The following is a 72089-nucleotide window of genomic DNA, read 5'->3' as shown; positions in this document are numbered from 1 at the left end:
GTTAACTAATCCTTGAAAGATTTGGACTTAAAATCGATCAAAATTTGAAAAAAACTTTAATTCCGCATGAAATCAGAATCGAAAACGATGACGTCACTCTAATCTCGTTTGAACAGATATCTTAATTCCGCATGGAATTAATCAGATTGTGCTTAATTCCGCTTGAAATTTCAAACGGAATCTAATATCGTTTGAATCATTCACACGGAATTACTAATTCCGCACCAAGTGACATAATTTCGTTTGAAGTTGATCTAATTCCGCACGGAATTAGACATTACTTGGTAATTTCGTTTGAAAGTATTTCTGTGTGAACATAATCTTGTGTGAAGAGTGATTTCGTTTGAAATAATTCCGCACCAACTAATTTCGTTTGAAAGTGCAATTTTCAAAATTCCAAAATTTTTCTAAGTGTTTGTTGAATTTTCAGGTACGTGAAAGATGGACGAATTCATGAATCCTTTCAGTGACATGTATGCCTTTGCTGGAAACTCCGGAGATGATACTTCAAGCAACACCAATGAGAACACTCCGAATACGAAGAAAACTATGTCTGACACCTTAAGCGTTGAGAGTGCATACGGCACATATAACAAACCTCCAAAGTTGATGGCAATCGAAGAGTACAGTCGGTGGGCCAAGAAATTTGAAGAATGGTTAATGGCATTTGCTTATCCCAGCTGAAAAAGTCTAAAGAATGGATACAATGATGGAGGACAACGTGGTAAAAATCTGACACAAACTGAAGATATAGAGAATTTTGTTGCCGAGCAAAAGTGCATCGCGTTATTGTTTCAGTCTGTCAGAGAAGATATAATATCATTGATCGAGTACAAAAATGCTACAGATCTTTGGAAAAAGTTAGAAGTGAAATGCTTGGGAAGTATTGAAATAGTAAAAAACAAAAAGAAACTGTTGAGAAAAGAGTTTGATTTATTCGGTTGTTTAAAAAATGAATCTGTTTCTAAGATGATTGAGAGGTTCGGGCACTTGAAGTTGGAGCTGGCGAGACATGGGATTGTATATTCTCGAGAAGAATTAGTCGACAAATTGTTTGACTCGTTGCCAGATGAGATGGATTGGCAATACTTTGCGTTGATGTTGAAGAATACAATCAAGTCTGAGGATCTGACGGTTGATTTGTTGATTAAAAGACTAGAGAGTCACGAGCTAGAGATAAAGAAATCACACAAAGTCAATCATTCTTCATATCAGCAGAATTTGGATTTGTATTATCCAAAAAGCATGATTCCCAAGAATGCGTCTCCCAAGACAGCTTTCTCTGCTGAAAATTCCAACACATCTAGCAAATAGAGTTCAAGCAGTGGTTTTCACAATGGTTCTTCGTCAACTTCAAGCCAATCAGCTGCAAAGAACTTATTTCAATGTAACATCGCTGTGGATTTAAAGAATGCACAAAACTTTAGCGAGGAATCTGCAAAGCAGCAGATGGTATTCTTAGCTTCTATTCTAGAGTCGTATGAGAGCCTTGTGGCAGGCAAGATTGGAAACACCAACTTAACAAAAGAAGATTACGATCAAATAGACCCTGAGGAGATGGAATTGATTGATATAAGGTGGTGTATGGCCAGTGCAGTTCGACGAGCGCAGCGTTTCATGGAGATTACAGGAAGAAAGTCTATTGGTGGACCATCTACCAAGCTAGGCTTTGACAAGTCGAGAGTCACATGTTTCAAGTGTAAACAGAAAGGTCATTTTAAAAGAGAGTGCCGAAATGCTTATGCTGATGATTATGAAAATCCATTCAGAGAAGATTACTACAAAAGAGCTATCTATCATCAGAACAAATCAGAACCGCCAAGAATGAAGCAGCTTGAGGATACTTCCAAAGAAAAATCCAGAGCTCTCGCTGTAATTCATGACGACGAAGGTTTTGACTTGAGCGAGTTGTTACCAGAGGAGGATGCGGTTGGATATGCATTTATGGCAAAGTCTGTTGAGCCTGTTCCTTTTAAAGACAACAGAAATGAACAAGAGAAGTATGTCAATAGAAAGATGAAAGCTCAAACTAGGATGATCAGAATATCTTCTATATTCACTGAAGCGAAAAGGGCGAAGAGATGGGATCCAGACAGAGAATGTTATCTTGACCCCATGGGAAACATTGCTATTGATTCAAGGACCATCAGTCTTGATACCATGATTCAACAAATTGCTGAAGAAGAAGAGGGTTGGCAAAGATTATGGTGGGGAGTTGGAGAAGAGAAAGAAGAAGAAAAAGAGAAAGAAAAAGAGGAAAAGCCAAAGAAGATAGATGAAGGGATCATTGATACATCACAAGAGTTGACAGCTGAAAATTTGGGAAAGATGGCTGACAAGGTGCTGGCTGCTAAAGAACTTGAGGTAGACTCTAAGTCTGAATCTGAGTCTAAAAGCCAGGTCAGTTCAAATGCGTCAACGAGTGAGTCAGGTAAGAAAGTCAAAGGTGATAGTGACTGCAAAAATTGCATGAAAGAGTGCAAAGTTTGTAGTACAATCACTTATCTCAATGGTAAGAAAGTTGAAGATCTGACTGGTAGAGTCAGAAGTGTGGAAGATCAGATCCTTAACCGTGATAAAATGTTGAAAGCTTCGAATGACAGACTAAAAGAATTAACTGACAAAATTGAAAATGATAAATTTGACAAAGAAAGAGTTAGGAAAGAAAACGAGGAGTTAGTTCTTGAAAATCGTCAGGTTTCAGAAAAATTTGAGAAGCTAAAACGAACGGTTAAAGATTCTGATGAAAGAAATGGTAAGACACCAAAGGAAAATCTTCATCTGTCGGGAGTTCTTAGGGTGAAAGAAGAGTTAATCAACCAGCAACTGGATGAAATAGCTAAGTTGAAGCTTCAGTTTCAAGAAGCTCAAATTGAAAATGAACGCATCCAGTTGAAATTAAAAAGTTACAACTCCGCAAGCTTTGTTTTGCAACACATTGTTCCCAAACCCATCGGGAAAAACAAAGCAGGCGAAGATGTCTTTTCGGATGGAACAGGGGTGGGTTATCATCAAGTTCCACCACCAGTTCTAAACAATTATTCGAAAAAACAACCAGGGTTGGTTAATATTAAAGATGATAATGAAGTGAAACTTCCGGACACGATTGATGTCACATTCACTTCATCTTCCGATGAGGATAGTGTCCAAACTGAAGTGGTGAAAAGTGTGGTTGAGAATGTTCTAAAATCTGAAAGTGACACTACTGAGGAAGATGAATGTTTCTTGGACAAATACATTCCGAAACTAAAGTCCAAAAACAACTTAAATGAAGAACCTAATCTTGTCATATACAAGATGTTGGGATCGGATAAGTTGTTTTCGCATTCTGAATTTCCACTGGAGAATGCTAATGTTGCTAAATTGACAAACGTGTTCAAATTGATTGAAGTTGATTTATCTGAGGTAAAAAGTTTAAATCAAACAAAAAGGCAAATGAATTTTGAAAAAGATAAAGCTTACTACAAGAAGCCTGTTGTTCCACCGCGTTTTCATAACAACAATCAATACAGATGGTCGGGTGGTTATCAGGATGGTAAGAATTATCAGAAAAAGAATGATCAAAACAGAAAGTTTGTTGAGAAGAAAGTGTTTGTGAAAAGTTCGAGTTCAAGTTCACTTTCTGATGAAGAATCTAAAATCTTTTCAAAATCAAACAAAGAGTTCTTTGAGAAGAAGGCCTCACAGCCTCAGTCCGAAGGCACAAGTCGGGTAGCTGACACCCGAACATGCTTTAAATGTAATCAAGTTGGAGATATTGCACGAAAGTGTACCAACCTGAAGCCTAAGACTAAAGTTGTTGAGATTCAGAAAAGGAAAGTCGATATGAAGGGAAAAGATCCATTGATTGTTGAGAAAAAGGCTTTGAAAAACGACAACACCAAAGTCAAAACTGAACCTGTTAAGAATGTGGTAACTAAAAATGACAAATTTTACAAACGGGTTGCATCATCTCAACAAACATGGAAGCCAAAAGTTGTTGAAAAGATAACAATTTCTCCAAAACCAAAGGTTTCTTAGATGGAAAAACAATCATTTTCTATCACACCGGTAAAGATGAATGTTCCTTTGGATTTTTATGAAAAGCTTGAAAAAGAAAAATCAACTTCTAAAAAGAAATGGGTGGTAAAGAAAGACCGACCATCTGGTCAACCTCAAAAAGATGAGTTTTTCTTATACAAAGAGGTTGAGGTTGGGTCTAAAGAAAGCTCGACAATGAATGACAAGAATTTTCCACCATTGATCACCAAACGAACTGTCATTAATGTCCAGCTACCTGAGTCAAAAGAGGCTTGGGTGGCATCCAAAACTAACTAAGTGTTTGTGATTTATGCAGGAGCTTCCGAGATCCGTTTCAAGATGGATTATGGATAGTGGAGCTTCTCGGCACATGACAGGGAAAACAGCTTTGTTGTACGATGTTAGAGGTTTTAATGGAGGTTATGTAGGTTTTGCTGGTAATCAAGGAGGTAGGATAATTGGAGAAGGAACGTTATCTAATGGGATTGTAACGTTTGAAAGAGTGAATTACATTGCCGAGCTGGAGAACAATTTGTTGAGTATTTCGCAAATCTGTGATAGGATGTATACAACGCACTTCACCGACAAAGAGTGTTTGATCTTGAAACCTGGATTTGTTGTTCCTGAAGAATGAATTATTATGAGAGCACCAAGAGTCAATGATCTGTACGTGTTGGATATGAGTATTGCTACTACAACTATGGGCCAGGCTCATTGTTTTATGTCTAAAGCGACAGAGAAAGAATCACAGTTGTGGCACCGAAAAATAGGTCATATACATTTGTGAAAAATAAATCATCTGGTGCACAATGATTTGGTTACGGGTGTTCAAATTAAAGGGTTTCATCTAGAAGGGGAGTGCATTAGTTGTGTTAAAGGAAAGCAGAAAAAGAAGTCACATCCTCAAAAGAAAGTCAATTCAGTTTTGAGACCTTTAGAGAGACTTCATATGGATCTTTTCGGTCCAGTGAACGTCAAAAGCATAACTGGTGATTACTATTGTCTCGTAGTAACTGATGATTATTCCAGATTTTCATGTGTATCTTTTCTGAAGTCGAAAGATGAGACGTTTGAAAGGCTGATGTCATTGTTCAGAAAGATTGAAAATGTGTACCAAGCACGAATCAGAAGAATCAGAAGTGACAATGGCACTGAGTTTAAGAACAGTCGAATGGAAGAATACTGTGATGAGAGAGGTATACTGCATGAATTTAGTGCTCCTTACACTCCGCAGCAAAATGGAGTAGCAGAACGAAAGAACAGGACACTAATCGAAACGGCTAGGACGATGCTTGCTGATTCAAAGCTTCCAATCAATTTTTGGGCAGAAGCAGTGTCAGCCGCTTGCTATACTCTCAACAGGGTTCTTACTGTCAAGAAATTCAACAAAACGTGTTTCGAGCTGATCAACAACCGCAAGCCGAACCTGAAGTATTTAGAACTGTTTGGGTCTCCCTGCACAGTTCTAGAGCCTTTTGGGAAATTTGGTCCAAAGAGCATCGAAGGCATATTCATTGGCTTTTCAAGTCCATTAAGACGTGTCTTTGTTCCAAGCTTGAAGCAGATTATTGAAGCACCGAATGTTGAGTGTCAAGGCTACACAATGCCACCGCAGAATCCAGGCGACTCATGGCGATTTAACTATGATACTTTGTGGGATTCGTTTGACATGGAAGAACAAATAGAAGAAGAACCAGAGTTCTTTGATGAGTTGGATATTCTGAGAGATTATGAGTCATCAGGAGAAAGATTTCCAGCTGAGTATTCAAGGCGACCATGGGAAACTTCAAATGATGATGAAGCTGGTCCAAGCAATGCTGGTGAACATGATGATATTCAACAATCTTTGTAACAAGCTCCTGAAAATCAGACGGCAGTTATTGAAAATCAAGAATCTGATGATAGACCAGTATTTGATCATGGAGATTCAGACTCTGAGGGGGAGCAGATCCAGATTTCAAGTCAAATAATTCCAGTTGGTGAACAAGATGTAAACCAGAATATTACGAATTTGGAAGGCGAAGTAGATGTTCCAGGCTAAGTAATGCCAAGAACTCTTTCATATCATCCAGAGGATTTGATCATAGGAGAATTGCAATCAGGCGTTCGCACAAGACGTCAAATTGACCAAGGGCTTACTTGTTTTTATTCTACAGTTGCTTCTTTACAAACTGATTTTTCACATAGTTGTTTTATTTCGCAGATCGAACCGAGAACATACAAAGAGGCGGGTTAACTGAAGATTCTTGGGTCAATGCTATGCAAGAAGAATTGAGTCAGTTTGAAAAGTTAGGAGTGTGGAAGTTAGTATATTTGCCTGACGGTCACAGGAAAATTAACACAAAATGGGTATTTAAATGCAAGAGAGATGACCGTGGAGTTGTTGTTCGAAACAAATCTCGACTCGTAGTCCAGGGCTTTAGTCAGCAGGAGGGTATTGATTTTACAGAATTTTATGCTCCTGTGGCTCGACTAGAAGCAATTAGGATCTTTCTGGCATTTGCATGATGGAAAAATTTCAAAGTTTTTCAGTTAGATGTTAAATCGGCGTTTCTTTATGGGAAGGTTAAAGAGGAGGTATATGTCGGACAGCCACCGGGCTTCACCGATCCAATCAACAAAAACAAGGTTTAGTTGCTGGATAAAGCACTGTATGGTTTACACCAGGCCCCGAGAGCTTGGTACGAGACTTTGTCTCAACACCTACTAGCCAACAGATTTATCCGAGGAAAAGTGGATGCCACTCTCTTCACCAAAGAGGTCGACGGACATCTTCTGATCGTTCAGATATACGTGGATGACATCATATTTGGGTCAACAAATGAGAATTTGTGCAAAGATTTTGAATTAGTTATGAAGCAAAAGTTCGAAATGTCATCGATGGGGGAGATGAAATTCTTCTTGGGACTTCAAGTTGAACAACTACCTGAGGGAATTTTCATACATCAGACGAAGTACGTTCATGATATCTTAGAGAAATTTGGGATGTTAGGTTCTACTCCAGCTTCAACCCCTCTAGCGACTAATCATGGGATAAACCCAGATCTCACCGGAGACAGGGTAGATGAAACGACGTATCGTTCCATGATCGGATCGTTGATGTACTTGACTGCTTCAAGACCCGATATCATGTATCCAACGTGCCTCGCAGCACGGTTTCAGTCAAGCCCCAGAGCTTCGCACATGGTAATTGTGAAAAGGATATTATGCTACCTGAAAGGAACTCCAACATTGGGGTTATGGTATCCAAAAACAGGTGATTTCACGCTCGAAGGGTATTCTGATTCTGACTACGGAAGCTGCAAAGTTAATGCAAAATCAACAACAGCGGGTTGTCAGTTCTTTGGACCTCGTTTGGTCACCTGGCAATGTAAGAACAAACCTCTGTGGCTCTATCCACATGTGAAGCGGAGTATGTATCTGCTAGCGGTTGCTGCTCTCAGATCTTGTGGATCCAGCAACAGATGCACGACTACGGTTTGCAATTTTTAACACCCCTATCTTTGTTGATAATGAGGTTGCGATTAGTATAACGAAAAATCCTGTTCATCACGCTAAAACGAAACATATAGAAATTCGTCATCACTTCATCCGAGATTGCTTTGAGAAGAAGTTGATACGAATTGAGAAAATCCACACTGACGAACAGAAAGCTGATTTACATACCAAAGCTTTTGACAAAACTCGTTTTAAATATCTTTTAAAACTGAATGGTATGAAGCTTCTATCGGTGTCGGATGGAATTATTGGCGTTGATGAGGATCACATTGTAGATGATGATGTTGAGAAACAATCTGCAATGGTTTTTCGATTTTTTACTTGTTTTGGTATTTAGGGGGAGTATTATATTTTCAGAAAATACAAAAACAGTAAAAAATTCAAAAATCCAAAAACATGAGAAAATTTCAAAATCCAAAAACAATATAAAATTGAAAAAGAGCTTGTGTAAAAAGGGAAAAATGATAGTACATTGGCTTGACAATTATGGTAAGCTAAAGATTTGTAAAGTTTAAAGTTTTTAAACAGTCTCGCTGATGATATGTCGATAGGTTTTTATACATTCAGTAAATCTTGGTTGGGATATAAACTTAAAAATTCAAACTTGCTTATTTTGTGGGGAACGCTACTTGGATATATAGGTAACCCCTGAAATCTTGTTTGAAAGGTCCCTCTTTCTGAGATACTAGGTCTTTATACTCAGTGATATCTGGGGTATTATCCCGGGACTTCTGATTTTGCGGAAGCAATGGCCTAGTCCCCGTATAATACTTTCTGCATTGCTTGAAATATAGCACCGCCCTCAGCATAAAAATGATGAATCATTGAAAAATGCTAATCATGTGCTGTTGAAGAAAAGATTCTCTAAAGGGAACACACCTTAAGTCGAACCGTCATCTCTCTGCTGAACGGAAGTTCTGACCTGAGCTCTCACGGTTTCGCATCTAACCCCTTACAGATATCATCTGTGGTATATTCACCTGTAAGAATGAATATTGGGATCTGGATACGGGAGTATCCTGAACAGATTGAAGTTTGTATGAAAATTTAAGAGGATCAACATATCGACAATTTACGTGAATTGTTTAAATCTTAGTATGATATCGAGCTTAACGGTGCTAGTAACTGGTCATTAGCTGATATGATTCCCTAACACGCTCACCAAAAATATCTTTGTAAATAGTTTACTTTCATTACATTCTGTTGTAACACTTGTTGTGTATTCTTATTATTTCATCGTGGAAATACACATATTTTATACAACAAAACATATTTTTGGTTTTTACAAAGTTAAGTTAATAAGTAACATAACGTACTAACTTGTTTAAAAACATGACATTTAACAAAGTTTCAACAACAACATCTACGTCTAGCTTGAGTAGATAATCGCGGAAGCATTCAAAATATGTGTTCGGTTCTTGAATCCCATTGCTTGATCAACATCCATGACCACGAGCTGTACCTAAGGTCAAAACCATCCAAAATATTAGTTTTGACCACATTAGAATGTATGAAATCAAGTTCCAACATGAAAATATAAAAAAAATAATAATTTTTCTGCTTTGATTCTGCCGTGTGTCGCGACGGAATTCCTCGAACCTTTCGCATGTCGCGACGGCTCCCACGTATCGCGCGGGTTTAAAAGGATTCTTCCGCGTGGCACGGGGGAACCCTTTTTCTAGCAGATGCAGGTTTAAAACCTGCATTTTTACCCAGCTCCGGAAATTTACTATTTTCCAGCTTTAAAAGGTCATAACTTATTACTCGGTAGTCCGTTTTTACCGATTCTTTTTCCTATGAGTCCGTAGTAAAATCACGGATCTAACCATGTAAATTTCACATCACAGAAACCGAGATGCCAACGACTTGTCCCTGATTTCCTTATTTCGTTTATCCAACCCATTAACAAAGGTTGCATTATACCACCCCCAAAGCTTAGGGCTATTACCATGCTTCTACAATTATCGAGTATGAGCATTTGCTTCCCTCCCGAGGGTCGCTTGTGCTATAGTCATCATGCTTATTTTCACGACTTTAACTATGCTTTCCGGAATCATTCAACAAGTGAATGTTCCGAACTATCATCCCCCTATAAGGGCTCATGCTTTTGACCCGTTTTACTTGTCTAATTCACTTTGTCACTTCTGTGACATAGTGAGTTTTTCCTTGTTTACAAATTTCGATGTAACAACATGAAGCTTACCATAAATGAAATTTAGCGAGACTATAGATTACGTACCTTCAAAGCGCACCCTTTAAGCGTGTATCACCCCCGACTTGTCCACTTGACGACCCGGATTCTTTACCTAAAGAGTTCCATTCGCAAGCAAATTTAGAACTCTTTCATACTCATTAACGGACAATATATTACTGAAATCAAATCTGCGTTTTGTCCGATTATTAACACTTTGATCTTCACTTAGGCGTTTCTACAAACACCTAGTGATCAGATTTCTACATTATCATTACTAGGTTCTTGACATGTTATTTACATCTAAATTCACTTCAACTTAAGCAATTTACACTCTTTTATCATTCAAATTACTGAATTTCATCATACAAAGTCAGTTTTCCACTAGAATAGAAATCATAATCCTAGTGTTTGTCTAGTCTCTACAATTTCATAAATCACCTACAATGGTGACTATAAATTCTTCAAGTATCATGCAATGATTTTCACAAGAAATCATCTAGGGTTTAACCCTAGACATCATATTACTTCAGATTCATTCATGTATCACATATTTAGGCTCAATTTCAGTTTCTCCCATTTAACCTAGAATTCAAGATGAAACAAAATACCAAAATTTTACATACCACTTGATCTCTACGACGAGGTGATCACTAATTTATGTTCAAGACTTGATTTAGAGTAGATTTGAGGCTTCAATTCAGGGATTTTATGTGAAAACTAGGGTTTGAAGAAACCTCTGGTCGCCCCTGCCTTCTGTTCGATCCAAGCACACACCAGTGTGTGTTTGGGTGTAATTATTCACTATTTTAGTAATTAGGTTTCAAGTTTGGCAAGATTGGTCCCTAAACCTTATTTGATTTATAATCTAAGTGATTTAACTTTGTTATATGCCACCTCAAGTCTTGTATTTAACTAGGTTATAAATACCTAGTTAATTGATTATATAATTTATAATTCTAATACAAGGTTTTATATTTTCGGGTTGTTACAAGTCCACCCCCTTTAAAGAGGGTTTCGTCCCCGAAACCGAGTTACGTACCAAATAATGTGGGGTAGAGCCGTTGCATCACCTCCTCGGATTCCCATGTGGTATCCGAGCCCTTTCTATGTTGCCACTTGACTTTTACTCGGTTGATCTCCTTGTTTCTTAAGGTTTTTACCTTACGATCCAAAATCGCAATGGGCTTTACCACGTAGTTTAGTTTGTCATCCACCTCAATGTCGTCGTAGTGGATATAAGTTGTCTCATCCGCTAGACATTTCCGAAGATGTGACACATGAAATGTGCTATGTATTCCGCTTAGCTCCTCCGGCAGTTCAAGGCGGTAAGCTACCTTTCCTACCCGTTCAACAATCGTAAACGGCCCGATGAATCTTGGGCTCAACTTTCCTCTCTTTCTGAACCGAATAACCCCCTTCCATGGGGATACTTTAAGCATGACTTTGTCTCCAACCCGGAACTCAATCGGTCTCCTCCTCTTATCCGCATACGATTTTTGTCTATCTTGTGCCGCTTTCAAGTGTGCCCGAACCACATCAATCTTTTCATTAGTGGCTCGAATTATATCTTGGCGGGCGAGTTCACGTGGACCCACTTCACCCCAACATACCGGGGTCCGGCATTTCCTACCGTAGAGCATTTCAAACGGTGCCATTCCAATACTTGCATGGTAGCTGTTATTATACGAAAACTCGACTAATGGTAGATAGGCATCCCAACTGCCCCCAAAGTCGATTATACATGCCCGAAGCATGTCTTCCAACATTTGTATTGTTCTTTCACTTTGTCCATCTGTTTGTGGATGGTATGCAGTGCTGATGAACAATTTGGTCCCCATCCGCTCTTGGAAATCTCGCCAGAAGTTTGAAGTGAACCGGGCATCTCTATCAGACACGATGGATACCGGTACTCCATGGCGCGCTACGATCTCATTGGTGTAAACTTCAGACATCTTTTCGGACGCATACGTTTCACGTATCGGAATAAAATGAGCACTCTTAGTTAATCGGTCAACAAATACCCATATAGTATCGAATCCGCGGCTCGTCCTTGGTAGTTTGGTTAATAGGTCCGTCGTAATGTGTTCCCATTTCCAAACCGGGATTTCTAATCGTTGAAGTTTGCCGTATGGTTTTTGGTGCTCCGCCTTGACTTGTAGACATGTCAAGCATTTCTCCACGTATTTAGCAACATCTCTTTTCATTCCGGGCCACCAATAGTTTTGTTTTAGGTCGTTATACATCTTGGTCGCTCCCGGATGAATGGAATAACGGGACTTGTGAGCTTCATCGAGCAGAAGCTTTTTAACTCCACAGGTGTTAGGGACCCAAATTCTATTGAAGCGTGTTTTTAAACCATGGTTACCTTCTTCGAGATCCTTAACTTGGCCAACAATCCTTTCCTTTCTCCAGTTTTCCGTCTTTACTGCTTCATTTTGTGCTCCTCGAATTTGTTCATGTAAACCCGAGGTCACAATAAGCTGCAATGATTGCACTCGTATCGGAGCACAATCCGCCTTTCGGCTCAACGCATCCGCCACCACATTAGCTTTTCCGGGGTGGTAGTGTATCTCACAGTCATAATCCTTGACCGTTTCCAACCACCGCCTTTGTCTCATGTTTAATTCCTTCTGGTCGAAGAAATATTTCAAACTTTTATGGTCGGTAAAGATTTTACATTTTACTCCATATAAGTAATGCCTCCAGATTTTTAAAGCAAATACCACTGCCGTCAACTCCAAGTCGTGAGCCGGGTATTTCTTTTCATGGATCTTCAGTTGCCTCGAGGCGTAGGCGATGACCTTGCCTCGTTGCATTAAAACACATCCGAGCCCTGAATACGACGCATCCGAATAAACCACCATATCGTCAACTCCTTCCGGTAATGTTAGCACCGGAGCGTGAGTTAACTTTTCTTTGAGCGTTTGGAAAGCCTCCTCCTGTTCGACACCCCATATGAACTTTTCCTCCTTATGAGTCAATTTAGTCAAAGGTAAAGCAATTTTGGAGAAATATTGTATGAATCTCTGATAATATCCCGCGAGCCCTAAAAAGCTTCGGATTTTTGAAGGATTCCTTGGAGTGTTCCATTTCGACACAGTTTCTACTTTTGACGGAACCACTAATACTCCATCCGCACTAATGATATGCCCAAGAAATTGCACCTCTCGTAGCCAGAAGGTGCACTTTGTGAATTTTGCATAGAGCTTTTCTCGTCTGAGTGTCTCTAACACTTCTTGCAAATGATGCACATGCTCAGCTTCATTCTTTGAATATACTAAAATGTCATCGATAAATACAATTACCGACTTATCCAACATGGGTCTGCAAACCCGGTTCATGAGGTCCATGAAAGCCGCGGGTGCATTTGTCAACCCAAAGGGCATTACAAGGAACTCATAATGCCCGTACCGCGTCCGGAAGGTTGTTTTCGGTACATCTTCTTCCCTGACTTTCAGTTGGTGATAACCAGATCTGAGATCAATCTTTGAGAACCAACTTGCTCCTTGTAGTTGGTCAAACAAGTCATCAATTCTTGGAAGTGGGTATCGATTCTTTACCGTGAGTTTGTTTAACTCTCGGTAATCGATACACATACGCATATTGCCATCCTTCTTTTTCACGAATAGAACTGGTGCGCCCCACGGGGATACACTTGGTCGGATGAACCCTTTATCGAGAAATTCTTGGATTTGTGACATCAATTCTTGTAGCTCGGACGGAGCGAGTCGATACGGTGCCTTGTCCACGGGTTTTGCGCCCGGAATCAATTCGATTCCGAACTCTACATCCCGTTCTGGTGGTATTCCCGGTAGTTCTTCCGGGAATACATCTTCATAATCACGTACCACTGGTACGTCTCCAATTTTGAGGGATTCTTTCTCCGATTCGCTTGCGTATACCATGTAGGCCTTGCATCCATGTTTTATAAGTTTGCGGGCTTCTAGCATTGAGCATATTACCGGGTTACCTCCTTTTTCACCGTATATCGTAACTTGCTTTCCGCTAGGAGACGTCATTTTATTTCCTTTCGGAAACAAACCACTTTTGCGTGGTATCGTGATAACCAATCCATCCCCACGATCACCTGGAATTCTCCCATCGACATCGGGATCAAGTCTATTGTGTATTCTTCGTCATCAATGCTCAATTTACAGTTTTCACATACATCACAAACAATAAAACTCTTGTTATTACCTATCTCTACTTCTAAAGGCATAGGTAATTTTGTTAGAACAAATGAAGGATGCCGAATAAATCCATATGAAATAAAGGATTTATTCGCACCCGTATCAAACAACACATCTGCGGGAATCGAGTTTATAGTAGATATACCTGAGACCACATCAGGTTCGACTTTTGCTTCTGCAGCGGTCAATTGGAAAGATCTTGCTTTTGCTTTCGGGGCTTCACTTTTCGAGTCTTGCCCATCTTTCTTTCCAACCAGTTCTGGGCATTCCGATCTTTTGTGACCCGGTCGATAACAATTATAACAAACAGTCACTTTCTCCGGGCATGATATCGCCATATGTCCCGTTTTTCGGCATATGGGACAAGGCTTATCCTTGAAACGGCATTCGCCTTTGTGACCCTTCCCGCAAATTTTACAACTTGGCGACCCACCTTTCGTATCCGATTTCTTCGCGGTTTCATTTGTTCGTGCTTTCTTAGTAGGGCTTGGATTTACCTCTTGCGCCATCCGTTCACCCCGTTCAATGCTCTTTTCCAATTCGATCTCCCTTTCCCGAGCTTCATTAATGATCTCGGTAAGGGTCTCGTATTTTGAAGGGGTTATGAACTCTCTATACTCTACACTCAACATGTTATGGTAGTAGTATATCTTCTGTTCTTCATTCGTCACCAATTCATCACAGAACTTCATCTTATCCATAAACATCCCCGTGATCTTGTCTATGGACTCACCCTTGTGCCTGAGTTGCATGAACTCTTCCTTGATTCTATTAATGACCGCTTTAGGACTATGATGTTTAAGAAACGGCGTCTTAAACTCCTCCCATGTCATGGCCTTAGCCGCTTCACTTCCAATCTCTTTCTTTTTGTTATCCCACCAGTCTTTTGCTTGACCCCTTAATTGACCCGTACCATAGGCTACGTAATCATTTTCATCACAATGAGTTCTCTCGAATACTCCCTCTATATCACTGAGCCACCGTTGGCATACGATTGGGTCCACTTCCCCATTATATACTGGTGGTTTGCATGCCATGAATTCCTTGTACGAATAAGGCTTTCGTCCTCCAGATTTTGCTTTTGCTGAATTAGCATCATCTTCCAATTTCTTGATTCTCTCATCCACTATCGATAGAACCGTGTTTTGAATCTTATCAATAAAACCAGACAAACTATTTTCGATTGCCTTTCCAACCTCCTCGGCAATCACTTCTCTTATTTGTTCGGTGACTCTAGGCACCGCATTACCTCCGTCCGCCATCTTTAATACTGAAATGTTTACATCAACCGTTAAACATTTCATTTATAACATATGTTTTACATGTTTTGGTTTAATCAAGTTCATAACTTGATTCAACCATTCTTGTTTCATGCATTTCTCTTGTTTGAGTGAGCTCACACACTATTTTCATGCATATTAGTTCATGTTTCATTTCTATATTCTCTAAATCTTCTTAAAATAATTAACTCTTACCGAATGTTTGATCAAGCTTGAACCGAACACATCTTGTTAGTAACCTGAAGCTCTGATTACCAAACTGTAACACTTGTTGTGTATTCTTATTATTTCATCATGGAAATACATATATTTTATACAAAGAAACATATTTTTGGTTTTTACAAAGTTAAGTTAATAAGTAACATAACGTACTAACTTGTTTAAAAACATGACATTTAACAAAGTTTCAACAACAACATCTACGTCTAGCTTGAGTAGATAATCGCGGAAGCATTCAAAATATGTGTTCGGTTCTTGAATCCCATTGCTTGATCAACATCCATGACCACGAGCCGTACCTAAGGTCAAAACCAACCAAAATATTAGTTTTGACCACATTAGAATGTATGAAATCAAGTTCCAACATGAAAATATAAATAAAAATAATAATTTTTCTGCTTTGATTCTGCCGCGTATCGCGACGGAATTCCTCGAACCTTTCGCGTGTCGCGACGGCTCCCGCGTATCGCGGGGGTTTAAAAGGATTTTTCCGCGTGGCGCGGGGGAACCCTTTTTCCAGCAGGTGCAGGTTTAAAACCTGCATTTTTACCCAGCTCCGGAAATTTACTATTTTCCAGCTTTAAAAGGTCATAACTTATTACTCGGTAGTCCTTTTTTACCGATTCTTTTTCCTATGAGTCCGTAGTAAAATCATGGATCTAACCATGTAAATTTCACATCACGGAAACCGAGATGCCAACGACTTGTCCCTGATTTCCTTGTTTCATTTATCCAACCCATTAACAAAGGTTGCATTATACCACCCCCAAAGCTTAGGGCTATTACAATGCTTCTACAATTATCGAGTATGAGTATTTGCTTCCCTCCCGAGGGTCGCTTGTGCTATAGTCATCATGCTTATTTTCACGACTTTAACCATGCTTTCCGGAATCATTCAACAAGTGAATGTTCCGAACTATTATCCCCCTATAAGGGCTCATGCTTTTGACCCGTTTTACTTGTCTAATTCACTTTGTCACTTCTGTGACATAGTGAGTTTTTCCTTGTTTACAAATTTCGATGTAACAACATGAAGCTTACCATAAATGAAATTTAGCGAGACTATAGATTACATACCTTCAAAGCGCATCCTTTAAGCGTGTATCACCCCCGGCTTGTCCAGTTGACGACCCAGATTCTTTACCTAAAGAGTTCCATTCGCAACCAAATTTAGAACTCTTTCATACTCATTAACGGACAATATATTACTGAAATCAAATCTGCATTTTGTCCGACTATTAACACTTTGATCTTCACTTAGGCGTTTCTACAAACACCTAGTGATCAGATTTCTACATAATCATTACTAGGTTCTTGACATGTTATTTACATCTAAATTCACTTCAATTTAAGCAATTTACACTCTTTAATCATTCAAATTACTGAATTTCATCATACAAATTCAGTTTTCCACTCATAATCCTAGTGTTTGTCTAGTCTCTACAATTTCATAAATCACCTACAATGGTGACTATAAATTCTTCAAGTATCATGCATTGATTTTCACAAGAAATCATCTAGGGTTTAACCCTAGACATCATATTACTTCAGATTCATTCATGTATCACATATTTAGGCTCAATTTCAGTTTCTCCCATTTAACCTAGAATTCAAGATGAAACAAAATACCAAAATTTTACATACCTCTTGATCTCTACGACGAGGTGATCACTAATTTATGTTCAAGACTTGATTTAGAGTAGATTTGAGGCTTCAATTTAGGGATTTTATGTGAAAACTAGGGTTTGAAGAAACCTCTGGTCGCCCTTGCCTTCTGTTCGATCCAAGCACAGACACCAGTGTGTGTTTGGGTGTAATTATTCACTATTTTAGTAATTAGGTTTCAAGTTTGGCAAGATTGGTCCCTAAACCTTATTTGATTTATAATCTAAGTGATTTAACTTTGTTATATGCCACCTCAAGTCTTGTATTTAACTAGGTTATAAATACCTAGTTAATTGATTATATAATTTATAATTCTAATACAAGGTTTTATATTTTCGGGTTGTTACATCTGCATTTAGTTTCTGTAATTCATTTTCTAGTTTAGAAGCTTTATTAAAAAAATCCAAAAAGATTTTCCATTTCTGCTTTATTTTCCGACAAACCAAAGTGGAGAGTTGATCTTCAGATTCAGAATGTTGGAGCAGATGTAGAAAGATTCTAGCTGGATGATGAGTTAGGAGCTTCATATTTTAAGCCTGAGAAATTGCAAAGTCAAAACAAGTTCATTAATTTGAAATAATTTTCAGATAATGTTTGAACAAAATCAGTTTGTTTGGTCTCAAGATCAACCAAGGTCATTAAGTTGGACTTGGTAGATAAACTGAGTAATTAGGGTTATTAACTTGGACCTGAATACTTAAGTGGATTTCTAAAACTGATGAATAGTTAAAAGGAAGTTTAAGTTTTTATAGATTGTAACGTTATATGTTTGAGAAATAGGAATCAAAATCCCCATGGCAAAGAAATGTTAAAGTTTGAACCAGAAATTCAAGTCCCAGATTATCGAGAGGGGGAGTCTTTGAGAGGGGGAGTCAGAATTCTGGATTAACATTCAAAGGGGAGATTGAAGATAGTAGATTGAAGAATGCTTTTACAATGACAAAGACAATTCAGGGCAGAGAACGAAAGATCAAGACTAAAGGCTGAAGACAGGATGCTAAAGACTTCGTCAACATCCAAGGGGGAGTCTGTTGGTGCATTGATGTCTGTTAACTTCGTCTTTATAGAGTCTTGTATTGTATGTATTAGATCAGGACACAGAAATCGAGAAACTGTGTTGTAAGGTAATTTCGCATGAAAGGATTCAAAAATCAGTTCAAGCGAAATTATATGTTTCATACGGAATTAGATAATTCCGCACGGAATTACTAATATCGTGTGAACATGTAATTCCATTTCAAACAGTTTCATGCAGAATTACTCAACTATAAATACCTGATCAGTTTAGTTCATTCCATACGGAATTACTGATATTGAGCCGAGGTGCTGCCGGATTTTTGCCAGAATTATTGTGTAAAAGCTCAGGAAATCAGTAATAGATAAAGATTGAAAAGGAACAAGCTGTGTTGACATCTTTTACATTGATTCCGCCTTTGTATCTGATGATGAACGACTCATACTGACTGTTTAGGGTCACAGGACGATCCAACAGTAAGGATGAGCAATTAAGTTATGTCTTTATGGGCACATTGGTCAATTCTCCATTTCTTTAAGGATTGCAGAAACTTAAAGATATTAATGTTGGCCTTCTTCTTAAATGGGTTTGGAGATTTAAGATGGGGACAAACTACTTGTGGAAAAAACGGTTGAAGCGATACATATGAATAACAAGAGATGGGGTATGTTACCTTGCAACAAGTTGGTCTCGGGGGTTTGGAGCAAAATAGTGCAATTGGAAAGTAAAATGATTGTAGGAGGTTTATAGATGTAGAATTTTATGAAAGGGGATATTAGGAATGGTAAAGACTTTAGATTTTGGGTGGATCTATGGATAGTGAGTTTACCTTTAAAAGATACTATGCCAAACCTATTTAGGATGGAAGAGGAAAAATTATTCTTTGCTGCAGATCAGTGGGTGAAAACTGGGTAGGTTGTGACATGGAAATGGAAATGGAAGAAGGAAATCTACTCCATGAATGAGCTAGATGAATGGAACAATTTTATGAGCCCTTTGAATGTGTTCAATGTTTCGGATCATTCGATTATGTCACGGTGATAGCTAAACCTATGTTTGTTGTGCGGAATCCATCAAACATATGTAGAAACACAAGATTTCACAATTTTCTATGTTTTATAAACAATCTTCAATCACGGTACAAATTTGACAGGGCTTCGCTTCATAGTCAGCACCAACCGCTCTCTGAACACTCAGTCCAAACACCTATATATACTAGTCTACCTTCGTATGTACCTAAAGTGTTACATTCGTACGGACTAAACCAGTTGCTCATCCGTGCAGATGTACTCCTCCGCACAGATGAGCTTGGTTTTACATAACAAACTCTTATTTGACGTTTCTAGCCCTATTACATCAAGACGTAGTCGACAGACATATGCACTAACAGTCTCCCCCTTGGCTGTTGTTGCAGTCTTGATCTTTACCCTTGATCAACATCTTCAAGTAGTCTCCCCCTTGAATGATGCTTCCCACACACACACAAACAATATCTAAATAATCTCGTTTGTTCGGCTCACATTCAACATTATTTAGTCTCAATGGAAGATTTTGAAGAAAAATCTTTTTGCATTTTGAATATAAAATGCAGAAATGTAAACAACTGAAATGTAATATTTACAGTAACTGGTTTTTTGGGAGAAAACGTGCTAGAGAATCATATCAGTTTAATAAAACATATCAGTTGCACCGTTGTTCTAAGAAACACTTAATTTAAACATTTCACGTGAATTGTCGGTATTGTTGTCCACTTAAACTCAATTTAAAAACTTTCGTAATGCTTACCGATACATTAAGGTACATTCATTTGCACTAAGTTCTTATGGACCCCACGATCTTAGCATATCCCCTCATCATGTAATACATTGACTCAAGTAATGCCTTTAAACTTTCATCAACTGTGAATTGTGTGAAAATAATGCAGAATGTTTAAACATTAACAATCAGGTCGATCTTTCGATACGTAGAGAATGTCCAACGTTTAAACAAAATAAGAAATAAAAACAAGTTGAAATAGTTTAGATCTTAACCACCAGTTCGATATTCTCGTATGCGTAGAGATGATCCAAGATTTAAACGAAACACCAAGTAAAAAAAGCAGAAACGTTCAGGAATTAACATCCAGTTCGATACTTTCGTATACGCAGAGGATGTCCAATGCTTAAACAAAATAAAGAAATAAAACAAGTTTAAATCTTTGCAAAATGAAATACATAATCACAGTGAGTTTTTCAGTAAGTTGTGAAAGTTCACAAACCAACCGGTTTTTATGCTTTTCAGTATTCAGCAATTACCGAGTAGGTATACAGTCACGAAAGACAAAACTAAGTACTATGCTTTCAATTGTGTTTCCCACTAGAACTAGGCTTTTCTATTTAGTTTGTATCGTTTTCGCAAAACCACTAGTCTAGCTCAGTCTACCGACACATCTTTAGTGAGATTGTTTAACCATTTTAAACATTAAATATCTTTAGCATGCACTGATAGTCCACTGATGTACTATCATTTTCTCTTTTCACACAAGTAATCTCATTCTCATATTTTAATGTTTTTGACATTTTTGAAATTTTCTATTGTTTTTGGCTTTCTGAACATTTTTATCTATCTGAAATGATTTTGAAATGATGTTTTTCAATTTTACAGAAACTTTGGATTGTAACAGTTTTAAAATTTTTCTCCCCCTAAAATCGAAAACATCTTTTCGAAATTGAAAATAAAAATTCTTCCATTTTAACCAAAACAACGAATTTTTTACGAATGCGAACACGAGACTATCATTTTGTTTGTGTGGAAATCAAAACTTTCATCTCTTCAAACTTTGCATGAACAACCACTACTTCTGAATAGACGTTTGCTTGAAGTCTGGTTATCCTGCACATGCAAATGAACTGAATTAATTTAGAGTTGGAACCCAATCCATATCGGATTTAGGTTGACCAAATTCATCTAAGTACGAAACGACAGTCCATTCACAATCTCGTTTATCATCGAACAGTTTCGAAATTTCTACTGGAGTAGAAACTTTATCTGAAACTCTATCTTTCCAAACTTGTTTTAGTTTCTCAACTGTTTGATGAATAACTTTCTTTTCCACTGTTCTCTCTTTTGTCCTCATATTTGTATCTGATGATTGCATTTTACTTGATGGATCACTCTTAGTTGAGTAAAACGAATCTTCAGAACTGTTATCTGACTCATCTGTTGTATCCGAGGACAAAATCTTTTTTAAATACTCTCTAATCTCTTTCTCTTCTTTCTCAATCTATCTTTCTGCCCTTGTGATAATTTGACTTTTTGATCTTTGGGCTTTTCTTCTGATTTCTCAGTTTTCTTTTCTTCTTTCTTTTTCTTAGCCTTCTTGTGAGATTTATCCAACGATTTTATCTTTGATCTCATTGGACAATCTCTGGAAACATGACCTTTAATTTGACAATCATAGCATATTCTCATCTCAAATCTCTTATTTCGGCAGTTAACAACAATGGGTCCATTTTCTCCACAGTTGTAATACATCCTATTATCGTACCATTCTTCTCTATTCGACCATACACTCAAATCATAACACTGATTTGATGTATAATAGTCATCATTCCATCTTCTCCTGTAATCTTAATTTGTCTTTTGAGCACTGTAGTCAAACCTGCACCACTTATTACCAACTTTTTGTGAGTTTTGATTTTCAAATTTCTGTGGATTTTTACTTTTATAATGATTGGATGATTGTACTGATGATCTTTTATTGTGATTTTAAATATTTTTTTGAATTTTTAGAATTTTCACCTTTTCAGCAAATCTTGGAACAGTTTCTTTAAATTTTTATTTTAGTTTCATAAATATTTCAGTTTTATCATTTTCATCATCAGTATCATCATTACAATCTTAAATTATGACATCGTCATAATTTGTGAAATTGTCACTTATTGAAATCTCGACTGAGGGAGTTTTGTTTTTAGTGTTATCGTGTACAACCGTTTTTGATTTACCTTTTCCTAGCGGTTTATACCCAACACCACGTTTACAAAAATCATATTCATCCTCCCTAGTTTCTTTATTCTTCTTGATAGGTTTTAGTACCATATGATCTAGCTTTAAAGACGAGACAACAAAACATTTCAATTTATTTTCCAAATTTTCAATTTTATTATTAGCAATTTCAACATCTTGTGCAAGTTGAGTTATTTTTTCAAGATGCGAGTTTATTGTAATTTGTTTTTCAAAATCATTTTTATTTAAAACCAAATTTTCATTTTCTAACATTTTTATTTAATTATTCAAATCATTTTCTATTTTTTTAAAATTTTATTTTCTAATGTCAAACTCTCCGCATCTTTCAAAAGTTTGTCATTTTCATATTTGATTTGATTGCATTTTAAGCACACTGGTTCAGAACATGAAGCCTTATTTGTAGATATGCACGATTCTTTGACTACACTGTTCTTTACCACCATCTTTCCTCTCTCCAACTTTAGCCTTAAATCTTTCTTCTTCTCCGCTTCTAATATCATTGATTCAATCTTATCAACAAAATCATACTCATTATACTCATACGAATCATTTCTTATTTTTTTCAACATTTCATCCCAATCCGAAGATAACGATTCTGTTAATTTCTTATTCTTTCTTTCAGGGGTTTTATAGACACCATATTTATTCATTTCAGAAAATAATTTTCTATATCTATTCAACCCTTCTTCTAATATTTCAACTTCTTTGATTTTAAAATTTTCAAATCTATCTTTTATACACTCTTGAATTTTGTACTTTTGATACTCACTTTCCAGCATTTTAAAATTTTTAATAAGAACAATTTAATACGGATGTAAAATATCAAATGAACAAAATTCCTTCGTGTGAAAGTAAACACTCTCGTGCGAATGAGGACAATTCAAACGTTTTAACACACGTTCGTGCGAACGAAAATTTTCAGAAACACACGTTACTTTCTGTTAGTGCATGCATCTGTCGACTTCGTCTTGTATCGAGTCTTAGATATCATTGTATAGGTCAGGGCACGTTTTACGAGAAAATAGGAAGTCTTAGTGATTAAGAAGCTGATTTCGCTCCTAGGTTCATAGAGGTGATTTCGCCCGAAATCACAAGTTGTGATTTCGCTCCTGTTGATCTGTGCCGTCTCAGGCGAAATCAGAGCCCTATATATAGGGTCATTATGAGCGAAATCAGTAACGAAGCCTTGTATTCCATACCGAACTGCTGCCGGTGTGAAGACTGAGTGTATTCACGTTCTAATCAATACAATCAGTAGTTAAAGTGAAGATTTAGCTGTTTCTACGTCAATTACTTGTTTTCCGCACCTGTAATTGATCAAAACTCCTCTGAACGACTCATTCGGGTCAGCATAACGATCCTACAAGTGGTATCAGAGCACAGGAGGAGGAGTTCTGCAGAGATTAGCTGGAATTCATCAAGTTTTCATACTTCTACACCTTCTTTTATCATTTCAGGAAGTTTTAACGGTTAAAATCAGTTCAAGATTTCACAGATTATAGATAATTGGACACTAACAAACCCTGGAAAGTTTCACAACTAAAATCGGATTAAAAATGGACCAAAATGGACTTCGAGCTGATTTCGCTCGAACGGACAAATTCTGATTTCGCTCGAGATAAGGTTTTGATTTCGCTCCAGGAGACAATTGTTGTCTGATTTCGCTCCAAATTATCCTCTGATTCCGCTCCAAGCAACCAATTTTCTGATCTCGCTCCAAACTTTAGTTTGTGATTTCGCTCCTGAAGGATTATCTGGTTAATTTTGCCCGAAAGCTATTGCTTTTGAAAAACGTGCTGCCGAATCATGGATAACGATTTCTACAATGCGTTTGCAACTTCGTCTACTCCAGCTGTCATTGCTCAAGCCATGAATTTGGAAAATGAGACAGGAACTACACAAAAGCCCCTGAAACTGATGAGTATCGAAGAATATTACGGGTGGAAAGACAGATTCGAAAACTGGGTAATCATCTTAGGTCTTGGGAATGTATTTTAAAGAAGTATGTGTTACCACGAACAGATTTGCAGGTTCTCAAAGAGCTATCAGAGTTTACTGATCAAGAACGGAATATGTATAAAGCCAAGAAAATGATGATCAGTCTACTTCAACAAGCGATCAAAGAAGACATCTTCATATTACTTCAGCACGACAAAACCTCAAAATCAATTTGGGATGCTCTTCGTGTGAAATTTGAGGGTAGTGAGAACATGATTAAAAGCAAGAAAGCATTGCTCAAGAAAGAGTTTGATCTGTTCAGCAGTCTACCGGGAGAAGATACGAAGAAGCTGATTGAGCGATACTGCCACTTAGTACGATCCATGTCAATGCTGAGTATTACAAAAGATCGGGAAGAGTGGGTCGACATGTTAGCTGATGCGTTACCGAAGAAAGAGTGGGGAACCTACTTGATGATTCTGAAAAATACCGGAGTGTATGATGGGTTAACGATTTCTCAATTTATCGAGAAGATTGAAAGTCAGGATTTGGAACAACAAAAGATCGCAAGGATGAACAGTCCAAGTGGTCAACAGGATGTAAAGATGTATTACAAAGGTAGTGTTCCGGTTCCAGAGGCTGAGAGAAGTCCTAAAATCCAAACTGCATTTAGTGCTGGGGATTCAACGGAAAATGTTGATCAGACTTCAAACAAAAGCAGTGGATTCTCTTCATTTCCGAGTGTCAATCCGAAAGAGTCAACTACTAGTTTCCATTCTCAGAGCACAAAGACAGGAAATGGTTATGTGATTCAGTGCAACATTGCTTTGAATCTTCCTGAGGGTTAAAGTTTTTCTGAAGAAACCGCTAAAGACCACATGGCTTTACTTGGTTCTGTGTTACTCTCTTATGAAGGTCTAGTTGCAGGTCGGATCGGAAATCCTATGCTCACAAAGGAGGATTACGATCAGATAGACGCAGAAGAGATGGAACTGATGGATATCAAATGGTGTCTAGCTAGTGTTCTTAGACGAGTTGAAAATTCAAACTTATTACTGGGAGAAATGACTTTCTTGATGCACATGTTTCTACTTTAGGTTTTGATAAATCTAAAGTTACTTGTTTTTGATGCAGGGAGAATGGCCATTTCAAGAGGGATTGCAAGAACAGGGAAGCTAGTGGAGCTCAGAATCCATTTGGAAAAGACGATTATTACCGGAAAGCCATTTATCAGCAAGTGGGTCAGCAACAAATACAAGAACCACATGTGGCTCATGGTAGAAAGATCGAGGATTCTAAGAGAGCATGTTTGGTAGATTTTAACTGGAACGACTACATATCACCAGAAAGCAAAGTCTGTTTAGTCAATCAGGATGATGAAAAATTACCTGAAGGCTTCAGCTGGGATATGTTTGTTGATGAAAAAGGAGAATTCAAAGCATTCATTGCTAAGATTGTTAGAGAACCAGATATGTTTACCACATGGATGAAGTCTATTGGTGAGACTGTGAAAAATGTGGAAAAAGAATCTGTTGCATCTGATGAAAGCTCAGAAAGTGCTGATGAAAGCTCACAAAGTTCAGATGAGAGTTTACAAAATGATGCTAGTTCAGATAAAGAAGTTATCTTTGATAAAACTCTATCTGATACTGGTTCATTAGATGATAGTTCTGAAAAATCTGTAGAGTTTGATCAGTCACCTCCAGATGATAGCAGTGACGATGAAGAAGAAAAACATATTAACATTGCAAAATCTCATCTGTCTCCTGAAAGTTTTCATTTCTAGTTTGCAGATCGCTTGGAGAAACTGAAAGAGAAACGATCTGCAAAAGAACAACAACAAATGAAATCTGAAGATGTTGTTCAGAATGAGAATGCTGATAGTGGTTCTGAAAAGATTGTTGAGAGTGAGCAAGTGATAGAAGAAGAAAAGGTGACTGAAGCTGAGAAAGTGATTGAAGTTGAAAAAATCATAGAAGTTGAAAAGACTGTTGAAGTCACCAAGCCATGTTCAAAGTGTCTTGAACCATGCAAAGAATGTGTAGTCAAAGACGAAATGATAGCTGAGTATGAAAAGAAGAAGGAGCAGTTATTGTTCAATCTCAATTATGTGAAAGAATCTTATGATATCTTGAACAAAACTGTAACTGGTCATCAAAAGACAAACTCTGAAAGAGAACAAGCATTAACGATGATGAATGCAGTTATGATAACAAAGCAGAAAGCTATCAACTTTTACATCGAAGAGAGTGCAAAATGGAAGCAAGAGTTGGAAGCAGAAAAGATTGAGAATGAGAGAATTAGACGTTTATTACAAAGCTATTCTAGTTCTGATTATCTCATTGATTGAATTTATCTGACTGTTGCAGGTATGGAAGCTTTCCAAGATGAGAAGCCAAAGAGAAAGGATAGTGGTAAGAAAACGACTGTTAGTTATAACAAGTGTCCGCCTCCAATATGGGAAGGGTATTCTCCTAGAAAACCAAACGAGGAGCAACTTGAAAAAGAAGTCAATATAAAGCTAAAAACCAACACAACTGATGAGTTACCAGAAAACGTTGACGTCACGTTTACCTCGTCTGACACTGATCATGAGTCTGACTTAATAAAAAAAGTGGTCGATCAGGTGTTGGATACTGATGAGGAGTCTGAGTCAAAGTCTGAATCTGGAGGGTTAAGTTCGTCAGTCAATGGTCCAAAGTCGTTGGTCAAAAAGGCTTACAGTAAAGAGTTTTTGTTATCAAAATCAAACCTGAATGATGAAACGTTCGAAGTTGCATACACTTTGAATGATTCTGACAAGTTATACTCTGACAAAGAGTTTCCAATAAGAAGTGTTCGTTTTGACATGATCAAAAAGGTTTTCAAGATGATAGAAATTAATATTTCTGAAATAAAAGATTTAAATCTCACTGGAAAAACCTAAAAAATACACTTCACGAGTTCAACAACGTTTAAACAAGAAAAAAGGTTACAGTTCTGGTTCTGGTTTTCAAAAGAAACCAAACCATAACGGCAATCTCAAAAAGAAAGGTTTAGGTTTCGTTCCACCAGAAAACTATAAAAATGAGAAAAATTCTAAAACAAAAACAAAATTTGTGTCAGGAGGAAGTGCAGAAGAGGAACAGAAGAAACCATTTTGGAAACAATCTAACCAGGAGTTTCTTGCTGAGAAGAAAAGGAATGAAACTAGAGTGTTTCATCCTAGAGAGACTCGATCCTGTTTCAAATGCAATGAAGGTGGTCACATTGCATGGAATTGTCCGAAAAATGCCAAGACAAAACAGGGAGTTTCTGGGAAGTTAAAAGAGATAGTTGTTGATGTTGAACCACCAACCGAAAACTTTAAAATGTCTAAAAATTCAACTTATGAGGTTGGTGAGTGTTCTAAAAAGAATGTTCACAAAAAGAAAGTTAAAGACAACCAAATGTGGGTTGTTAAGAAGGTTGATGAGAAAGTCGGCAATGAATCTGGTTCCATAAAGCCAGAAGATCCACAGTTTGAGACAAAAGTTTCAGTGAATGATGATGAGTTTCCATCACTGAAATTTGAAGAGGTTAAACAGAAAGTTGGTAAAATTGAAATCTCGGATCAATTTTACACTGAGAAATCTGAGTTTGATGTCGAGAAAACATTCAATGGGAGTGTTAAGAAAATTTTTGGAAAAATGCTTAATGGGAAAGCAAAGGGGGTTAAAGATTTTTATGCAACTAAAAAGGCAACTTATAACCCTACTGCGCAAGAATTGAAAATCATCAAGTCTGAAAAGACTTGGATGGAAGTTTGTTTTCCTTAAAAGTCTTAGGACTTTGCCGGAGATCCCAAGTTTGTAATCGTGGACCAGGAATCGGCATCATTCATATTTATTGAGTTTGTATGAAAGTTTTTGATAGTATTTGAATTTTACAGGTGAAGGACTACGCCGGAGCTTCCAGGTTGGTAAGTGTGAAGCAGGAATCGGCATCATTCAAGTTGGTAAAATGGTTTATGTAGATGTGATATTCCTTCAGCTGGTATTGTTTGTATTTTTTTCAAGTGGTACAGAGGTTGCTTAATTGCAAAACGGTAAATCAGGGACATTAAGTTGTACTTGATTTACTATACCTGATAAAATGATGAACGAGATGATGAACCATATCCCCAAATCTATTATTGATGATCCTACAAGTGGTAAAAACAAACTTATTTTCCGGAAAAATCATTTTGATTAAAACAAACTTAAGTGTTTTGAAATCTAAATGAGAAAATAGTTTGTTGAAAGGGGGAGTTCTGATTGTTTATGCCTAATGGATGGCGAATTGATGTGATTCGATATCGGTTGTCAACTTACTGTGTAGTTTTATTTTCTGTAATTGGGTCAAGAGTCTAGTCGTGTTTTCAAATTTTTCTTTAAATGTGTTTGCATTTTAGGGGGAGTAGAAAATTTCAGAAAATCCAAAAACATTGGAAAATTTAAAAAAAAAATCAAAAACATGATAAATCAAAAATGAGTTTTGTTGTGAAAAGAGGAAATGATAGTACATCAGTGGACTGTCACAATATGCTAAAGAATTGGAAAGTTAAAATGTGATAAACAATCTTACTGTGGATGTGTCAGTAGATTTTTACACATTTAGTAAATTGTGACGAGATATAAATCTAAGCAAGTTTGAATGAAGCTTATTTTGTGGGTAACAACTTCTTGAATATATAGGTAACCCCTGAAATCTTGTTTGAAAGGTCCCTTATTATGAGATACTAGGTCTTTATGCTCAGTGATATCTGGGGTATTATCCTGGGACTTCTGCTGTATGGAAATACTGACCTAGTCCCCGGATAATACTTTCCGCAAAGCTTTGAAATATAAGTATCGCCCTCAGCAAATTGATGAAACAATAAAATTGATAGTCATTGCTGTTGTAACAAAAGATCCTCTAAAGGGGACACACCAAAAAGTCGAAGCCGTCATCTCTTTGCGTATACGGAAGTATCGACCTGAGCTCTCACGGCCCTCGCAATTAACCCCTTTACAGATATCATCTGTGGTATACTCACCTGTAAGACTGAATATTGGGATCTGGATACAGGAGTATATTCAAGTAGCGGGACACACAAATAGGTTTAAGTATCTAAAACATTAATATCATATCTCGGATCAGTTGAACTTTGTGTGAAAATTTAAGTGGACAAATATACTGACAATCTAAGTGAATTGTTTAGAGCTTAAAATGTAATCAAGCTTAACAGTGTTGTTGACATGTCTTAGAAACTGATATGATCCTCTTACACAAACTCACAAAAATATTGTCTGTAAATATTTTTTATTATTACATTTTATTTCTCTTAGATAAAAATACAAAAAGATTTTAGTGTATTTTAGCATAAATTTTTGAAAATCTAAAAATGATTTTCGACAACTGGTATTGAAAAGCTGATTTTCAAAATTCCAAGTGTTAAACATGATGAGCAAAATTTGAGGGGGAGTGTGTGTTTGAAATTAAATGTTTTCAAAATCTAATCCTTCAATTGGTTCATCAAAATCTTTGTTTGATCTGAGGGAAAGTTAGTGTTAGTGCAAGTCTCTATTTCTAAAAAGTGTGATAGTTACTTTGAGGTAGAGGTTTTGCAGATAACCTGAGCTAGACAAAAGCTAGGTGAAAATGTTGAAAGCAAGGTTGTATGCTAGTCTGAGCCAAGTTTCGATCCTGAAAATCAAAGCTGTATGTCTAAAGAGCCAGGTTTTCGATTCCAGTGAACTCTGAAGACATAGTATGAGCCAGGTTATCAATCATGGACAAAGTGTGAAAGCCAGACAACGATCCTAAAGCAGATGATGCTGAAGAACTAAAGGAATACCAGCACATTGTTAAGGGGAGTCTGTTGGTGAAAGAGAAGAGAGAGTGAAGCCCAGAGGCTGATCAAGGCTGAAGTATTTCAAGACTAGACACGTGCGACTCGTCAACATCTAAGGGGGAGTCTGTTAGTGCATGCATCTGTCGACTTTGTCTTGTATCGAGTCTTAGATATCATTGTATAGATCAGGGCACATTTTACGAGAAAATAAGAAGTCTTAGTGATTAAGAAGCTGATTTCGCTCCTATGTTCATAGAGGTGATTTCGCCCGAAATTACAAGTTGTGATTTCGCTCCTGTTGATCTGTGTCGTCTCAGGCGAAATCAGAGCCCTATATATAGGGTCATTATGAGCGAAATCAGTAACGAAGCCTTGTATTCCATACCGAACTGCTGCCGGTGTGAAGACTGAGTGTATTCACGTTCTAATCAATACAATTAGTAGTTAAAGTGAAGATCTAGCTGTTTCTACGTCAATTACTTGTTTTCCGCACCTGTAATTGATCAAAACTCCTCTGAACGACTCATTCGGGTCAGCATAACGATCCTACACTTTCGTGCGGACGTGCCTAGTTTGTGCGAACGAGCTCTAGTTCGTGCGAAAAAACACTTCCGTACGAAGATGAAAAATTTGATATTTCACGTTTTTTTAAAATTTTGTCACGAAATCGTTTGAATTTTAAGCTGATTTTACAATATGTTGTTCAAAACTGAATTTTTCACAACCCTTGGAAAAACAAATCCAATTCAACCGTGAAAACTATGAGAAAACAAAAAAATTGTGTGGAAAGAAAGTTCTAGTTGTCCAAGTCTTGGTTTCAATAGATATCAGCCTCCTGCTCTAATACCACTGGTAGGTTCCGGTTTTCGGATCGTTTGATTATGTCACGACGATATCTAAAACTACGTTTATTGTGCGGAATCCATCAAACATAAGCAGAAACACAAGATTTCACAATTTTCCATGTTTTATAAACAATCTTCAATCACGGTACAAATTTGCCAGGGCTTCACCTCATAGTCAGCACCAACCGCTCTCTAAACATTCAATCCAAACACCTATATATACTTGTGTAGCTTCGTACAGACCTAAAGTGTTACATTCGTATGGACTGAACCAGCTGCTCATCTGTGCGGATGTACTCCTCCGTACGGATGTGCTTGGTTTTACATAACAAACTCATATTTGACGATTCTAGCCCTAAGACATCAAGACGTAGGCGAGAGACATATGCACCAACAGTCAACATCACGGATAAAAAAGACACTTGGGAATGGCTAGGTTATGGCTCAAATGAGTTTTCTGTGATGGCGATTAAATTGATCTTGCAAGACTTGATGGATGCAACTTGCTTTATGTTATGAGGTGGTGTCGTTGGATTTTGAAAAAAAATGTAATCTTTTCGCTTGGAGGGCCGAGATGGATAAAATTCCCACGGTGGAGGCTTTAAAAAGAAGAATTATTGAAGTTGTCTTGGAGGGGTATGTGTTTTGTGACAGCATGGTTAAGACCTTAGATTACTTTTGTTAGGGTGTTTGGTTGCTTCGACGGTGTGGCAACGGGTCAGTCAACGGTGTAAAATTCCTAATTTTATGTTTTTTCGTTTAGAGATCTTTTGGAGTATCACAATCACATCGGCACCGGAGCTCATAAAAAGGTAATGGTGCACGAGATAATAATCATAGCGAGTTGGCGTGTATCTGGAAAGTTAGAAATAAGAAATTGTTATCTAATAAAGGATAGTATTAAATCATATGGTTTTTTTATTGCTTAAAAATATATCTAGATTCAAGTCCGTCTCTTAGTTCAGTTGGTGTAATTTGAGTTTTTGTAAGTTGATGTAATTTTGTTGTTGTTGTTGCCTGCTTGTTGACTTGGTGGTGTTGTGAATGAAGTGAATCTTTTTGAAGAAAGTAAGTGATAGAAAGAGTTATTTTTCTTTAAAAGTATTTTACTAAAGTTAAACGATAAAATATTTTAATGCTTATTAAATAAATTTTAATAAAATTCAAAGATTAATAATAATTAAAATATTTCAAAACAATGACATAAAAATACAGAAGTTTAAAATAAAAAAAAAGCTAGTCTTGACCGTCATGTCGTTATGTAAACCAAGCTCGTAAATACGTTCAGCTAAATCCCTCGAAGGTTGTTATGTGTTTGTTAGATGTGTAGCTTCCGACCCTTAGCAGCTTTTTGTTGGTCATTGATTTCTTCAAATGGGCTAGTCATTTTTATAGTATTGGCAAATCGCATACCCTTCATCCTCCAGAATTATTTTGATTTAAAATTATGTAGGCGTGCATCATGTTTCTAATTTTGTTTGCCTTTAAAATCCTTGTTGGATTTTGCATGATATGCCAACGTTGATTCAGGACACTAAGGGGTAGGGGTGGTCATCACTCATCACTCACTCACAACTTCCAATCAAGTTCCGTCACGTCATCGAGTTTTATTTCATCATTGGTGATAGATTTTGGTGGAAATGCAATGCCCATCACTCACAACACCCAACAATAAACCCTCAGATTCCCTCACATTCTTCCATTTTTCACGCGTGATACATTCAACGCGTTATCAAATTGACGCGTGATACAATCAAGTGGCGGTGGTGTTTTGTTTTGTTCCACGCGTTATGGGGGCTCATCACGTACACAAACACACCCGCCCGGGTCCCTAAATGTTCATTCAATATCATTTCTAGATGGTTTTTGAGCTACTTTAAATTCTTTTGTTTTCATCTGGTGGACATGAAAACAATCTGACAAATACATAATATTCAGGATATACTTCACCTGCAAGATAATACCCGTGCATGTACTCTACTCCTCTGACATAAAATGATGACCCTGGTGTAGTTGATGTTGTAAAAAGTTGGCGACTGATCTAAAACATTGATATCATTGTTTGCAGCGACAAACCAAAAGAATACATGCCAAATCCATAGTTCATGTCCTCAAGTAGTAATGATGGGTGTGGATATCACCCCGTATGTATTGACCTAGCCATACACTAGGGCAGTTTGACCAATGCAGTGAGTAAAATCGACGCTACTAGGCATCCTAGGAATCCTGTTTGGCTTCATGCAGCCATTCCACGTCAGTTTTTCGAAAGATATCTCTGGCTGTGGAGATTAATTACACTGTTAGATAATATTATATATTTGTTTAAGTTGTGATTTATGGAGGTCCCTATGTGTAATATTACCTCCTATATATATGTATCCTGTTTACGTTTTAAATCAACAAAACATAATTCCTTCATTCAAAACATGGTATCAGCCATAAATCCCAAAAAATATTGAGTTTCCCAACCCTCTCTTCCCCTTCCTCTTCCTGCCGATCATCTTCCTATCTTCTCTTTCATCTTCCTTTTTTCTCCTTTTTCTTCCTTCCTACCTCCTTTTTCCAGCCGTGTTCTGTCTCATCTTTCTTTATTTTCTCTTATCCTTCTTCTCATCATGGCATCCTCATCCTCTAACCCTCATATTCCCATGAATGGCTTGGCTCCCATGATTGCCATCAAGCTCTCATCCAACAATTACATATATTGGCGAACTCAAATGCGCCCCATTTTATCATGTCAACACCTCCTCTCCCATGTGGACGGATCTCAAAACCCACCCACACAATTCGTCACTACCGACAAAACACAATCTATTAATCCGGATTATACCACTTGGATGCAAGAGGAACAACAAGCTATCATTCTTCTCAATGCTTCATTGACCGAAGAAGCATTATCGGTTACCGTTGGATTATCCTCGGCAAGGGATATTTGGGTTGCTCTTGAGGCAGCGTTTTGTAACACATCGGTTGAACGTATACAAAATCTTAGAGACAACCTTCGGGCATTAAAGAAAGGAGATAAAAATGTTGCGGAATATGGTCGTGATTTTAAGGCAATTTGTGATCAACTTCATGCCGTTGGTCACCAGGTTGATGCTATGGATCAACTACACTGGTTTTTGTGTGGTCTCGGTCCAACATTTGAAAGCTTCTCTACGTCGGTTCGATCCACCCGCAACATACCGGCATTTGCGGACCTTTTGGCTTGTGCTGAAAGCCATGAGCTTTTTATTAAAAATCTTCATGAGACTAATAATAATCCTACTGTTGCTTTTGTTGCTCAATCTAACAGGTACCAAACATCTTCTCCACGGGCTGATAATTTTTCTCAGGCCCAACCAATTAATTCTCAAGTCCAGCAGCGGCCACGCCATGCGCAGGCCCAGCAGAACTTCTCTCAGGCCCGTAGCAGGCCCAACAGGCCATTTAATCATTCTGGTCGATTCAACAGAGGTGGGTTTAGCGGCCCGTTTCGTGGTGTCCGCCCACCCACCGATCTGCCAACTGTGCCGGAAACCCGGTCACTACGCAACCCAATGCTATCATTTGGCCTCGTTTGCTTCGTCGGCCACTCATAGTGATGATGCTATAGCACAAGCATTTCTTGCACAATGTCAAGTGAACCCATCAGTTCCCGATTGGACATCTGATACGGGAGCCACTACTCATATGCTTCCTAATAATAATGCCCTCCCGAATTCGACCCCAACTCAAGGTAATGAGAAGGTGTACTTTGGTAATGGTGAAAGTTCACCAATCACTCATGTGGGTCACACTAACATATGTGGTAATCTTGCTCTAAATGATGTTTTGGTGGTACCTAGCCTAACTAAAAACCTTCTATCAATTGGTAAATTAACGGAAGATAATCATGTGGATGTTATTTTTTCTCACCCTTATTTTTACATACAGGACCGCCGAACCAAGCAAACAATAGCCCGGGGGTGCCGTGAAGACGGCCTTTACGTGCTTCGCAATTCGCATGAAGCCCTTGTCTCTACTCACCCTTCTTCAAAAGCCTCCTTTGAACTTTGGCATTCCCGACTCGGGCATGTTAATTTTGATATAGTTACTATGCTTAAAAATAAAGGGTGTTTGTCATTTACTTCCATTTTACCTAAACCAGGTCTTTGCACTCCTTGTGAACTTGCCAAATCAAAAAGGCAACCTTTTATTATGAATAATAAACGTGCTAATGCACCACTAGACTTAATTCATTGTGACTTATGGGGCCCATCCCCGGTGAAGTCAATTGACAACTTTGTTTACTATGTGGCTTTTGTAGACGATCATTCACGGTTTACATGGTTATACCCTTTGCGAGCAAAATCTGATTTTTTTCAAGCCTTGTCTATCTTTATACCCTTTGTTCAAACCCAATTTTCAAGGAAAATAAAAATCTTTCAAAGCGACGGTGGGACTGAATTTACCAACAATCGTGTCCGTCAATTGTTTGAAGGGAACGGCACGCTACACCGGATGTCCTGTCCTTACACACCGCAACAAAACGGTTGGGTTGAACGAAAACATAGGCACATTGTGGAAACTGGTTTGGCAATGTTATTTCATGCCAAAGTTCTCACTAAATATTGGGTTGAAGCTTTTTCGTCAGTTGTGTTCATCATAAATCGTTTACCATCCGATCTTCTTGGTCGTGTGTCACCCTTTGAGCTTTTATATCACCATGAACCCTCATATGCGTCACTACGGTCATTTGGTTGCCGTGTTTATCCATTTCTTCGTGACTACACTAAAAATAAATTATCTCCAAGAAGCATTCCGTGCATTTGTCTTGGGTATTGTACCAAATACAAAGGGTATAAGTGCCTTGACCCGACCACTAATCACATATTCATTTCAAGGCATGCTCGCTTCGATGAACATTATTTTCCTTTTGACGACTCCTCCACTCCATCGCCCATTACTACCCTTGATGTGTCCACTTTTTTGGACATCTCGACCACCCAACAACATCAGCCATCACAAAACTCACACTTGCAACAACACCCTACCACTACCAAGCCCACATCCAACCCGTCTATTATCACCGTTCCATTTTTTCCGATGCCAACAAGTCCACCTAACACATCTCCTTCGAGCCCATCTTCTCACAGCCCAAATTCTCCATCACCTCCTCTTTCGCCTACCTCGAACCCGTCTCCGCCCAACACACCCGGCCCATCCTTATCTACCAGCCCTCACTTCTCTGACATTCACACTCCTCCCTCAACTCCGATGTCACCTGCCCACTCATCGAGCGATGATGATCCAATCTCTCCTAGCCCTTCTACGATCCCTCCTCCTCCACCACCACCTCCTCCACCACCACCGTCGCACCCCATGATCACTCGTGCAAAAGCGGGTATCTTCAAACCACGCCATCGTGTGGACTTGGCCCATACCACCAGTCTTCCATTGCACCGTGCCTTATTTGCTGCCACGGATCCTACAACCTATCATACTGCCTCTAAAGACACTAAATGGGTACGGGCCATGGAGGAGGAATTTAATGCCCTTCATAAAAACAACACTTGGACCCTTGTTCCAAGACCAACAAATGCCAATATTGTTGGCTCAAAGTGGCTTTTTCGAACTAAATTTAAATCCGATGGGTCTATTGAGCGTTACAAAGCTCGACTAGTGGCTCAAGGTTTCACTCAGGTTCCTGGCCTTGATTACTCACATACGTTTAGCCCAGTTGTTAAAGCTGCCACTGTCCGGACTGTTATTGCTCTGGCAGTTATAAACGGTTGGCATCTTCACCAACTTGAGGTTAACAATGCTTTTTTACACGGTCGTCTCACCGAACAAGTGTTCATGGAACAACCAAAAGGGTTCATTGATCCTAAATTTCCATCTCATGTTTGCAAATTAAACAAAGCTATATACGGTCTTAAACAAGCACCCAGGGCGTGGTTTCATCGCTTAAGTCTATTCCTCATTGACATCGGCTTCGTTTGCAGTCGTGCGGATCCTTCTTTGTTCATTTACAAAAATGGATCTTGTCTTATGTATCTCCTTGTATATGTTGATGACCTTATCTTGACTGGAAATCAACCTTCTATCCTCACATCGTTCATATCCCGACTAAACTCAGAATTTGCTATAAAAGATCTAGGGAAACTCAACTATTTTTTGGGACTGGAGGTTACCTACACGCATCATGGTCTTTTTTTGAACCAATCTAAATACACCTTAGATATTTTAACCCGTGCTAAGATGTTGGATGCAAAACCTGCTCCAACACCTTTAAGCACCAATGTTTCTTTTGTTTCTACAGGGGACTTATTCTCAGATGCTACTCTATACTGGTCCATTGTAGGTGCTCTCCAGTACTTGACGATCACGAGGCCTGACATCTCATACGCTGTGAATCAAGTCAGTCAGTTTCTGCATGCTCCTACCACTGCTCACTTCCAGGAAGTAAAACGGATTTTGCGCTATCTCAAAGGGACGATTTCTTATGGATTGCATTACAGTCGACCCACTCAGACGATGCTGCTTGGTTACTCTGATGCTGATTGGGCTCGTTGCTTGGAAACAAGACGTTCCACATATGGATATTCAATATTTTTGGGTGGCAATCTCATTTCATGGAGTGCAAAGAAACAACCAACCGTTGCTCGCTCTAGTTGTGAATCAGAATATCGAGCCATGGCAAACACGGCCGCAGAAATTGTGTGGTTAACTCATCTTCTTCAGGAATTGTATGCCCTTCCACCGAGCAGGCCGACAATTTTGTGTGACAATCAAAGTGCAATTTTTCTCACTCAGAATCCGGTGGCTCATAAACGAACTAAACACATAGATCTTGATTATCATTTCTTGCGTGAGCTGGTTGCTGCCGGAAAATTAACTACTAAATTTATTCCAACCAAGCTTCAGGTGGCTGACATTTTTACAAAGAGTCTTCCGTCTTCTCAATTCAATGTTCTCCGTCAAATGCTACGTCTTGGTCCTCCACCGTTCAGCTTGCGGGGGGATGTTAGATAATATTATATATTTGTTTAAGTTGTGATTTATGGAGGTCCCTATGTGTAATATTACCTCCTATATATATGTATCTTGTTTACGTTTTAAATCAACAAAACATAATTCCTTCATTCAAAACATACACCCTTAAAGAACTTGTAAATGTTGACCTATGAAGTTTTTCCAGACACCCTCAACTATCTGTCCCGTTAGTCGTGGAAGTGTCTTACACCATTTGATCGCGAATGTGCATTTTTGTAAAGGAGTAAAACCCCGTCTACTTCTCTCTCTAAATTGGCAACTATTCGTATGAATAGTTGTTGACACATTCGAACATTACGGCAAAAGATTTCACCAGTATATAATAGCTAGAGTCATTAGAAAAATAGTCACGTATTAAGCGACCATTAGCAACTTCATGGTCCCGGTTTAAACGAGCTCTTCTAGTTCTTAGACGTTAGCTTTGAGCTTGTTGTACCAATATTTGTGATCTGGTTTTAATGAAGGAACTGTGTTGATTTACTAATTGTTTTAAAGTTATTTCAAAAGATTTTTAATTATTAAATAAACAAGTTTATAATATTCCACCACGTCAACAAATTTCACTTTTTCTTCTTCTACTTCTTCTAAATCACCTCCTTACCTTCACCTAGTGAACCATGTTCACACGGGCTGAGCCACTTCTCATAGGACCCTTGATCTTTTCTTTAACCGTCGGCGACCACCAATCACTTTCCCATATCCTATTTTTACCCACGTAACAATTTTGAATCAAAATAAGAAATCCACAATGAAAACCATTACAATAACAATAAGTGATATATTCCATCCGCATTATAATAATACAAATGAATATTAAATTCTTAATTTAAAAAAAAAATGAAAAAAATCTAAAATATTTATTATCACAAAAAAAGACATGTAATCAACTCATAAAAAAAGAGGCACTTCACATAGTGCTATCAAGTGATAAACCAAGAAGCTTCCAACACCTGGTGGATGTTTCGAGAGTCCATTGCCCCACGTGGCGAACACAGACCCACCTCACTAGCCACCACCACCTTATTACCACCGCCTTTCAAGTTTGAACCCCACAAATTCCACCATTAAATTAAAGTTTCAACTTCACTAGTTACGTTACACATAAAACTCATGGGTGTTGCAGCTTGTCTTTCCGACCTTTACGAGTCATGTCACGATGGCCATGCCTCCAGGAACAAACTTAAGAAACGCAACCAGCTCCAGGTCACTCTTCCTATCTCATTTAAACAATAGTGTTATTGGGAACGCGTTTTAGAATATTAAGTTTGAATACTACTAAACAAATGACTATCACCGTTGGCTAATCACCGATACTAGGAAGCCGTCGGTAATTCACGATGATTTCCACACGAGAACTTTTAAATTGAAAAGAAAATCGCCAAGAGTCTAGATTTTGTTGGATTTTTCGACCAAGAATCCGTCGGTAATCCATTGCTAAACGAGTTTCCAGAATTTTATATAAATTTCCTAAAAAAATAATATGTATTCATATAATATGTTTTAAATTCAAAAAGTTCAAGGAATTAAATAAATCATAATTTTATTGCTTTAATAAAAATAGACATACCTGCAGAGTAGCGAGAGATAACTGTCGGTAATGTTTCAAAGTAGTCCAACGGTATATCCGTCACTGATCTGTCGGTAATAGTGTCCAAGTGCAACTGGAGAAGAGTTGTCCGTAATCCCTTACTATTTTTCGTCGGGAATACCTCTGAAACCAAATTAATTACGCGATACTCATTTGATTAGTAGTGTTGGTATGGTATATTAAAAATTATAGCACATAATCACATAACTAAAAACACAACAGAGTCTCATGTATCCCATGTGTTTTTTGTGGGCAGACGGTGGAGATAAAGGTAAAGATGGATTGTGAAGGGTGCGAGAGAAGAGTCCGGAAGTCCGTTGAAGGCATGAAAGGGGTGACTTCAGTAGAAGTTGACCCAAAGAAAAGCAAGCTAACGGTGATAGGGTACGTGGATCCAGACAAGGTGTTGCACAGAGTCCGCCATCGGACCGGAAAAAAAGCCGATATGTGGCCGTACGTGCCTTACGATGTGGTGGACCATCCTTATGTGCCCGGGGTCTATGACAAGAAGGCGCCGCCGGGGTTCGTGAGGAACACGGCGGATGTGGATCCTCAGACTGGGAGTTTGGCTCGGGCCAGTTCTACTGAAATTAGGTATACGACCGCATTTAGTGACGAAAACCCTACGGCTTGTACGGTTATGTAGTGGGTTAAGTTGTTGCTCTTTTACGTAAATAAGTTTGATTGTTTTGAATGATGTTTTTTTCTGTCAATTTTTGTATCTTGTATTAATGGTTTGTTCAAGTCTTAAATGCCATTTTTATTTTGTTTTACTATGTAGAGATAAATCGTGAGTGTGAAGTTTTTAAAATATAAAGGGTATAAAAAATGGTTGTGGGTGGAGGAGAGAGAAAATGTTACTATTTATGTTTATCTGTATATTTGGGGTACACTATTCACTTACTATAATTTTTTATTTTTTAATATATATTGAAAGTGGTTGTGGGTGAATGGAAGAGAAAAATGTAATGATAAAGGTATAAAAATATTATTTAATTGAAAAGGAGAGAGAAAAAGTATTTGTTTTTAGTGGAAATATATTGATATAGGAGTTGTTTTTTAGTGGAATGTATGTATAATTTTAGGGGGCTGAATGCGAATGCGGGATAATTGTTTCTACGGATAACAACTAAAACTAAACAAATATTTTTGCACGTACTTTGTAAAAGATTTTTTATTAGAAGGTGTGATTTTATAGAAGTATTTTTTTCTATAAAATATTAAATGTCATTTTTTTTTAAAGTTATACTAATTTTAAATTTAAAAAAGAGTTGATTTCTTGGAGAACAATATACTTGAAAACTCTTTCAATGTAAATTTTGGTATTGCCAAAGTGTTCAATGTAATCTGGATGTGAAAAGATGAAAAAGTTTTCCAGCTCCATTTTATTTTATTATATTAAATTTACATTTGTTTAGAATACATTTAGGATACACCTATTTGTGACAACAGATCTAAAATAGTTATTGGTTACCTTTTATATTGGTTAGAATTTGATAAAATGTCATCAAACTACAAGAATAATAACCATATCCGATAAATCCCATAAGTAACAAAGCTATCGATTGGGTCTGGGGAGATGAGATGTGTAAGAAAATCTTGTCTCCATGTCACGAAAACTCTATGTCATGAAGACTCCATGTGACGAAGACTGAAAGGTTCGTCCATGTTTATGTATTGACGAACATTGATATTGTGGATGATTGTTCACCACGAAGAATCAGTCTTCGTGGTGATGAAGTGTTCACTGGAATGGTCCACGAAGACTCCATTCTTCGTGGGCTGCTCTAATGTTCGTAGGGCTTTCTTATGGGTCCAGTCCATTCTTCGTAGACTTTCAGATGTGTTCATCTATTTAAACAGCTTGTAACACAACAGAACGAGGTGAGACACACAGAGAGCACACACCAGAGAGTTGAGAGTTTATTGTGTAATCTTGTACTGATACTTTTCTGGTTGATATATATTGAAGCTTTTAAACGTTGAATCTTTGTGTATTGTGTGTTCTTGATCTTGGTTTGCATACCCGTTTGGATTCCGCACAACCGGGTTTGATTTTATAACAAGGATAAGGTTACTAGATCCTCCGCTAGTGGACCTACAAGTGGTATCAGAGCCTTGGCTCTCATCTTTGTTAAAACCGAGCCGTGTGTCGAGTTTTCGAACTTTGTTCTTGAAGGTTTTTCACAAAAATTTGTGTTTTGAAAGTTTTATGGGTTAAAAATCTGAAGAACTTGTTTGTTGTTGTAACACCCTAAAACGGGTTCGGTAATCGAACCACGTTAATATTGACGACGGGTAAAATACCGTTAGCGGTGAAAATTTACCCGGTAAATATTAGGATTTAAATAAACAAATCTAATATTAATAAAAAGGGGGATAAATACTTTGAGAAAACAAAGTATATAAAAGGACCGAGTTAACGAGACTTAAAGTGAAACGGGTTACGTAAAACCCGAAAAATATATAGGTGTTATATATTTATTAAATATCGGTTATGAACAAGATAAAATAACTAGGAAATAAATAACCTAGTTAATTATAAGTCTTGTAGTAATAAAGAAGTTGGTTAAAATACACTCTATGTAACTTGGGTGAATTAGAGGGGCTAAAGGTGTTAAAAGTTAAACTAGTTTTAATTAAAACAAAAAAATTGAAATTCCAAACACACACTTGTGTATGTCTGGATCGAACAAAACACAGGAGGGCGACCAAACTTACCTCCAAACCCTAGTTCTTGCTAATTGATCAAATTGAAGGCTCAAATCGATTTCAAATCGAAATCCAAGCATGGATTAGTGATCTCCTCAGTAAAGGGATCATAAGGTATATAAAAATTTCACTATTTGGTTCAATCTAAAATTCTGGATGAACACTTATGATTCGAAATTGAGCTTGCATGATAGTTGTTTCGGTGAATTTGGGTTGAAATCATGTCTATGAATATACCCTAGCCATTAGTTTGTTCAATTATGTTCATCACTATGAAAATCCATAATCACCAATATAGGTGCTTAGCGGGTTTTGTAGAAACATGTCAAACACTAGGATTATGATTATTATTCTAGTGTAATTTGAGTTCCATGAAGTAAATTCAGATTTGTTGATGCTAAATTCGTGTATGTGATGTTTTTAGGGTTTTGATTGCTAAAAATAGTTTTATAATGTCATAAACATGTTTTAATCGAAAGCTGAGTTCAAACAGCTTCTGATCAGAATTTACAGCCGACTTGTATTGGCTGTAACGTGGACAAAACGTGACAAGAACATGTGTTTCTTGAGTTTAAAATGTAATTTCAGGAAATATCTTTAAAACCCACTAGAATTGCATTTTTTCGACGAAAATTGTGCGTTTTATGAATTTTTCCGTATCGAAGGTTCAAGCTGCGTTTTCTGGCAGAATTTGCAGCCCATTACGAATGTCATAACTCAATTTAGGAATTTAGTTATGATCTCAAATTTTTACTGTAGATAGCTTTAAGTGATTACAAAAATCTCCATTTGGAATTTCGTCAATCGGATAAACGAGGAATTTTAAATGATTTTTTTCGTAAGCTGCAGTCAGAAGTGACGAAACTGATTGCAGCTTAGTAAATGAATTTTTACGAATTTTTGGTAAAGAGTTAGATCTTGAAATTCTAACACAAGGCCTAACCCTCCGAGAGATACGTCACATAAAAAATCATAATTTTTGAAGACTTGTAAACAGGTTAAACAGGTCACCGAAAACAACATATTTTCAGTGATATGAACTTGGCTTGATAGGGTATCCATAGGAACACCTAATAACATGATAAAAAAGAGGGGGGGGGGGTGGGGATTTCATTTATAGATGAAAACCCGTAGATGTTGTCTAATGAATAGTGTGTCTTTGATAATAGATGGGTTTGCCTAAGTGAGTTACTGAACGCAAATTTGCATTTTTGTATGATTAAGGGTAAATGACTTTTATAAGTCATATCAACCAATGATGAAGTCGAATAGTAGATTCGACATAGAATTCGTAAGATGGAATAGTCGTATGTGATAATGACTAATCTAACCGTCTTACGAATTATGATTATAGTTTGACGCTTGACAAGCTAGGTGGAGGCTTGGAAAGGAAACGGGTCAAACGAATCAAGTGTGAAGGAAAAGCGTGTTTCGGATGCAAGGTAAGTAAGCTTACGCCCCTTTATATTATTTACGAAATACTTATTTGCAAGTATTGTATATGAACTTTATTAAGTAACTGAAATATGACGTTCCGGCACGAAATAATGCGAGTTGGAACAAGGGAGAAATGGTAAGAAACCAAAAAAATGGTAAAAAGGTAATCCGGACATGAGTGGACGGATGGGAAAATAGATTCAAATAGATATCATATGGCAAAAGTCATAACGGGTCAAACAAGACAAGAAACTGTTTTTAGGTAAAAAGAGTTCAAGGAGAAAACCGGAATGGGTAAAAAGGGCGAGATGGTAACTAGATATCCTCTCATAATAACAATTGGTCATTTCGACTAAACGGGTCAAATGGTGTGTTAATACCATTTGACAACAATAACTGATGACCGTTTGTTGAGTTTTGCGATCACAGGAATTAATTTATGGCTTGCGTTGCTTTAAACTAGCAAGTTTAAAAGCAAAAGGTATTTAAACGGGTTAATTCTATAACCCGAGCCAGGTACGCTTAACTGAAATTATAGTTAAAAGTGTAATTTTTGGTCAAATAGATAGTGACGGTCCCTCGCCGTAAAATGAAGGACATAATTTTGACCAAAAAGCCCTTAAGGGGTAAGTCGGGCAAACGACCTTTAGAGGTTGTTTAGGAACTTGTATTATGATTATGTAGTCCTTAGATATGTATAAAAATTATAGGTAATGAGATTCGTGGGTCGAATGTCTAAAAACGGATTTATGCGCATAGCTTGCGTACTAATAGCATAATTCATAAGAATTATAAACCCGAGCTAGAGATCTTGAGTTAAATCCATTGATGTATGTATTTGGTTGTTTAAGAAACAAGTTGGTGGTTTTAAATACAAACGGGTCAAAATGTTGATTTTGAATAATAAGTCGAATTCTTAAAAATTTGGAATTTTATTAGTTTGAATGTTGAATTATAACTCCATATGATGGAGAATCCAATTACGGTCGCGTGAGAAAAAGAATCACGCGAAACGGACATGTAGAACTAAAGTTATGAAATTTTAAAGTTAGAATTTGGTTAAAACTCGGAGCTGGGCATTTGCAGCTCAAACAAACAAACCTGGTGTGAAAAATAGGCCGTCGCGCTACGCGACGGCGAATTAATAAACTGGTCGCGCTATGCGACACTTGTCGCGGGCCGCGAAAGCCGAGACGAAAACGGTCGCGGGGCGCGACCGATCTATATTTCAGAAATTTGCTTTTATTTCCATTGTTAGGCCGTAGGACTTGATTATACATATTTAAAAGTTGTCAAAACTAACAATTTATGTGGTTTTGGCATTAGGTGAATGCTCACAAGATTTCCGGATGAAGATCAAGCGTCTTTCAAGAACCGAACACACCAAACAAGCTTCCGCATTGATTTATTTGTGTAAATTATATAACCCTACAAAAACTAACTTGGGATACCTTAGACTTATTTAATAGTTATGTCTCTTCACATCACACCCTTAAATAATACCCTTACATTAATAAATAATACCTTTACAAATACTAACTACGGTGGTCAAGCCTCTACAATTCGCCCCCGTTCAAATAATAAGCTATTGTATTAATAAGATAACATTTGAATTGATAAAAGAACCGTCATTTATACACACGCCACATACAAGTAAATGGCTGTTGAATTAATAAAATAATATTTGTTCTTCACAAGGGGAAATGAAATGATAAACAATGATTCCACTATGAAATAAAACAGAGCCTAAAAAAAGAATACGTAATCGTCACCATATGGCAAGAACAGTCATGTCTACACAAACCACACCTTTTAAACATTAAAAATCATTTAACTAAACCACGCGCCTTTCTAAAAGAAACAAACAGTCGCGTCAAACCGTCAACCCCATACACCGATTCCGCGCCGATTGCCACCGATTCACCTTTATATAACCACCACCATCACCACCCGTCGTTTGCCACCCGTCTGAATATCCCCAAATATCGCCGGAACTCTCCCGTTTTCATCTTTACCTCTCTATTTTTCTCTTACTAATACATTATATCCTGTATTCAAACACAACGTCGAAGATACTACCCTCCTCGCTGGGAAAAAAACATGAACCCACCACTGCCGGTACTACTGGGTTTATTTTTTTTACCGGAAAAACGTCATTGGCTGAAAAGATCGCTTGGTTGTAACCGCAGTCGCCTCCGCTTAACCAAGTCGCCCGAGCCCTAAAAAGCAACCAAGCAAATGGTACACATGGTTACACACGGGGGGTTCGTCTATGACTTTGTTGTGGGTGGTGGCGATGAGGTTTCATTAGTGGTGCCGTGAGAGACAAACATATACTCACAGCGGTGTTAGTAGAGTGGTTTCCGGCGTTGTAGGCAAGGGTGAGATGGTAATTGATATTCAGAGAGAGATATATACAGAGATAATGCGTCTGTTGGTATGATTGGAAATACTTACTGCAGCCCATAGCAACTTAAAGGTAAAGAGTCGGGAAGCCCTAAGATGTGACGGCAGCGGTTTGATGGTGGTGCTGCGGTGTGTAGTTAGTGTGGCGGTAGCCGTTTTGTTGTGGTGATGCGCAACCACCGCCGGTGCTCCATCCCCCTCTCCATTGTCCATCCCTCTTTTTGTACTCTTCTCTTTTCAATTTTTGAAGAACTGTTGAATAAGGGTGGGTAAGTCGGTTTTATGTGAAGATGGTTTTGAGTGTAGAACCATGGTTTAGGGCGTGTTTTTGACACGTTCTGAGAATGGTTTTCAAATTGTCCCTCCTGTCATGTTCACAAAAAAGATAGTCCCAGTAATTAAATTTACTTTTTTATTTTCTTTAAACTGTTTCGTGTTTTGATATATGTATTTTTTTCATCTATTTTTCGTTAGGAAGAAACTGTACTCCAAAAAACATTCTACATACTCTAAATAATTGATAATATAGCAATTCACTTTATTTCATATAACGTAATTTTGTTTGTTTTACGAACAGCCTTCCATCAAGATGTGATTGTATAACAATACTTTGCGTACATAATGATTTGTTATATATGATTTTAATCATATATTCATAATTATGATTTTCATAAAATAGTTTCGATGTTTACTCTTTTTATATAACATTTATACCCTTTTCGTTATTCTAATAGCCCAATATAATGGGGTTGTTGTAACGATTTTCGTACAGTAACAAACTACGACGACAGTGACCAAATTCTAGCATGCAAAACGAAGCTAAATACATTCATATTTAACACCCCGCTGCAACGCGCGAGTTAGCGTTAACTCGTTAATATGTAAATAATAAGAATTGCATTTGAATGTTTAAACTAGTTAGAATGATAACTCAAATATTTTGATCATGTATGATTGTAAACCCAACAAAGTTTTTGTAAGTTCGCATTTTTGTAATAAATGCGTGTTAAATATTATAAATTCTGTTATTTTAAGATGGGTCTTACAATTGTTGTTAAAAAATTTCATAAAAACCTTTTTAATCTCATAAAAGGATTAGGTTTTTGTTAAAATTTTTGGCAAACTTGTTTCGGAAAACTTTCCGGTGAACACTTTAACCGGAAAACTCATAGATTTCATCGTATTCTTGAAATTTATGGGTTTGGTTTATAGTTGATTTATTGAAAATCTTAAAATATTATTTGTTTGATAAAGTTGGTAATCAAATGATGTTTGTTTGAAACTTGTGTCTTTAGAAAGTATGGGTGTGTGACAACTTTGCTTACCTACTCACTGTTGCAGAGGTAAGATAAGATTTTGTTTGAAAATTTCTCACCAACTAAAGTTAACGAAAACTCCCAGCGAAGAATCCCAGCGACGAAGATTCATTGATTCTTCGTGAACCTTTAATCTTCGTGAACCTTAGTCATCGTGGGACTTGATTCTTCGTGAACCTCAAGTCTGCGTGGGATAACACTCTTCGTGGAGAGTCAGTCATTCACGAACAACCCATTGTTCACCAACTGTTCGTCACAATAACTTGACCATTCTTCGTGGGGCATTGGATCAATCTTTGTAAAAATTGGGCCTTATAAATCTTCTTTGGGCCATATTAATCTTTGTGAACATTGGGCCTTGGTATTTTTCGTTGGTTGGACCAATCTTCGTAGACCTTATAATCTTCGTGGTTCGTAGACCACTCTTCGTAGTGTAACTGGGCCTTTGTTATTGTTCGTAGTAAAAATTGGAACCATCTATTGTTCGTAGCTGGGCTGGTTTATCACAGTTAGTTCACAGTGAAGGTGTTATTTGGTTTTAAGTTGGTATTTTCTGCACATCATGACTTCAGATTGGTGGGGTTGGAAACCTGACCCTAATGCGGATATGTATACGGGTAAAGGTTTAGTACCTTCGTGGGGTCAGTCTCCCACAACCTCATCATCAGCACAAACTACTTCTATTACGGCAAACCAGTGGACATTTGTTACTAACCAAAGTCAAAGTATACAAAGTCTTCTTTTGAGCGAAAATGAAACCGGTAGTAACAACTGTCCACCTAAACTGATGCATATGAACGAGTATCCAGGTTGGGAAGATAGATTTCATACGTATATTCTTGAGAAAAACACGGAATTGTGGTTGTCTTTTACCACGGAATTCGATCAAGCACTTGAAGAAGCCGGTTCTAATGCCGCGACGTTTGCAGATCTTTTTGTCAAGGATAAAAAGGCATATGATTTAGAAAAGAAAGCATTTTCAATTCTAAATCCAGCCTTAAACAAAGATATTTATCATCAGTTTGTGAGATTCAAAACGACAAAAAGTCTATGGGATGCATTAAAGGCGAGAGGTCAAGGAAATGCGTCGTCACGCAAGCTGAGACATGATCTGCTCAAAAAAAGATTTCGACGGATTCATGTGTATGGAAAGGGAGTCGCTTGGAGATCTGACAAGTCGATATTATCATCTGCTGAGTGAAATGGGTAATTTTGGGGTAGTGACAACTCCGGAAGAGGTGGTTACAAAGTTTTCCGATGCATTGCCAGTTCAATGGAATGGTTTCTTGGAGATTCTGAAATATAATGGCATGCTAGCTACAACCAATATCCATGATTTCATTCAACTCTTGGAGAACAAAAATCAAGAGGAAATCAGGAAGGCAAAAAGAGTGCCGGTACCACAAAATCCCGAGATGTACTATGGAAACTGTGGAGGTACCAGCACGGTTGCAAGACCTGCTCAACATGCTCAGCTACAAACGGCTTTTGTCTCGAGCACCGATATGTATGAAACACCACAACCAGCAGCCTCAAAGCAAAGCTATCAGTCTACTGGAGTACCATCATTTCTTGATCCAAACTACAAAGGTCAACAACAAGCCTGTTATGGAAACACTTCATCAACAGTCAATGCTGGTCAGTCAACTAATCCAAACACAGTTCGGCTAGACACTTCAAGTTTTTCAAAAGTAAGTGTCAGGGTGGCAAAAGAACATATGGAGCTTCTAAACACTTTGGTGAGCGTGTACTGTGGGTTGTTGCAGGGCAAATTGGGAACATCAATTTGACTCAAGAAGATTATCAGCAAATAGATAAGGATGAAATGGATTTGATGGATATCAAGTGGGCATTTGCTAGTGTAGTAAGGCGAGAGAAAGACTTCATGGAAAGAACTGGAAGAACCAGCTTGGAAAGCAAGAAGGACACCAAGTATGGGTTCGATAAACAAGCGGTCAAGTGTTTCAATTGTGGTGAACGAGATCATTTCAAACGTGAATGTACGAAGCCAGCTCAGCATGGGAACCAGAATCCGTTCAGAAATCAAGGCAATCAACAGAATCAGAATCAAACCAGGAATAACGAACGTGCCTTGATGCCTGCAAATGATACTTATCAAGTAGGTCCATCAAACAACAACCGAGCACTTGTGGTGCAAGTTGATGAAGATTGTGACTGGTCAATTCAACTGGGTAGCGGTGATCAGGGTGGAACAGCTTGTTTTGCTAAAGTTGTCAAGGATCTAAAACAAGCGTGTGGTGGAGAATCTTCAGATGAAGACAGTTCTGGTTATAGTGGAAGCTCAGATGAGGAAACCTCAAGTTCAGGAGAAGACGGCGCGGATGAAGTGTCACATGAGTCCATTGATGCAGATGTTGAGAAGCTTTTGAATGAAGCTAAAGCAGGGAATTACAGAAGATCAATTCTGGTGGATCAAGCTGCTTATTCTTCTTCTTCTTCTCATCATTCAGCCTTTATGGTTAGTGTTGGCAGTTCAGTAAGTCAGGTACGTGCCGATGAACCTAAATCTGATAAATGTGATAATTGTGTTGATTTAGGTGCTAGATTGTCCGACTTGCAAAGCAAATATGATGATTTGTGTAACACCCCGTGTTTCGAAAGTCAAAGTCAAAGTCAACATTGAAGTCAAAGGAAGAAAAGATTGCTAATTGCGATCTGTCACTCCTTGCTCAACTACTGCTTTAACTTCTTTGACTTGTAGATAATCTATTTATTTTATCGCATTAGTTGTATTATGTGGAGTACTTATTAATAATCGAGGTTTAATCGCTATTTATCGCATGTTTTATAGCTTATCGCATCACAATCGCATTCGCAACTCGAATTATGCATTCTGGATATTGTTTTACGTGTGTGTGCTATTTATGTGCTACTTGTGCATGTTTATTTACTTTATGCTTACGTTGTGGTGAATAATCGAAACGCAATCGCAACACTATCGCAAAAGCTAAACGCAACTTACTTAGGATGATTGTATGTTAGATATAGTAGTTGGGATTAATGGATAATTCTATCGCATCGCTTAAACGCATCGCAAAACTCAACGCACGAAAGGAAATGCCGAAACTCAGTCATCGGAACCACTCGATCGATTGACCGCTCGATCGGATGGTCATCCGATCGGATTACCATCCGATCGGATTGCCACCCGATCGGACAGCCATCCGATCGGTGACCCACTTGACCCACTGCACTTTCCTTTTTGGGAAACCCTATAAATACCTACAACTGTCACATCACTTGATGTGACAGCCTCTCACTCGACCCAGCCGCACTCTCAAGCTTCTTTCTCTCGATTTCTCGCGATTCTTGTAAGTTTTCAACCTAAATCTTGTACTTTCTTGATCTACATGCGCTCCTTCACCTTTTTCTCTTTTGAATCTTAACTTTCCACCGTGAAATCACTAGATTTGAGGTGTTCAAGGATGATGTCATCATGGGGTTCTTATGAACTCCATGTTTTGGCTTCAATCCATCAAGAACAACTTAGATCTTGACGATTTCCACATGAAGAAACGAATATCTTGCATCGATCTGAACATACTCATGATGAAAAGGATTGAAAGACGGTTTGTTGGTGCAGTTGTCTGTCGACTTCATCTTCGTTCGAGTCTTAGGTTAGAACTGATAGATCAATGCACGTAAAACGAGAAAGTGGAAATTAGAGGTGATTCTGCTTGAAATGACACTAGGTCATTTTCAAGCGAAATCAAATATGTTCTGATTCGGCTCGAGATTAAGTATCTGATTTCGCTTGAGTTTAACATGTATGATTCCGCTTGAAATGAACATGTACATGTTCAAGCGGAATCTGGAAGCCTATATAAAGGCCATTTGGAGCGAAATCAGTAGAGAAGTCTTGTTTCCGACGGCGAAGCCCTGTCGAAGTGTCTACGTGTCTGTAATCGCATTCTGATCAATATAAGAGACAGTTAATAGTATTTCTAGTGTTATACAAGCTAAACAAAGACTGAGTCAATGAATTCCGCCTCTGATTCAGTCTAAGACCTCTTCTGATCGACTCGTAAAGGTTGTTTCACGATCCTACATGTGGTATCAGAGCTCAGGAGGAAGAGTTCTTACTGTTTAGCTCGTTTTCGCTGGAAAATTCTGATTTCTACACCTTCTTTTTTCAATTAATCAAGTTTTCACGGTTAAAATGGACTGATTTTCACATATAACGTGTAAAATACAGTTTTAACAAACCGTGGAAAGTTTGAGACTCAAATTCTGGCTAAAAGTAACAAAAATTGACCTAAAACCTTATTCCGCTTGAACGAACAATTTTTGATTCCGCTTGAAATTTCAAGCGAAATAAGGTATTTCGCTTGAAAACGCCTGATTCCGCTTGAGATTTTAAGTTGATTCCGCTCGAAATCAGTGTTTCCGCTTCAATTAGCTATTCCGCTTGAAACATTTTGCCTGATTCCGCTTGAAAACGTAGTCTCGCTTGAAATTACAACTGATTCCACTTGTCCGTTCTTATTTCGCTTGAATCATTTCAAGCGAAATCAGTTATTTTGTTTTAAAGTGAGATTTCGCTCCAAAAGGTATTTTACTTGAAAGTTGACATTTGTGTGAAATTTGTCGGGATTGTTTTGGAAATATGGAAAATGTGTTTGATGGAAAGGAAAATGATTTTATTGAAAGATTAAATAGTAGTTATGGTTGGAATAAAGTGAGCGTGTATGAACAAGATGATAAGAATATTTGGAAGCTCAGGCTTGAAAATTTTGTCTGTCAAAAGAATGAAACAGTGACAGAGATGAAAAAAAGATTTGATTACTTAATAGACAAATTAAAAACATATGAGATAAAGTTGACAGATTCTGAAAAGGTATCAAAGCTTGCAGATGCATTACCTGCTGAATGGGATGATGTATTGAAAAATATAAAACAAAAGTCCAAATGTTTAATATTACATCCATCTGATTTTATCGATAAACTTCAAAAACATTGTTATGAAAATTTTGATAAGAAGAAAAAGTTGATAGATAAAATCAAAGGGAATCTAGATGAATTAAATTTGGGGAATCTAGATAAAGTAAATTTGGATGTAGTTACTGAAATAGATAGAAGAATCTGTATATGCTTTGCTGCACAAAGGATCATGAGATATGACTATAAGAGGGGATGTTACATTGATAACAATTTGAATCCTCTTGATTTTGTTAAAACTCTTTGTGCAGGCATATTCTTGACAAGGACAGAGACAGAGCAAGTTCAAAAGAATGAAGAATATGTGAAGATTGGATCCTCAAGTTCTGAATCAGTGTGCTCTAAATATGATAAACTTGAAGCTGACCATGTCAAACTCTTGAAGGATGCGGAAAGTTTGACATTGGAAATCAAGAAGTTGAAAGATGAGAAGAAATCTGATGTTAAACATATTCTTATTTTGCAGGAAAATTGTGAGAAGCTGAAATCTGAAAATGTTAAGCTGTTAAGTGATTTGAATAGTTTGACATTAGAAGACAAGGTTTTGAAAGAGAAAGAAAAAGATTTTGAAAGCAAAAAGAAATCTTCAGCAAATGAAGATTTCTGGATAAAGCTTGAAAACAAAAATTTGAAAGCAAATGAAACAAAATTTCAAGAACAGACAAAAGTTTTGGAAAATGAAAAGACTGTTCTTGAAAACATTGAGATTGAAAATGAAAAGACAATCAAGTCTCATCTTGAAAGAATATCTCAGCTTGAAAATAAGGCTGAGAATTCAAGAACTAAAATTGATGAGCTTGAAAGGAAATTGAAAGGTTTTGTGACTTCATCAGAGTTTTTGAATCATCCTTGTCCAAAACCGATCAATTCTGTTCCAATAAGTGACAATGTCACAAATTTTGACAAAGTTAAAATTGAAGATTGTGATGAGAAATCTGATGATGAAAATGAAAAAATTGAGAAAAAGAAATTGTTTTTGAAATTAAAAGAAAAGTTTCAGAAAACTAATTTACATTCTACTGAAAAAGGTGAATGTTCAAAACAGAAACCTTTGGAAAAGAATGCAGAACCAAAACAAAAAATGAAAAATAAGAAAATTGTTCAAAAAGAAAATAAAAGCTCATCAGATCAATTATCCAATCGCAATAAAAAATACTAAAAATTGAAAAATGAAAACTCAAAAATAGTTGGTAATGAGTGGTGCAGGTTTGACCACAGTGCTTCAAAGCCAAATCCAGTTTTCAGGAGGAGTGATGATTACCACAGAGCCAAACAATGCTATGATCTAAGTATTTGGTGTGAAAATGGTGAATGGTATGATAACAGAGTGTGTTACACCTGTGGTGTGAAAGGACACATTGCTGTTAACTGCCAAAGTTGGAGTTATGAGACGAGAAGATGCTTTGTATGCTATATCAAAGGTCACATTGCCAGAGATTGCCCAATGAGATCAAAGGGAAGATCGAGGGCTGAATCTCAGAAAATGGCAAAGAAACCAGTCAGTGTCAAGCCCAAAGAAAAGAAAGTTCAAGAACCAAAAGTTCAAGAACAGAAAGTTCAAGAAAAGAAAATTAAGCTTTCACAAGGGCAAAAAGACAGACTGAGGAAGAAAAGGAAGAAGGCGAGAGAGTATCTGGAAAGGATTTTGTCCTCGGGTACATCAGGAAAACCAAACAACAGTTCTGATAAATTATCTTGTTTTCCAAAAAATGACAAGTCTTGCAAAACGAATTCATCAGATACAAATCTAAGGACAGAAGAGAAAGGGATTTTAAAGAAAGATAAAGTTGTTAATCAAAAGATTAACAAAACAAAGAAAGTGAAATTTTCACTTCCTGGTGATGAATTTGTTTCACCGGAAACAAAGGAGCCAGTTGTTGGCAATGATCTTGACTCTTCAAAGTCAAAAGAGCCATGTTCAGGCGATGAATCTGGGTCATCAAAAACCAGAAGAGCCATGTATTGAGGTAAAAGTTGAGAATTCTGGTTTAATAATGGATGACGCAAATTTTCCACCATTGTTGAACAAGAATTCAAAAACACCCAAGGACCGTCAGGCTTGGGTGAATCTGTCTAAATGAAAAACCTGACTTGCCGGAGTTCCCAGGTTGGTAAGCGTGGAACATGAATCGGCACATTTCTTGAGAAATTCACTTCGGTGATATTTCGATTAACAAGTGGTTAATCAAGGACATTAAATTGTATTTGATTTTCTACAAGTGGTGTTGAGGTTTAAAACCGGAAATGATAACTTCTTCATGTGTTTGAGGAAGAACAAAGTGATGAAGTGACCCCGAACCTATAAGTGGTTGGTAAACAAACTAATTTTCCGGAAAAACCATTTTGATTAAAACAAACTTAAGTGTTTTGAAATCACAATGGGAAAATAGTTTGTTGTAAGGGGGAGTTCTGATTGTTTATGCCAAGTGAATGGAGAATTGAAGCGATTCTCATCAAGTTGCAATTTTGTACAGGTTGTTTTCAAACTTTCCCAGAAAATCAAAACTGAAACATATTTTGATTTTAGGGGTAGTAAAAATTTAAAAAAAAATTGAAAATTTGAAAATTCCAAAAACATTGAAAAATGCAAAAATGAGTTTTGTTGATAAAAGAGGAAATGATAGTAAATCAGTTGGACTATCACAGCATGCTTGACGTGATGTCGTGGGTCACGCAAATTTAATCCCTAAACAACTGTAGTTAGCGGTAGTAGGGTATCGAACTCAGGGAGTATGTGGAAAATGTGTTGACTGTATAGCTTTGTATTTAAACTAGAATTAAACTAACTTGCAGAAAATTAAAATTCAAGATTGTGGGTTGTTGTTTTAGAAAACTAAATTAAGAACTAATTCAAATCAAAGTAGGTTGTAAACAATTAGGAGAGAACAATGATCACCCTAGGTTTCAGTTTCTTTAAACAATTGTGTGCAATTTCACTAGAAAGAGTTACATAGACATAACTCGTGTATATGTGATTGAAGTGATAAAAGGGAACAAAGTACTCGGATTAAATAACGCGAGGTTGTTTCCCGATGACCTATTAACCAATAACCAACCCTAACCCTTCCCGTGATATCTCGGTTGCCAACGGCACCAAGAACGTACGATCAAGACTAGAAATTGTGATATAGATTAACGCACTACAAACAATCAAACATACACCATGACATTCAAGCAACGCAAGATATCATTCTAGAAATGCAGAAATTAACACACAAAAGTCTTAGAAACATTCACCTAGGATGATCACCGAAGAGTTTAGCCGGACATGGCTCGGTGAATCATCATCAACATCAATCTAGTGTTCATACGAATTAAAAACACAAACCGAATGCTTAGAAATGTTCACAAAGCAAGCAAGTACTCCAAATTCGCCTCCCAAGTCTCCAAGAACCGTCAATGATGAGATAATCCCAAAGGACACACCAAAAACCGAGTATATTGTGGCAGTTACATTTTTCACGTTCAGGCTCCACCGTAAATTACGGCTCCACCGTAATTTACGGTGGACATCAAATGGTTACGGTGAATCAAGCCTGTGTTACGGTGCAGGAATCAACAAAAATCAAGTCTACCGTAAATTACGGTAGAACCGTAATTTACGGTACTCAGCAACCTTGACTCCTATGTTTTGTCTTGTGTTCTTCTCTCGACCCGTTTTCCACCAAAGCATCCATAAGCTGCCTTTTATCCATCTCTTATCTCCTAATTCGCACCTGAAACATAAGCATCGTAGTTATCTAATTCAAGATAATTACGCGGTTAAATGGAGGATTATTTCATATCTTAACATGCTTAAGGGTTGTCCCAAGGACCACCCGTCACATCCCCACACTTAACCGTTGCTTGTCCCAAGCAACTCATCAACATAGTCTCAAAACAAGTGATCAAATCAAGCCAAACAAATCATGCAATTTCTTTACCAACCCCTTTTTAATGTCCAAGCAATACACCCCTCACAAATTCTCTCCTCTCGGCTACAAGTGGAAACTAGCAAAGATAAGCTAGACACACACTAGGCAAACGGGTGGTTGCGCAATCATAAGCTTGTACCTGAATCAACTATCCTCCTATAACGGGTCAAACATGAATGCAAATCAAAGGGGCTTAAAGGTTGTAACGTGGCTAGGTGTATGGGTAAGAAATGGAATATATATGAGTAGCGAAAATTCGACCCGGCAATTTTTCAATAATTTGGTCAATAAAAGGTAACGGGAAATGGTCCTTAGAAGTGGCGGCATTCAATTTTCGGTAGTCAATACACACCCGCCATCCGGTAACCGGTCGGGTGGCAATTTGTTCACCACTTTCGTCCTTGACTACTTGAATGCCGGCCTTCTTAGGCACAACTTGGGTGGGACTCACCCAAGCACTATCCGAAATCGGATAGATGATTCCCGCATCCAACCATTTAATTACCTCCTTTTTTACTACCTCCCTTAGGTTCGGGTTCAACCGCCTTTGAGCTTCTCGTGTCGGTTTGGCATCTTCGGTTGTGATAATTTTGTGCATAACGATGGATGGACTAATTCCTTTGAGATCGGCAATCGTCCATCCAATGGCACCCTTGTTCGTTTTTAACACCTCCATCAAAGCTTGCTCTTGTGCCACTTCCAAATTAGAGGCAATAATGACCGGCAACGTGTCATTATCCCCTAAAAATACATACTTCAAGTGGCCCGGCAAGTCCTTGAGCTCTAACTTTGGCGGTTCCTCCAGCGATGGTTTTGTACCCGAATCAATTTCCACCGGTAGACCCTCGAATTGATGAGTCCATGGTGGTCTACCTTCTTTCATTGCCATCACATCTTGTGCTTCCTCTTCAACCCGTAGTGCATAAGCATGTACCTGTTCAGAAAAGTCACACAGGCAAATATCCAAACCATCCTCCTCATACTCATGCGGGTTGCATCCATCTACTATGTCTGCCATAAAACACTCATCAACACCGTTAGCATTAGAATTGTTAGTAAAAACATTCAAACGCATTTTTCGATTTCCGAATGCCATATCAACCGTACCAAATCTACAATCGATAATAGCATGTGCGGTGCTTAAAAATGGCCGACCCAAAATTATGTTCTGTTGTTGTTTAGGGTCCGCCGATGAGTAGTCCAAAACCAAAAAGTCCACCGGGTAGTAAAACTCATCAATTTTAACAATAACATTTTGAACCATACCCCGGGGCAACTTATGAGACAAATCGGCCAAAACAACCGTCGTCTCCACCCGTGCTAATGGACCAAAGTCATATTGGTCGTATAATCCCCCCGGTAAAATGCTAACTCCGGCTCCAAGATCTAGCAACGCCTTAGCCATTTGAAAATTACCAACTTGTACATTAATCAATGGCGTGCCTGGATCTTGGAGCTTAGGAGGAAGCTCCCCATTCAACACCGCACTCACTTGCCCGGTCAAATCTACCCGCTTAGGCACTTTTTTCTTGTTTTGCCTCTTTTGTGTGCATAATTCTTTTAAAAATTTTGCATAAGCGGGAACTTGTTTTATTGCATCAAGAAGTGGGAGATTTATTTTAACTTGTTTGAACATATCCCACATTTCCTCTTTTTGAGGACCCCTTGACACAATAAAATTTTTCTTTCCCGGGTCAAGTAAAGCCGATGGGAATGGAACTTGACTCGGTTCACCCTCAATCTTTTCATTCTTTTCACTTTCACCCAACCCCGGTTTTTTAATAGTTATTTCTTTTGGTTTAACCGGTGAAGATTCATCATCACTTTCCATTCCCGTGATGTCCTCAACCACCCCCTCGACCAATTCGGGTGACAAATTGGCCTTAAACTCTTTCCCACTTCTTAACACACTAACATGGTTAATATTAACATTACCTCGTGACGAACCGTGTGAAGGGTTTACCTTTGTGTCGCTTGGAAGTTGACCCTTACCTTTCTTCAATTCCGCCACCTCGGTCGCTAATTGACCCATTTGGGTTGTTAGTGAATGGATGCTTTTATCGCGAACCTCATCTTTTTGCATCCGCACTTCATCAAGTTGATTTCGCTTTTGCATTTCCAATTGCATGCTTTTAAGCATCTCCATCACCTCATTTCCACCCGAAGATCCCCCTTGATCTTGACCCGTTTGGTATTGTTTTTGATACCCTTGGTTATTTCCGCCCCGGTACCCACCTTGGTTATTATAAGATGGCCGTGAACCAAAATTACCTTGGCTACCTTGAAAATTTGGGTTCGCTTGATTTGACGGGTTCCCATATCTAAAATTCGGGTGATTCCTCAACCCGGGGTGGTAGGTATTAGAATTCATGTTGTTGTAGTTCCTACCACCTCCTCCTTGGCCTTGACCTTGGACCGCATGAACTTCCTCATATTGCCCTTCCAACATTCCTTGGCAATTTTCAGCCGCGTGACCTATTTCATTACACAAAGCACACACATCATAAATTTGATTAGTAGTTTGAACATTACCTTCATCTATGGCATGCACTTGTGGTCGGTTAGTTGTCGGTCGGGCTCTCCTCGAAGCTTGGGCTTTCCTTTTTGATGTAGTTGCCATACTCTCCAAAAACTCCCAATCTTCATTCTCATAATTCGTTCCAAATGTCCCTCCGGTGATAGACATTAAATCCCGTGCATCTTCGGCACTTAACCCCTCATGAAAAGCGTTCATTAACTCCCATAACTCAATCCCATGATGAGGGCAGTTTTTAATCATCATGTTAAAACGCTCAAACGCCTCATGGAACATCTCACCGTGTTGTTGTTGAAAGCTTCTCAACCCCTTCCGCGCATCATTAGTCTTTTGGGCGGTGTAGAATTCATCCAAAAAGGTTTGTTGCATCTCCCCCCATGTATATATTGATGCTGAAGGTAATGTATAGAACCATTTCTTAGCTTTCTCTTCCAACGAAAATTGAAACAACACTAATTTGATGTCGTCAGCTGAAAACCCTTGACTCCCAAGAGTATTGCATATAGAGTCATAAGCCTCCAAATGGAAATAAGGTTCTTCATTTGCCAACCCCTTATATTTTGGTAAACTTTGTAGCGAGTTGGTTCTTACTTCGAATGTGCGCCCTTGGTCATTATGAGGAATGACTACCGGTGAAGGGTTTTGTGTGATTACCGGCCGAAAATGTGCTTCTATGCCCCTCACATTTTCTCTAAGATGTCTTCGTGGCACACCATACCTACCTCTCGGAATAATCGGCCCATTCGGTCTTGGTACTTGCCCTTGTGGTGCGATCGGTTGTTGAAACTGTTGTGGTCGCATCGGTGGGCGCTGAGGCGGTCTTTGAAATGGTTGTTGGTGTACATGTTGTGGCCGGACCTGTTGTAATGGAATCGGTTGTGGCATTGGTGGCCCCTGTGGTCTTGGCCGAATATGTTGTGGTATAAGTTGTTGATGTTGCATTCCACCAACACTCGCCATCCCTTGCGATTGACTCTGAACGTACCCAAAATCTCCTTGATCACCATAATCTCCATACCCGTACCCATCATCTTCATACCCCTCAAAGTCTTCGAATCCCTCATCATAACCACCCCCTTGAATTCCTGAAGTTTGCCCAAATGGAATGGTCGAATACTGAAAACCCGACTGTTGTTGTTGTGGTCTAAAAGATGAAGTAGTATGCACAACAGTTGAATTGGGTGCAATTGTGAAGGTAGAAGATGATTGACCCGTAGTTGGGGGAAAGAAGTGAGATAATGGTGGGATTGTGGTGGATGGATCGTAAGTGATGGTAGGCTCATTTTGAGTGGTGATTGGTTGAGTGGAATTGGTTGGTGTAAATCCAACAGTGGTATTAGGTAATGTAGTGTTTGGTGATGGTTGGGTGGAAGTAGGTATAAAGGATGAGGTTGTTTGACTGGTTGTAAGTGGAATCTGAGAATCAGCCATGATGTTTCTCGGTGTAATGGGTGAAGTAGGTGAACCAATGATTTTGTTTTCTCTTACTAAAACTCGGTTTTGTCTTAGCGTTCTTTCAATTTCCGGATCAAACGATAGCGGTGATGACCTTTGAGAGCCTCTAGTATGCATACACCTGAAGTACCTGCACACTAAACACAACCAGCGTAAACCTGAAAATAACAAACAAAACTATTAAACTAACACACGTTGCGCACTACTCCCCGGCAACGGCGCCAAAATTTGACGTGATGTCGTGGGTCACGCAAATTTAATCCCTAAACAACTGTAGTTAGCGGTAGTAGGGTATCGAACTCAGGGAGTATGTGGAAAATGTGTTGACTGTATAGCTTTGTATTTAAACTAGAATTAAACTAACTTGCAGAAAATTAAAATTCAAGATTGTGGGTTGTTGTTTTAGAAAACTAAATTAAGAACTAATTCAAATCAAAGTAGGTTGTAAACAATTAGGAGAGAACAATGATCACCCTAGGTTTCAGTTTCTTTAAACAATTGTGTGCAATTTCACTAGAAAGAGTTACATAGACATAACTCGTGTATATGTGATTGAAGTGATAAAAGGGAACAAAGTACTCGGATTAAATAACGCGAGGTTGTTTCCCGATGACCTATTAACCAATAACCAACCCTAACCCTTCCCGTGATATCTCGGTTGCCAACGGCACCAAGAACGTACGATCAAGACTAGAAATTGTGATATAGATTAACGCACTACAAACAATCAAACATACACCATGACATTCAAGCAACGCAAGATATCATTCTAGAAATGCAGAAATTAACACACAAAAGTCTTAGAAACATTCACCTAGGATGATCACCGAAGAGTTTAGCCGGACATGGCTCGGTGAATCATCATCAACATCAATCTAGTGTTCATACGAATTAAAAACACAAACCGAATGCTTAGAAATGTTCACAAAGCAAACAAGTACTCCAAATTCGCCTCCCAAGTCTCCAAGAACCGTCAATGATGAGATAATCCCAAAGGACACACCAAAAACCGAGTATATTGTGGCAGTTACATTTTTCACGTTCAGGCTCCACCGTAAATTACGGCTCCACCGTAATTTACGGTGGACATCAAATGGTTACGGTGAATCAAGCCTGTGTTACGGTGCAGGAATCAACAAAAATCAAGTCTACCGTAAATTACGGTAGAACCGTAATTTACGGTACTCAGCAACCTTGACTCCTATGTTTTGTCTTGTGTTCTTCTCTCGACCCGTTTTCCACCAAAGCATCCATAAGCTGCCTTTTATCCATCTCTTATCTCCTAATTCGCACCTGAAACATAAGCATCGTAGTTATCTAATTCAAGATAATTACGCGGTTAAATGGAGGATTATTTCATATCTTAACATGCTTAAGGGTTGTCCCAAGGACCACCCGTCAATGCTAAAGAAATGCAATGCCAAAAGTGATAAACGGTCTCACTGAAGATGTGACGATAGGCTCAGCTAGACTAGTAGATTTGCGATAACGATACAAACATAAATGAAAAAGCCTAGTTCTAGTGGGAAACATGATTGAAAGCATAGTACTTAGTTTTGTCCTTCTTGATTGTGTGCCTGCTCAGTAATTGCTGAATGCCAAAAAGCATAAAAACTGGTTAAGTTTGTGAACTTTCACAACTTTGCTGAAAATGACACTGTGATTGTGTATTTCTTTTGCAAAGATTTAAACTTGTTTTATTTCTTTATTTTGTTTAAGCATTGGACATCCTCTGCGTATACGTGAGTATCGACCTGGATGTTAGTGCCTAAACGTTCTGCTTTATTTTCTTTGGTGTTTCGTTTAAGCTTTGGATCACCTCTGCGTATACGTGAGTATCGACCTGGTGGTTAAAGCCTAAACAATTTCAACTTGTTTTTAATTTCTTTATTTTTTTAAACATTGGACTTTCTCTGCGTATACGGAAGTATCGACCTGATTGTTAATGTTTAAACATTCTGCGTTGTTTTCGCACAAATAACAGTTAATCAAAGTTTAAAGGCATTACTTGAGTCAGTGTATTGCATGATGAGGGGATATGCTGAGATCGTGGGGTCCATAAGAACTTAGTGCAAAATTAATATACCTAAACGTATCGGTAAGCATTTCGAAAGTTTTTAGATTGAGTTTATGTGGACAACAATATCGTCAATCTATGTGAATCGTTTAAAACTTAAAAACGATTAAAAGCTTAACGGTGCTTGTGATGTGTCTCAAATCTGATATGATCCTCTTTCACAAACTCACAAAAAATAATGTTTGTACATATTTCATTTCTGCATTTAAATTTCTGTTTAGTTTACATATTTTGAAAAATCCAAAAAGATTTTCGACAATTGATGATGAAGAGCTGATTTTCAAAATTCAAAGGCTAAACATGAAGAACTAAAGGTTTGGAAAAGAGTGGTTGAGTTGGAAATTTTTGAAATGTTTAGATGATTCATTAATTTGAATCAGAATTTAGAATGTTTCAAATTTTTGATAAGATTTTAAATGAGAAAATTTGTTTGTAAGTGTTGAGATCGTTGTAGGTGAAAGAAAGGTTTCTGATCCTGTTGCTACGGAAAGCCAGGATGCAATTCAGAACCTGTGGAGAGCTTAATCAGAGAAGAAGCCAGGAATTGATCTCAAGGTGATAGCTAATTCCAGATAGCGATCCCAGCATGATGAAAGGGGGAGTCTGACGAGGTTAGAGCTAAAGAGAAGATCCTGGTACATGCAAAGAAAGAAAGAAGACCGATCAAGATTGAAGAGTCGTCATGTTGAAGACTCTCACTGAAGATTCCGTCAACATTCAAGGGGGAGTCTGTTGGTGCAGTTGTCTGTCGACTTCATCTTCATTCGAGTCTTAGGTTAGAACTGATAGATCAGTGCACATAAAACGAGAAAGTGGAAATTAGAGGTGATTCCGATTGAAATGACACTAGGTCATTTTCAAGCGAAATCAAATATGTTCTGATTCCGCTCGAGATTAAGTATCTGATTTCGCTTGAGATTAACATGTATGATTCCGCTTGAAATGAACATGTACATGTTCAAGCGGAATCTGGAAGCCTATATAAAGGCCATTTGAAGCGAAATCAGTAGAGAAGTCTTGTTTCCGACGGCGAAGCCCTGTCGAAGTGTCTTCGTGTCTGTAATCGCATTCTGATCAATATAAGAGACAGTTAATAGTATTTCTAGTGTTATACAAGCTAAACAAATACTGAGTCAATGAATTCCGCCTCTGATTCAGTCTAAGACCTCTTCTGATCGACTCGTAAAGGTCGTTTCACGATCCTACACGGTTTTCCAACTTTCTTTGAACCCTTTTACACCCAATGCACTCAAAATCGATAGAATCGGAGCTTGTTCTGATCTTCTACTCCTTAGTGATGTGTTTGTTCAAGATTTGGGTTCTACCAAAGAGACGACCGATTCCGGGTTAAACATGAACCACCGTCACGAACTAGAGAACGGGTTGGATCTGGGTGATTCCTGTCTGATCGGGTCACTAGGATCTTGACGAGGTTCTGTTGTTTAGCACGTATCACACCGTCTCGATCAAAAGCTTCAAACTACAAAACAAACAAAGTGTCAAGGACGATCAGGTCACAGGACGGATTGCCGTCCGATCGGATTGCCATCCGATCGGACTGTCACCCGATCGGCCTACACTTGGTTTCAACACTTAAACTTTTTATTTTGATTATTCAAAGTTTTGAACATCGAACGAACAGCCGTCCGATCGGATTGCCATCCGATCGAACGACCATCCGATCATGTGATGTTTGGAACTTCAACACTTAAACAATTTTCAACATGTTCAATGCACTACTAGTTCTAACGGATTGCCACCCAATCAGTAGAGCACCCGATCGAGTGACAACACTGCTGTGAACTTGTTCTCTGAGAAATATCTCGTCGAACGGATCGTCGTCCGATCGAGTCGCCGTTCGATCGACCGACCTGAAAGGTAGAGATACTTCCCTGTTTTCAAAATGCTACAACGAAAACTTCAAAGTACAAACCATCATACACAAACACATCCTCACCAAGTGAGGTGACAATCCAATCAAATGGCCATCCGACCGGATGACCATCCGAACGGATTGGCATCCGATCGACTGGCCATTCAATCAGACTACCATCCGACACTTACCACTTTGCATCGTTTTACACGCCGCTCATCGTTTATGCTACCGTTAACTGTTCAGGCTAATCTTTCTCAGCGCTCCCTTCAATCCAAGGGCGTGTTTACTTGTTAAACACAATCTGTGAGTATACTCGATCCCTTTTTTGCTTTATGCACTTTTGGGTGTTACATACGTTATCTATATTCAAATCACAATCGACACACAACGCAAACACTATTTATACGCTAACCGTTATTGCATGCTACATGTTACTTGATGAATGCTTGTATGTTATGTTAACACAGTGATTGTTGTCTGACACCTTAGCAACGATAGTACTATAGTTTGGACTCAGCACCTGTCGTGGACAAGGGTTGTTAAGGGCTTTACTTCACGTGTCCCAGTGGGGATATGTGTTGCACATTCTACAACTCGCAGTCACGTCTGTGCATATTTCTCTGTCGATAACCTACTTGCCTTCACTTTATACATGTTTCACGCTGGTTATGCGTAAACCATTTCAAACTCTATTATGCTATATCAAACTTGTATGCTCACCTTTACACTATGTGTATTGACCTTTATCTTAATGTATGTGACAGGTGCTTAGGATGTTTTGCTGCTATGTGGGAATCAAGTTAGGATGGAGTCTTAGAAACAAACAATTTAATGAAATCTGGGTTGTCGGAACAACTTTTATTTGTCTTTGAGATATTTGGTCTGTAATAACTATTTTGTTGAATATGTTGTGGTATGGGACATGACTTATAAATATTTGGTAATGTTAGTTGTTATGGATTTCTCCTGGACAATCTGTTTCGCTCAGTGCCGCGCCCCGATGTTTCCGTCATCGGTTGAGGTGTGACAATTTGGAAAGCAAGTATGACGTGACATTTATCCACAATCAAAGTTTGATCGTGGATCTTGCGAAATGCACAGAGGCCAACTTGTTTCATAAAAATCATGAAAAAGAATTTAAGAAAGTAATTGACACATTAAGGGAAGATAAGACCGAGCTAGTAAAAACAGTTTCAAGAAAACAAACTGCTATAAATAATTACATCACTAGGCTCGAGGAAGCACAAAAGGAGTTGGCCTGTGTCAAGTGTGAAAATGAGGCGATCCAGCTTAGGTTAGATAGTTACTCAAACTCTAGGTATGTGCTGGATCACATCAATGACATACAGAAAATGAAGAAGGATGTCACGGGTATTGGATATAAGAAGTGTCATCCACCTGTTAGACACAATTATATCGCGATGCTTGATGAGGAAGTTAAACCTAAATTTGAGCCATTTGTTCCTTTAGATGTCGAGGAATTCGCAGCTGGACTTGGTTACAAAAAGGAAGTATCATCAGACTCGGATGTATCAGTAGATACGAATGTCACACCCCAACCAATGGCGGAAACATCAGAGTGGGACTAGTTCAAGATTGTAAGAGACTTCATAACACTATTTGTGACAATATTTAATTCAACCGATTTTCATTTCATAAATAAATTGTCAAACATTACAAGAAATTCAAATAACAACATTGTTCAACATAACATAACCAAAATTGATACAACACTTTAAACCTAAACGTCTAAGTGAGTATCTAGGCATCTTTGCTAGTCCATTTTCATAGCATCATCAATCATCAATCATCAATCATCAACCTGTAACATGTTTAAAATACAATTCAATGCAAAAGCAAAGGCGAGTATACAAGTTTAAGAATAAGTATAAGTATAAAAGTTTAAAAAACGAATCAACATGGCAGCTTAGTTTATACAAGATCAACCTAACATGGCATGCAATATTTCTAGTCAACCCTCTGTTTATGCAAAAATGATATAATTCAACATGACCACTAGTCTACGGGTGGTGCGTTACTCCTATAGCGCTATACATGTCAAATGGAGGCTCGTGAAAGCTAATGACTAAAACATATCACATAAGTATGGTCCATGTAAGCATCAAGTATCACAACATAGTATTCATGTATAAGGATTGTTTTCGTGCATTGCATAAAGAATAAGTTTAAGTGTAGTTTAATAGGTAAACATGTTACACCCCAAAAGTGATAAACATAAAAAGGGGGTTACGAGTATACTCACGGTTTTGCAAGTCTTCTACTTGGTAATCCCACGAGTGAGTTGGTTGATTAGGAGGTTGGAACACCAAGTCCTTCTACACAAAGGAAACATAGGTGTGTGAGTTTGGGAATTCGGAAGATTTAGGGATTTAGGAAGTTAAAACACAAGAATATATGTATTCGAAAGTAATCATCTTTTAACACTAATTACTTGTTCTTGACACTATGAAACCTCAAGGGTTAATGTTTTCATGAGTAATATACTCATTAGAATCGTAACAAGTTAGATGATGTTATTCTAATATCTTAACGAATGAACACGAGTCCACCATCAAGAGTTCGAATAGTATATATATGTATAAGTATTATATGTATTATTTAGTCCAATAGTCAAGAATGAGGTAGAAGATAAATCTTCATTTAGGTACCTCTATTGTGTCATAGAATTCATGTAGGAGGTAGGAAGAACAAGCTTCCATTTAGGTACCTCTTATGGTTCACCACTACACTTGATGTAAAAACATACAAGGAGGGTCATGAACTAATATCGATACAAGAATAAGAAACAACTACACTATGAGAAATCATCAAGGGATGTGGGGATTTTATGTTGGACAACCCAAGTTAGTCCATAATCACACCTTTATCAAGCTTGAAGCTTGAACACCACTTGTGGGTTAAAAACCCTAAACAAAACAGAGAGTATATGAGGATTAACCTCTGATTTTGTATGTCTCAGCCCCGTTTTTAGCTTAACTAACCATAGAAGTGGTTATAAGCATAAGGACGTGGGTTTGAGTGAGTCAAACTCAAGTTTGAACAAGGATTAGTAAAGATAAATGAAAACAGTGAACTTTGGAGCCTATTTGTCGGAGTTCCAGGGACTTATTCACTGAGAAACACCCATGGAATCGAAGCTAAGGTCAAGCCAAGTGTTCTGGAAAAATAATGAGCTAAAACGGATGAGAAACGAAGAAGTTATGCTCACTTTAGTGGAGCTTGATACTTCTGTCCGAACTTGAACTTGCAGCAACGTTTTTGAGAGTTTGAGAGTGTTATGAGAGTGTTTGTAAAGTGAAAAAGACTTGGGAGGCAATTGGTATTTATAAGGAAGGATTAGGTTAGGTTTTGGTGGGATATTTAATGCTAGAAACAAGTTTAAACTCAAGTTAGGCACCATATCCCGCTCAAATTCGCGAGCTGATCAAGGGAAACTGATCTGGAGGTTGCCAGGCGGCCAGCGTAGCCCCAAGGCTAAGCTTACGCGGCCAGCATGAAGGGGGGAGGGCCAAGTTTCATTTAATTACCAAAAGGCCCCTGAAGTTTGTTATTTTGTGTTTTTAGGTGTTTTAAGGACTAGTTTCGCCATAAAAGCATATTTTAAGGTCAAATAAAGTATGATGAGCATAATCAAACTATAATTAAGCATATAAATGTCGTATTTAAATATCGTTTACGATCAAATCACGTTTTATGCATAAGTTTCACATATTTGCAAGTTTAGCACATAGTTTCCAAGAATTACGAATAAGCATCAATTGTTTCACAAAGTTGAATGTATGAGCATGTATAAAGTATGTATAACATGAATTGAACAAAATACGAGTTTCATTTATGATCCAAGTATCGGATTTTACAACGGTTACAAAGAAAGAACGATTACAAGAACACAAGACTTCCAAAAATAGAAATACGAACAAAACTTGCTATAAATGGAAAGTACAAATAAGCAGGGCGTTACAACGGAAGTATCAACTGCTGAACAAAATCAGGATCCTCCAGTCATTGTTGAGGATGCTAATTCTTCAGATGATGAATCCGATGATACTGACTTTGCACAGTCTGATGCAGTTATCAAAGAAGAGGACATACCTCTCGAGAATCACATTCTATGTGATCCTCCCGTAAAACCTGCTAAGACTATTCGAGTCGAGTCCACTTCTGCACAAGAGTCTGAGAGTGTGAATTTGCTGTACACTCTAGTTGGTGATGATAAAGTTTATTCAAACAAAGATTTTCCGATTAAAAATGTAAATCAATCTTTAATCAGTAAAGTTTTTGAGGATTCGATAAGTAAGTTTTTGGGAGAGTCGAGTTCACGAGTTGTGGTGACACAATGTCCTCCGATTCCAAAAGCCGAAGATCGAAAACAATATGGAAATCAGAAATTACCAACAAAGAAAACTCAGCAAAATCACACTAAACCAAAAGGAAAATCAACAACTCATGGTTGAAAGGAACAAAACCAGAGAAAGAACAAAAAGGTGAACTTTGTGAAGTCGAGGGGAACAGATAAAATTGAAAGATTTGAAAACAAATCTAACATAGATTATGTTAAGCAAGTTAAAATTTTGAAAAGAGATGGTCAAAATAACTCAGGACCAAGTACCTCGAAATCACAAAGTTCATCATTGAGACATCAACATGATACTTCGGGGTTTGTCGAATGAAGATCATGTTTTGAGTGTGGTGAATTTGGACATATCATTCGAAATTGTCCATATCTTCATAAGTTAAAAGCTAAAGTTGATGTTCCCCGTGAGCAAAATTACCAAAAGCGATCTACTTCTTCAAAACAAGATCCCCGTCTTGTGAAAGAAAGGGAGAAGAAACAGAAACGCAAGCAAATCAAGGTAATTGAAAAAGCTCTTAAAACCGATGTGGTACAAAAACAATCTATTTCAGTCAAACTAGAAACTTCAAAATTTTCAAAAACTTCAAACAATTACGAAGTTAAAATTTCAAATAATCAAACTGGTAAAACTCAACAGACATGGTAACCTAAATTGGCCACAAACTCAGGGGGAGCATCACCATTTCAAAATCATCGCGAAGTTGAAATAACTTTTGTCGATGAAAATGGAAGACCCAAGTCCACGAAGGCTTGGGTCCCCATCTCCAACTGATCATTTGAGTACATGTGCAGGGTGTTCCAGGAGGAACTATCAGTAGTCTTTGGATTGTTGATAGTGGGGCATCCATGCACATGACCAGCAACATGAGACTTCTCTACGACGTCAAATCTATTAGAGGAGGTTATGTTGCTTTTGTTGGAGATAAAGGCGGGTATATTACTAGTAAAGGAATGGTATCCAACGGGATTTTCAGTTTTGATAAGATCAACTTTGTGCAACAACTTGATCACAATCTTCTAAGTGTTTCTCAAATCTGTGATAAGAAGTTTTCTGTGCACTTTGATACTAATGGATGTTATGTGCTGAAGCCCGGATTCAAGATCCCGAAAGACTGGATTCTCTTATCTGCTCCAAGGATTAATGATTTATATGTCCTTGATATGAGCCAAGCAATTACAACGTCTGCACTAGTAACATGTTTTGTTTCTAAAGCCACGGAAAAGGAAACAATCTCTTGGCACAAGCGGATGGGACACATTTACCTAAGGAAAATGAATCATCTGGTGAAGAATGAGTTAGTAACTGGTGTTCCCGTCAAAAACTTTCATCTACAAGACGTCTGTGTTTCGTGCTAGAAAGGAAAACAAAGTAAGAAATCGCACCCGATAAAGAAGATCAACACAGTTGCAGTGTCGCTTGAATGCTTGCACATGGATTTATTCAGTCATGTCAATCGCAAAAGCATCAGTAATGACTCGTACTGCCTCGTAGTGACAGACGATTATTCAAGATTTTCTTGGGTGGCCTTTATCGTACACAAGAGTGAAACTTTCGAAATTATTAAAAACTTGATCACTAGGATTGAGAATTTGTATACTTTGAAAGTAAGATGCATACGCAGCGGCAATGGAACTGAGTTTAAGAATCATGCCATGGAAGAGTTCTGTTGATCCAAAGGTACTCTTCACGAATTCAGTGCTAGATACACTCCTCAACAAAATGGCGTCGCTGAGCGTAAGAATAGAACATTGATCGAAACTGCAAGGACTAGGTTGGTAGAGTCACAGTTGCCCATTCCTTTCTGGAGTGAAGCTGTGGCCTCTTGATGGAGGGTGTGAAACCCGAGTGTTAACGTGCGTATTTTGTGTGATTTATTGCCGTTTACGTGATTATACGTGTGGAATATGTTAACTATGTGTGGTTGTGGTTTTACAAGTAAAACGCGTAATACGGCGAAGTTAGTGATCGTAGTGATGAAACGGAACAAGAATAAATGATAAACATAGCGAAAGGCATTATTCGGAAATTATTTCGGGTTAGAAAACGGCTTAGAGTCGAAAGAACCAAGAAGGAATGAAGTCCAGGGGCCATTTGGTCATTAAATGAAAGTTGTAATGCATACAAAAGACTTCCAGTAAAGTTGGAACGTAACTTACGGCTACTTCACGTAAGCTATGGCTGGAGAAAGGACTAACAAACAGAATCTGCGGATCGTAACCTACGGTGATAACCGTAGGCTATGGTGGGAAGTAAAAGGCATGCATGCCACAAGTTTTTTTTAAAGGGTTTTAAAAACCCTACACACGTGCACATCTAATACAACAACATGTCAACATATACACACTTCAAGAGACATACTTTGACGGCAGAGAATGTTTTGGTCAACAAGCAACATTAACAAAAATATCATTTGTTTTTGTGGGGGGTTCTCGAGAGGCACATGCAAGAAATAAAAGGTGGGCCGACAACATCATCAATTGGGCCAAACTAGAAGAAGACACATATACGTGAATTTGGTGGAGACTTTTTGGGCTTTTACTTTGGGGGGGCCAACATCATCATTGAGGGTTGATCAACATCCATCATCATCATTCACATCGGCTGAGTTGGAGGTGAAGATTATTCAATCCACATGACCGGCTAATTTTTCTATGGTTTCCTCGAGATGGAGGGTTTTTGTAAGTTAGAAGATACTACGTGTTTGCTACAGTCGTTTTAACTTGGTGATCTAAGCATTCGATGCTTTTCACTATGGATTTGATTTATTGGTTGTAAACAGTTACATTTATTTAAACCTTAATTTCTAAGCATTCAGTTCCCAAGAGTTCTAGTAATTGGGATATATTTGACATGGGGTTAGGGTTTGTAAATTGTAATTGAGAATCATTCGATAACCTCCGGTTATGTATTGACCGGAGTACTTAGTCGTTGGTTATCACAATTAGTTAATCAAGTTTAACGCTTATGTTTATGTAGGTGTCACGATTAAACACATAGTTGAAACTAACTGCAAAACCTGAAATCTGGAGAAACCATGTTCTCTCCTATTGATTAAAATCTCAATTTTTTGTTCGTTAATTTAGATAATTCTCATAATCAATCAAATACACAACTGAGTTTTTACTTTTTCTATAGTAGTTAATTAAAACTGAGCATTACACACTTTCCACAATCCTCCTCTGGTTCGATATCCGACTTACTCTAGCTACTAGTTTATTTCGGTTTTTGCATTTCCATAACGACAGGCATCAAAATGGCACCGTTGCCGGGGAGGCATGCGCAAAGTGTTCAGTGTTGAGTTTTTAGTAAAATAGAAAAAAAAATAAAAAAAAATAGTGTTTTATTCATCACATATTCCATTGTTTGCTTTTACCTTGGGTATACTAGCTTTGTCTGTGCAGATTCACTGCGAATCTTATTATGGAAAATGTTTACTGGTCATTCCAAGGTTGTGGTAGTCCATGTCACACATGTGACGATTGTCCTGTGTTCCGGAAAATGTGTGAGGACGCACAGAGGGAGTTATATGAATTAGATGTTTATTACGATGATATTCAACCATATTACCCGTCCCTTGATTCACCTTCGCATGATTCTCAATATTATTATCAAGAAGATCTGGATTACTACAATGAGCAGACATGGTATGAGAGTAGCAATGATCCGGGGATGGTACAAAACGTGAGTTACCAAGAGGAGTATGACCATTGTTATGATA

At 38.0% G+C, this 72089-nt stretch overlaps 1 protein-coding gene, 1 long non-coding RNA gene and 1 other non-coding gene across 3 annotated transcripts; 2 read left to right on the top strand and 1 right to left on the bottom strand.

Moving 5' to 3' along the window:
• Positions 1 to 8776: 8776 nt before the first annotated feature.
• LOC118482084 lies at positions 8777 to 9826 on the bottom strand. The gene is made up of 2 exons (XR_004867101.1): positions 9758 to 9826; positions 8777 to 8980 (listed from the first exon to the last, which is right to left on the bottom strand). It is a non-coding gene; the product is annotated as an uncharacterized LOC118482084 (long non-coding RNA).
• A 28866-nt stretch (positions 9827 to 38692) lies between these two features.
• On the top strand, positions 38693 to 40080 carry LOC110878490 (heavy metal-associated isoprenylated plant protein 26). The gene is made up of 2 exons (XM_022126799.2): positions 38693 to 38922; positions 39564 to 40080. The coding sequence occupies exons 1-2, from the start codon at positions 38830 to 38832 to the stop codon at positions 39951 to 39953; spliced, it is 483 nt and encodes a 160-aa protein (XP_021982491.1). The 5' UTR covers positions 38693 to 38829; the 3' UTR covers positions 39954 to 40080.
• Positions 40081 to 58801: 18721 nt separating this feature from the next.
• On the top strand, positions 58802 to 58907 carry LOC118482474. Its single transcript, XR_004868509.1, has one exon. It is a non-coding gene; the product is annotated as a small nucleolar RNA R71 (small nucleolar RNA).
• Positions 58908 to 72089: the final 13182 nt, after the last annotated feature.

Source organism: Helianthus annuus, chromosome 9 (assembly GCF_002127325.2).
Source record: "Helianthus annuus cultivar XRQ/B chromosome 9, HanXRQr2.0-SUNRISE, whole genome shotgun sequence".
In the NCBI taxonomy this organism is placed as follows: domain Eukaryota; kingdom Viridiplantae; phylum Streptophyta; class Magnoliopsida; order Asterales; family Asteraceae; genus Helianthus; species Helianthus annuus.
This window is presented reverse-complemented; position numbering and strand designations above follow the sequence as displayed.

Excerpts from the sequence above, each read along its gene's own strand:
- LOC110878490 (XM_022126799.2), top strand. The coding sequence starts at position 38,830 with ATGGGTGTTGCAGCTTGTCTTTCCGACCTTTACGAGTCATGTCACGAT. Across the intron at positions 38,923-39,563 it reads AGAAACGCAACCAGCTCCAG|ACGGTGGAGATAAAGGTAAA; the intron begins GTCACTCTTCCT and ends TTTTGTGGGCAG.